Genomic DNA, 72,089 nt, shown 5'->3' with positions numbered 1-72,089 from the left:
TGGCAGCAGTTTACCAAAGCACAGGCAAAAATCAATTTTAATTAGTATTTTTGGCTTTAATGAAAAGTGATTACAGAACTGGCATTTTAGTTAATACTGTTGAGATTTATTGTGGGGTGATGCTAATTAATTTTCTGTTGAATTGCTGTGGGCAATGAATAACTGCAATAAAATGGCAGATTTGCTGATACCAGGACTATATCAGCACTTCAGAGCTTCTTAACAAAAGGGAGCTTAATGGGTTGCAGGTATAATTTACATTACTCCTCATAAACTGCACATTATTACTTCTTTGTAAAAGTGTTATGAAGAGCCAACTTTTTGTGTTTTATAATAGGAGCAATGTCTTTTCCCACAATTTGGTGTCAGCATATGCAAGCCTTCTGTAGAATGTAATAATATTTTAAGAACCTCCAGATAGGGAAGATTTTATTGGGTGAGAAAATTAATCTTCACTTAAATCCATTTCTGTATATAGCATTGTTATTCCATCATTAATTTTACTGTTTTCCTTAGTAGAAAGATACAACTGAATAAGGCACTTGCATTTAGACTTCAAGCAGTGTCAGGAGGACTGTATTTTATTGTGTACTTGAACAGTGCCTAGCTCTATAGGGATCTGATTCCAGTTCAAGCCTCCAGGTGCTATCCTAGCATCTACTGGCTTTGAGAGTGTTGGGCTTCATCTAATTTTCTTTAAGCCATGGTAGAACCAGCACAACCTCACTGGCTTCAGAGCAGTCATTATTTATGAAACATATACCAACCCCACTTGAGTCAGAAGAAAGCACTTCATACATCCTGCATCAAATTACATCTGCCCAGTGTTGTAATTAGTGGAGCTCATGTGAAAACACAGAAATCCTGTTTTTTCCCTAGAGCTACACCATGGGAGTCAATGTTATAGGACTAGTGAACATTTACCAAGCATTTGTGTTACTGACCTCCAGAACAGGTTGACCTACCATAGGTGGGTTGACATTGTGAGCAATGGAGGATGCATCTCCTCAGAAGTGCAGGACAACATGATTGCTCACAAGGTATAACATCCACTTCAGGCTTTAAGGAGATATTATGACACCAGCATCTGCTGCTGGTGAATGAAGTACTGCCAAAAATATTAAGAAAGTGATGACTAACCATTCCTCAAATAGTGAAAGCAGCTGCAAAATCAAGGGTTGGGGTTTTTCTGTTGGCTTGTTTTTCCTAAGTGAATGGTCAAAAGCAGAGGCAAATTCCTCTTTTAGGCTTGTACTAGCTTTAAGCTTTTTTGGTAGGTATGAGGAATGGAAACTTGCAGAATTTCAAACAAAAGCTAAAATTCTGCCTTGAGTTTTTGGCTTTAGTGTCTGAGACCTTAAAAAAACACACTAAAAAAGAAAAGGTTCAGAGAGAAATCATGAGCATTGCCACCACTTAGAAAAAATTAACCACCCATCTCCAAAGGCAGGTCCAGCTGCAGATGCATATCCCAGCCACCATTTAACCCTTCTAACACACATGACAAAATATGATGAAACTGCATCATATACTGCCTCCTGCAACCTGTTTCAGACAGGAACACTGAACGGTTTTCATATTTGAGATAACTAGGAAAAATGGTTGCACCTTGTCCAAGGTAGGTAGTTATTTGGTAGTGGTAGTTAAAGTTTTAATTAAAGCAATTAAAATCATATGTGATAAAATTATGATAGTTTGAATATAAGGGCACCTTAAATACATTTTCTCATGCTTTGTTTAAAGTCTGAGAAAGCATACAATACAAGCAAATATCTCTTCTAAAGCTGTAAGTGCTTTAGGTATTGCAATATGTGTGATCGTAAATTCTTGGAGAGCATCGGACCCTAAATATTGAAATCAAGTAGAATTAGGAAGGTACCTAAACATATTGGAAAATGTTTCTGCAAGTCCTAGATTTGAAGTAGAAGCATGTATCTTGCATGCACAGTCTTTTACAGTGGTGACTGGTTTTATTCTGGTTTAATAAGGAAATGACATTTATGTCATTACTCTATGTATGCAGGCATATGTGTGTGTTGTTACTCTCCTTTCAAATATCTTTAGAATCTCCTGTCCAATTTTTATCAAATCGGACAGAGGAGAAGATATTAAGTTATCAAGTTCCTACAAGTGGCTGAATAGAGGCAAGAAATGTTACTTGTCTACAATCAGTAACCCTACTGAGGAAAAGGCGCAAGCATGAGCTCACCCTTCAACAGGCATCAAAGAATCACAGCAGAGAGACTTTGAGATAAAAACCCATCAGGCATCATTAGTTTTAATGTTCACAGACTGATTTGGTTCTCCCCGTCCCAACCCATGAAAATTGACTGTCGGCTGTTTTCTGCTTTGCTTAAACAATATCCATTTGCAAGGCAGATGACACATTAGGCGCTACATTAGTCTCCATGACTGCCACTATAATCTTGAGTTTCTAGCCCTGGGTGAATGCACAAATGAAGAAAGGCTGTGTGTGCCATTCTTCCAGTATATCCCTTGCTACACAGAGGTAGCAAAACAGCTCTTATGCTATTCGGTCATGCAAAACTGCTCACTGCTAGCATGCCCATGGTGAAAAAAAAGAAGAAAGAGGCTGGGTCTCAGCTTCCCAGACATACTGGTTTGCATTCAGGACTGCATGTTATTGAGCTGGTCTGAAATCAAATAGTTTTATCTTTTATCTAAACAAGACCATCAAAACATTTGTATTTCATGGTAGAGAGTCCTGCAGTAGCACAAAATGCAAACAATCTAAAGGTTGTGATGATACTTGTGGCATAGGGATGCTCAGTCATCTTTTTTTGCAGGAAAAAAACATTCCCTGGCATACTAATGGATTTTAGTAAGAGGTATAGACTCTAGAAAGGGTGTAAAAACTAGAGTCTTCCTTAGTGACTGAGTAATAAGTAACTCAAAGTATTCAAATTGTCACAGAAACCTGAAAATGAAAGACTAAGCCCACAGTAACGTTGTCACCTAAAGCTGAATGTTAAATTTGATTACACTAATATCCACTACATCACTAACAAACTTCCTAAGTACTAAAGCTACATTAGGATGCTAGGAGATAATACAAAGCTGGTGTGGTTAATGATTTAGACTGACATCCATTATCTCATCTAGAGTTCTGGACATGTGGCACCCAGGAAACTATTTAGTTTACCTCAAAATGTTTTTAGTCTCTGGTGAGTATTGGTCCTTTAGCAAACACACAGAAATTTTCGGGATGTATTGTGGTCATCAGGCTTGGCATAAGCATATTATCCAAAAATGACAAATGATTGATTTCTTTTGGGCTGCTTCTCCACTTTGCCAGCAAACAGTTTAGTGTGCCTACTTTATCCCCAAAAACTCAGACTCCAGGAGGCAGCTCTTCATCCAACCCTAAGTAGCCCCATCATTGGGATGCAATTCATAGCAGGCTCAAAACCACCCCCTCCACTCCCTTGCGAAATGAGCTGGAGAAGAAAATAAATGCTGAGTGCTTATCTCACACAAAGCTGTTGAGGTAGCCAGCTGTTTTACAGCAGACCTCACCTGAAGGGACTTTAAACTTGACTCCCAATAGATGTTGCTTTTAAGCATGGCTTTGTGTTCGGCCCCATACAAGAGGTTGTTCCCACTGCAACGAGCCCACAATTTTAAAAAAGCAACTCTGACCACCCATGCTTCACCGGGCTTTTTTAGTTGCTCTTTAGCCATCCTCCTCCTGCGGTGGCATTTTCCTGGCTCTGAAAAACAACATTAAGTTCCAATATATTTTCTGCATGAGAAAATGCCACCCCGCTTGCCAGCTTTGCTCGCCTCCAGCTGGCCGTGTTTCTCCACGCCTGTCACAGTCTACTGTTGTACAGGAACTGCCAGATTTGAAGAGGAGGGAAAATCATTTGGCATTAGCTCTCACCTCACCTCCCCCATTTTTCTGATGAGCTAGTCTGTGAGAGTGCCCTTTTGCTCCCGTCTAATATGCAGCACGGAAAGGACCACGAGACTCAGAAGACAGAGATGAAAAAGAGCCTTAGCAATGAAACTTCATTAAGCATGTACTTAAAGTGAAGCCGATGAGAGCTGGAGGTTTAGGCACCTTGTTACAGGCTTTTGTGAGTTAGAGCCTTGGCCTGGTGAGTTCCTTCTTGCTCCTTTATGGTGCCACAGTCCTTAATTTAGTACCCATGCTGAAGTCCATTAATGAGTGGTTTACTAGAAATTAAATAACAGCTCTGGAGATGAACCCTGGAGTTGTACAAGGAGAAAAACCCCTTTGCTCTCTACTTCGTATTCAGCACAATGGTTTCTCATATGCACTCCTTTTTTTATAGCCCTTCAGCTAATTTTTGACTTATATGATTCTGTTCATATCTAAACCAATTAAAATAATTCTGAGAAGAGGATTTCATGACACACTGATTAAATGCTTCTCTTCAGCCTAAAAGGCCACAGTCTTTGCCTTCCCTACTAATTTCATAACTCTGGAGAAGAAAGCAATCAAGATTTCCTGGCAAGATTAATGCTTTACAGATTGACATGAATGTTTCCAGCAGTCCTGTTATTCTAACATATAAGGCCAATCTGAAGTAATGTAAGTGTTTTGCATGGGTAGCATGTAACTGTGCAAAACACACTGGAGTGTTTTAGGAGAGGAACTAATCCTTAAACAGACATAAACGTAACTGGCCTAGTGTCCTACCTTTAGGGTGGAAAAGTTCTCTTTTACTGGAAGCAGATGGTTGTTTTCACTATGTGCCATCTGCACGATTTTGATGAGCACACTAGAGGATAAAGAAATCAAAACTACTTCCCCATCCATACTTTCTCTCTTTCTCACCTGCCTCAGAGAGAGGATCAGCAGTGCTCATGACTCTTGCAGGTGTCAGAAACTGCTGTTCAAAGAGAGTGGCAACATCACCATTGGCAAAGGGTAGAAGCCACAACCAGTTTACTAGGTACAGGGAAAAAGAAAATGTGCTGCCTCTTCAGCAACTAGACAGGAATCAAAGATCATTAATGAAATATATAAAGATATCACTGCACTCTGGGAATCAATTTTGTACAACTCCTTGGCCCACAGCAGATGGCCAAGTATTGTCTGAGGAACTGCATGCTTGAAGCAGTGGCCCAGCTGGTGCTGGTCCCAAGCATGGACAGCTTCTTCCTCCCCAGGCTGGCACCATGAAACTTTGATCTTGGGTGCCAGCAGCATGTAGAAACGCATAGCTTGGTGCAGTCTAACCCATGAGAGTATTTGGCCTCCATGCTGGGCTTACGTAATGTGCATTGAGCTCCATGCTGCTACTGAGCCTACACGCTGCTGACGAAGCTACATAACTATCCATTTCTGAGTCTAAATTTATGCAAATGTTTCATGTATTTCCTACAATCCCTCCCCATATACCTCAGCTCTGTCCTCAAATTCCAGTTCATTGACCTCTGGTTGTACCAATTTGATTTTTTATTGATCTATTAAGCACATCAGGTCATGAACATGATTTACATTGAAAAACAAAACACAAACAGCATGTTGGAACGTGCTGGTTTCAAGCTAGGTAAAGTATGTAATAGTGTAGACACCTTCTAAGTTTGTACATTCGCTGGTCTTCAGATCTTTATCTGACTCTGTAGCATCTGGAAGCAAAGGTTATTTACATTAACGACTTAACCTGGTTTTAAATATATCACTAATATATAGTAAGAGAACAGTAGTTCATGAACAGGTGCAAAATAACTTGGAAATGAAAAAAAAAAAGATAGTAAATTAAACATGTAGATTACCTAAGGAAAAAAATGCAGTTCTTAATTTTTAGTTTGTGCCTTGACATTTCAGCAAGTCTGGGGCAGATAGCACGTGAATGTATGTGTAAAATATTTAAAGAGGGACTTACATGAATTCCGATTTTACCTGTGGTATTTGCAGACCTGCTGTCTGTAGTTTTTTGGAAGACGTGGGGACAGTGAAGTAAGAGATACATCTACAGGGCAGGATTTAGTGCGGCGTGATGGAACCTGAATTAACTCTGAATTAGTTATCTCAGGTGCAGAAAGAAGCTCAGCATTTGTCTTGGTCTAGCTGCCCTTGCTGAGAGGACTGCACTGCTTCAGCACCTTCACATGGCATCATGCAATATTACATGCTTAGACCCAGAGAAGAAATTTTTATGAAGTGATTCTCGTACTACTGTTTCTCCATTGAAGGCCATGAGTACTACCAAAGCTCAGCACCTACTGTAGATTAGGTGATGAAAGAAGAAATGTTGACCTCTTCAGTCAGATTTTTAGTATTACTGTAATACAGCTGTTTTGTTGTTGAAATATGAAGTAAAAGTGGTCTGCATAGGTCTTACACGATTTCAGTCTGAAATTGCTCATGCTCCTCTCAGCTGGCAAGATCATTTTGGGGAATATGTTTCTCAGTCATGCAAAATGAAGCAGTTGTTTATAACTCTTCCAATTTTTGTATTTGCATTTTAATATTATAGCAAATTTGACTCAGATTGGATCTACACAAAAAACCTAATGACATGTCCCTTAAATTTTTATTTATAAACTTAAAAGGGGTGTAATGCAAATTCTTAGCTCTGAAAATCCTCAAGCTTTGCTGTATTTCCAAAGGAGATTTAAATTTTGCAGCAGGATACCGAATTAAATGAGAAAGTAATCAGCTAGTGACCTGCTCTCTTTCATTTATTTAACTTTTTATGTACCTCAGAAAGGAAGTTTAATAAGTTTATACATATATATATATATATAAATGGTGGTAAAAATGGCAGAATCCCTTGTATTTCCATGACATATGAAAGTAAGTTATTTAAAATTAATGTCATTTTTTAAAGTGCATTTCTACCCTCAGCAAAGACTAGATGGCCATTGTTCAATTTTTTGGTAATAAAACTGGCTTTATAGAGGAAATTATTTTTTTCACTGAAAATGACCTTTTCTGCTCTCAACAGTGCTATGAAACCCTCTAAATACAATTATTCATGGATTTTTGGCAGCAGGAAATTTTCTGGACATAGGACTGAGGGAAATTTATGATTTTAATCTCAAGCCCAACATTTTAAACTGATAGAGGGTGTTTGATACCAGAAAGCACTGACTGTTAAGCAATATCAGGCAAATGTTAGATCATGAATATCAGTTTAGCTCACTGACATAGCACAGATCCTAGTGGACCAGCGTCACATCACAAAACTACGCAGCACTCTGACTTCTCAGCAACAAAGCTAAAATCTAATGAGCCTATCCATCACTTCCAGACACGTGTGGACTGGCACTCTGCTGCTGCGCTGCTTCACTCCCACTCAGCACAGAAACATGGCTCTCGGGTGCTGCCTGCCTCCAGACTGCCGCTTTTCCCAGGCAGGTCCACGAAGCTGGCCATTTTCCCTGTGTAACTGCTGCTTTATGCACACTTTAAACCTACAGATCTGTAGCTTCCCTCTGAGGGATTTTGCTGGCCCTTCCCAAGAAAATCTTCTTTCAGTCCCCTCTATCTGTTGGCCCCATGTGGTCTGTATTCCTGCTTTATCATTTACTGACCCTCTCGAGCTAAGAGATAAACAGATATGACAGATATTTTTCCTTAGTGCTTTTCTTACCTCCCTCTCTCCCCCTTCCTCTCCTGTCTTCCATGTAAAAGGTGAGAAACCGGATCTGCTGAAGTTCATTGTACTTTGAAGTTCATTGAATTTTGAAGTTTATACTCATGGAAATCAACATGGCCAAGGTGTCTTACTGGGGTAAGCTGCCCATGATGCACCTACTGTTATTAGCCATTTCTGACAAATATGCCTTTTAATTGTTATTACAAAATCCCTACACAATGGAAACATGACCTACATAAAAATGAACAAACTTAAAATACAAATTTACTTTCAAGGATACCAGCACTATCATATCAACACCATCATTAAAGCCTGCAACTTAAATATAGTCTATTGGTAAAACTAAATTTTAGTTGTACTTTGTTTGTCATGATTTCAAATTTCTTCTTCATGCACCAAGACTGTTTGAGTCTTTTTCTAAGCCTCTCACTAAAATGTTGGGGAAAAGTCTCCAGTACTAGCTAAATGGTACATGTTTAAATAGTAAATTAACATGCTTGACAAACAAGAAGGGCCATCTGTGGTAAGGACAAGCTAAGTTTCAGTCAGAAGATGACTGAGTGGGAGGAAATCTTTCTCCAACATCTGTTTGGCTTGTTTGGATTAATTCTCTCCAACTATTCTGTACTGTCTCTCCAGGGAGGATGGATGGGTGGAGAAGTGTGTTCCAAAATCAAAGTGATTGATCTCATGCATGCAGGAGTTTGAAAGGTCAGCTCAGTGCAAGGGAGACTCATGAAAATATGACTGAGCTGGATTTTTGTGTATGCTGAGGGAAGTGTGGAGGAAAAAATACATGCTGGGTCCTTCATCTTTCCTTGGAGACAGTAGGTGACACAGTCACAGTAGGTGATAAAGTGAGGGAATATTCCCTCCCATGTTCTCCTCTCTATCCCCAGGGCAGTTGCCTTGAATGGGCACGTGGCAGACAAACAGATCTCGCAGCAGCTGGCTGCCCACCTGTGTGTTTTGAATACGTTACTTTCTATACATTCACACACCGTCCTAGAGGTTATAGTTATTACTTCACGTCTTTATTATGCTAGTGCTTAAAGGGTCTGGGTTGATACATCTCAACTATGTGGACAGGAGAGTTTACAAATACAAAGGACAGTCCCTGCTCTTTCTGCCAGTAAACCCATCTAACCAGGCACTCTGGAAATCTCATGGAGTACCCAGCTTGATGAACCTCTAATCTAAATTAACTCATAAATAAATAAAAATTATGGGGTTTGCCTATAGTTTCTTAAGGAATCTAGAAGAATATAAAGTATCCATCTTCTATAGTACAAACACATTTTTATATAAAGTCCTAGTCCAAAACCTTGTCATTTAATCGGATGCTTATGAGGCCTCTTCCACCTGTGTCATAAGCTTCTCTCAGCAGAGTCCTTCAGCAGTAAGTGAAGTGCCTTGTGGGATCTCCAGCAATTTTTCTAGCACACCCTCCTTCACTTAAAATGGAAGACTGCTTGCATGCATCAGCTCCAGGATCACGTATTTGGAAATATGCACAAGCCATTAAGGTAAAGAAGCCATTTATGAACTCTGACTACCTTGTGAGTGCACTGTGGAAAGTCCATCACTACCTGCTGTGAATGCCTGCCACTGATGTGAGTGTGAATCATTGTATCTGAAATGCTAGACCTCTCTGCATACAAGAACTTGGACCCCCAGACAACTGTTCAATATAATCCAGGATAACACTGCAATAATTAATGAACCAAAACCTCTTTTAGTCTCCAACTTCTTTGCTTTGAACTCGCAGCAAAATGCTTAGGGTCTGATTTTGCATGTGTAAATCTGTCAAGACTTGTAACAAGTTCTTGATGACTTTGTATTTACAGATTCAGCCACTTGATTTAAGTTTTTGAAAACTATCTAAATCCTTGGAGTGGTAATGAATTTTTATGAGAAATTATTTCTTAAAAATACAAGAAATAACTATGTTCAAATGTATTAATGCTTGCAGGGTGAATTTTTTTGCTTGGCTTCTGAGTTTTAGAGATTTTTTTCCTGGAAAAATCACAGTCAGTACGATAGACTAGAATTTTTATGGGCATAACAAAAATCTTAAGTACTGGCAACAATTTCATTTATTGAGCAAAACATAAAGATGTGTTCAATTGTCTATTGCTGTAGTTCTCAGAGAACTGGGATGTAGGAGTAATAGATAATTAATGTTTTGTACTACAGTTTAAAATAGCTTATGCAATTTAATTTTTATTTTGCTTGGGTTTTTTTTGTCCTTTTTTTTTTTTTCCTTTAAAGTGTAAAGTGGTGCATTACCTAGATAAATGTAAAATCTGTGTACAAGTGGGTTTTATCAACCTGTGGGGTTATTGATATTTCACTATTGCAGGGCTTACAACCTGCAAAATGTTTTATCATTCTATTTTGGTAAATCAAGCCAAGGTATTTCTGGAAATATTACTTTGTGGAGCAGAGGAGGAAAGCACCTCTCTCTTTTCACCTTTGTATTTTCCATCCCAATCTTCTGACAGGTGACGTTTGCTCTCTGAGGAGCCCATCAGTGCTAACTCAGGTGGACAGATCGCTTCAGAGCTATGTGAAATGTTCCTTTTTTTCCCAGTATTTCCAGTCCTTGCTCACTGAAAAGGTGAGGAAGCAGTGACAGCTAAGATGACCATGCCAAGTGATTTGGAGCTTATGCATGTACAGCTAAATCTGATTGCCAACAAACCCATATAAAATAAGTCAAGCTAGGGAGTAAACAGCTCTGTTATATAGTTCTGTGACAGCTATGCAGAGAGTTATGTTTGAAGAAAAAATACTTACTGGGAGTTAAATGGCACAATGGATGAGATGAACAGTACTCACCTAATTGTATCACCTGCACATTTGGAGATAAATCTGCGTAGACTGCAGCTGAAAGCTGCTTTTCAGAACTTAGCATTTTCATGTTGGGAACAGGATTAAATCAATGAGCAATTGCATTAGAGTTACTCTTTACTTATTTTACAGTTTTGCAACAACCTTACTGGGGGGTGGATAAAATCCGAGTCAATACCTACTATGATAAAGTAAAGAGATCACTCAGAAGAAGGTATGCATTTAAGAATAATATCTGAGCCAAGAACATGTGCAATGTATTAGTATATACTACTGATATTCTATCCTATCTCCATTGCCTGGCCTCTTAATCAATAGCCCCATATTTGTATTGATTTTATAGCAAAGATAATTGGTTCTGTAATAAAGAGTAACAGTATCAGCTCTTGCTGCCAAGCATTGCCAGCAAACAATCGAGTAGCAACCCAGGTGGACCTCTCGGCAGTAAACCAGCCAAGGCTACCTGGGAAAGGTCAAAAGAGCACCAAATACCACCCCAAGTCACACAGAAGCTGGCACTAAGAACAACACAGGATTGTGACATGGGGGTGAAAAGTTACTGTAGGCAGAGGAGACTGTGAATGTGTGGGAAACCTACAGTCTAGAGCAAAACCAGCAAGGAGAACATGCACAGGAGGAGTTCACTCTGCAGAGCAGAATGAGGATTTGATGCTGGGAATCGTGACTGCGCACGTGTGTGTGTGTGTGCGTGCATGACTGTGTATTAGGGCAGAGGAAGGGAACAAAACCCAATATAGGCTACAGATAAAGGAAGGATCAAGTTTTAGAGGTGCTGAGCACATAAAACATATATTTATAACTGTGTCAGTTATAATAATTTGGTGCTTCTTTGCACCTATACAAGGCATTGCCTCCTACCAGAAATGCTGATCCAAGAGGGTGACAGAAGGTAGGAATAACACAGCTGGGGTGAAGAGGTGCACTTAATGCTCCTCAACTTCCATCTCTGTTCAGCTGAATACAACATCAGTAGGATGCAACAGTGGCCAAATGCAAGTCAATGAAGCTGACTATGGCAAAACTAAATAGATCATAAAAGCAAATAGCAGTATATGAGAACTACCTTATACATATATCTCACAGTGACTTAATTTTTGCTCCAGCTTTAGGGACTACACACTCAAAAGGGAACATTGCTGCTGCAGAATGAAGTAGCTTCTGTAACAGGCTATCATTTGTCCTTTTAATGCTGTCTCAGAAACTCATCTTTAGTCCGCATTTGAGTAGGAAAACAGCTGTGGCAACTGTGTGGTTTATATTGGCAAGCAGTTACTTCTTAATGCTGATGAAGGTAGAGGTTAAAATCGAAACATCTGTTCAAATTCCAGCCATCTATTACAAGGCAGAGTTTATTGCTCCTATGTACTGTGAAATTTGGGTTGGCAGAATTCACAAAAAAATCAAGCACTACTGTAAAGATGTGCCAACTCTCCTATGAGGAGAGAAGTATCATTTGTGGAAAATACACCTACCAGAAGGCACAGTAACATTGGTGGAAAAGTTACTTAAGCTGCCAGTTATAAAACAGCTACCTTCTGTCTAGAACTGCCTATGCCAGAAATGGCATACCAAGAAAAAAATCCCTAGAAAAGGACACTTTTTTAGAAAGGACCAAAAAAAAATTACAGAGGAAGTGCTTATGAGGAAAGGGTTGCTTTCACTTGTGCTTCTCATATGCCTCTGGTATGGAAAACTGAAACTATTTACTTTTCATAATTGTACATGCAGAGCAGAGAGAGGTGTGCCTTCAGGGAGGAGGGGGAGAAGCACCCTGCATTCACATGGTACCAGTGGGGTACGTGCTGATGGCACCTATGGAGGGGGAACAGTCCAGAATCTGCTCCATGCTTCTCTTCCCCAGAATTGGATCTGCACCTGAAAAAGCCTTAAAAGAGCAAAAGGCTTCAAGTTAGGAACAGGTTAACAGAGCCATTTCAACATCCAGTCTCACAGCTTCTATCTGCAAATGCTATTGTCTCCTTTTACTCATTATACACCTTGTTTTCCACAGGATCCCTGCATCAATCTACTCTCTGGTCAAAGTGTGATCCTAAATGCAAGCAGGAATGCTCAAAATAAAATGATCTTTCTCATCATTAATTTTAACTTCAGTTCTGAATGTCATCATTTTTTTCTTCTCTTTTTTTTTTTTCGACTCTGGTGAGTATTGGAGTGTTTCACTGCCGTTAATAAACTTTTATTCTACCCATGTGAGATAAGGGGCTCCTATTAGTCTCATTTTTTTTTCAGATAAGACAATTGAGGCTGAGAAGGAAATTGATTATCTATTAATTTTAGTGCCCAGTATGAGACACATAACCTGATTTTTCAAGGAATTTAGCATTATTAAGTCCTTTGTGTATATGTCCATACAGCATCATGAGGTAGGACTTCTCAGAAGGTTAATTGGTCCAGGGTTAGAAATGCAGCTATACACTGCTGTCAGCATGGCATTGTACATTAATATTTAAGGTATGTATCCCACTGATTTCACTGTACATCGATATTTAAAGTACGTATCCCACCAACTCCAGTTGCAACAGTGAGTGCTCAGCAGTTCTGCAAAGCTAATATCCAAATTGCAAGCCAATCAACCGGAAAATAAGAAGGACGCAACTAGTGAATGCTTGTAAAAATGCTCCTTTAAGTAATGTACCTAACATCATGCAGAAACACTTATGACAGATACCATCCTTTCCCATCCTGAAGTGTGTCCTGTTTATTATATACCTTTCAACAGATGCAGCAAGAAAGTCCAGCATTTTGTAGACATAACTGCTTATCACTTCTTTACTCAGAGGAGATCCATCCTGCACAATTTAAAGGGAAAACTCCCTATGGAAAAAGGTTCTGACCAAGGAATTTAAGGCTGCAGTAAAACATATGGAAAATGAGTGAACTTAATTGTTTTCTCTCACTTGCATCCTTGACTCTCCAGCTGTTTTTAAACCTTGGCAGAGATAATTTATTTCTCCTTCTTCCTTTAAGCCCCTCAACCCTCATTACCCTGAGACATTCAATAAGGGAAGATTATGTGGACAACCAACCATGTCTTCCTGTAAGCTTACATATCAGCAACAACAGGTCGCCTCTAATCACCCCCTTACATCCTACTGCCACACCAGTGAAACGCTTTGCTGGTGCAGACTCTGCTAGGTGTTGGATCATGGATGAGGGCAGCTTGACTGTCACAGTAGTCATTGCTATCTCCTTTTAACACCCATTCATTCTGCATGTCAACTAATTGGGAGAAGGCTGGTGGCAAGATCTCAATTTGTTCACATCCTATGTGGAACATTTAATGATGCTGAAAGTCCAGCCCTTTTGAGGACAGCAAACAGCGGTAGCCTGTTACGATGCAAAAGATTTTCATGTGAAATTGCTTTCCCAGAATCCAGACTAAGGCACAAAGTAGTTTAGTTCATGGTTGAGAGAAGCTTTTTGCTCCAAGCATCTCACAGTTGTGAGTATCTACCACACTGTCCAGTAATTTCAGATGAAAATAGTGAGAACAAAACCTGGGACATGCTAAAAAGATACACAAATGGAACTGTGATTTTGTGAAGAATAATAGGGCCCATACAATGAATTGCAACAGATCTCAGCCTCAGATTTCATATTATGAAAAGATGTGCCTCTGTTAAAATAAATACAGCTTGTTAGAGGGAGAGAGATGAATACCAGAATTTCAGCAGAGCTAAAAGGCATTTATCACAGATACTCACCTAATGTAGAAGAGAACTAAGCAATATTTGTAGATGAATTTGATTGGATGCAGGAGGTAATAACACTTCGAGTTCTTTGGCTTGAAAATCGAGTTGGGCATTCGTAAATTGTTTGAAAGGAATCTAATTTTTAACTGGAGTGCAGTGGTAGCATTTTTAAATAGAGGCAAGTAAGTAGCTTATAAAGACACGCTGTTATTTCATATTTGTCAGATTCTGTGGCTTCAGTTAATCTGAGGGAGATGTATTCAAGAAAACTGCTGTAAATTTCATTCCAGGAAGCAAGTGGTATTCAATCTGTGAAGAAACTAGTGAAGCTCTAAGAAGTCTATACCAACCACTAAACACAAAATCTTTAAATGAAGACTTTTGGGTTTGATTTTTGGTTTTTGGGCTTTTGTTGTTAAAGAAAGCTATGACAACAAGCTGTGATAGGTAAAACAAGACCAAGGTTAATTAGAAATATTCAGAAGGTTTCATGGTAGTGTAAAAAATCCCTCAAAACCTGGTCAGGATTTTTTTTTTCTTAAATCACAGCTGATCTCACTCTGTGAAAATGTTACAAGTCATGCACGTGGAGAAGTGTCATAGCCAGAGAATTTCCAGATGTTTTTCTGACCTTCGTCAGTTATTTCCAAAATACAGAAATTACTTGTTTACTAGGTTGCAAAACTCTTTTTGTCTGTACTGTACACATCTCTAGCATTGATCAACACAATACCATCAAACATTAGACAAAACTGCACTCAAGGAATTGCAATAGGACCAAGATATCACAGCTTTCTGGGGAATTTCAGCTTTTCTTTTCTGAAGCAGATGACTGTCAGGTGATTTCTGGCCCCTGCTCTCTCTACATCAAGCCAAGAAGCATGGACACTGTTGATGCTCCACGGATTTGAGCTCTGTAGAGCTCACATAGCTCTATAGATTTGATATATTACCTCTTATCAGTGGATCAATTCCCATTGGATTTGCTGGCGACTGGGTTGAGCCCCAGGGGCCAATAACTTTAGCCCCAGGAAGATTTCTCTTGGGCTTGGTTTTCTTTTCACTGTCACTGGCAGTGACTGTAGTTGCAGTTGACTTCTGGAGGGGTGCAAGGAGTTGCTACTTGTAAAAATCTGTGAGGGTCGTTTAATGCAACCCTAAAAAAGCCAGTTGAGGGGTGGAGGACGACAGCTGTGTTAGGCCAGAGAGCACCACTGGAATATGGCTGATTTGTGTGTAGTTAGAACTAGAAGAATTTTTAGGAAAAAGAACTGTATTACAGTATTTTCCTAATACAGTACACAGTATTAGGAAAAGGGAATGGGATTACAACCAGGAAGCAAATTCCGAACAAATTTATTCTGATGCAATGGGATCTTTAATGAACAGAGTAATTAGTACTTTAGGCTGATATTCAGTCAAAAGGTATATTTTCAGCTCAGTGGCCCCTAGATAGAGGAACCGGAACTGACTCAGAAGAATCAGTGCTTGCCACTAAATCACTACGTCTTATTGCATTTTGAGAGGTCATAGGTGAGCCTAAATTTTCCCTGCTCTGTATTTGAGATCTGGTAGTACATTTTGGTAGGGTTGCAAGCTAGCAACAGCTTGAGCTACTTCTGCTGTAATGTTTTTTCTAAATGTGCACAGAAGAAACTTGCATAAAAAAATCCAGCTAAGAGGAAATGATGAATTATGCACAAAAGATAAGGAAAAATAAGTCATTGTTGCATTGACTTTAAAAAGTGAGGAAGGTGGAGATTTGCCTGCACTAGGAATCAGATTACCAAGGCAGTAAAATGAGGAATTAGGAACAGAATAGATAACAGCTGAAGAGGTTATTAAAAGATTACAGAGTCTAGAAACTGATATAATAGAACAATGTCTACTCAACCTATATTTCAGACTTCTAAAGCAAACTGGGAAAATGTGCAAGAAACCTGTTGTGGATGCCCACAGTATTGAGTTATTTGACAAAATAAAATTCTGCAAAATTATGAATCTGACTGAAAAAACTTTGCATTCCAGAGATAAAAGTCTTAAATATAGTCTTTAGGCTATGAATGAGAGAATTTGGGGTACTTCAAGAAAACAAGCATACTCACAATCCCCAATGGACATAGGCAAGCATTACTCATTCATATATGTATGTACATATGCACATATACACATAAAAATATGTGCTATTTTTTGTAGCCTTCAAAAAAAATTTTCTTTCTACAAAACCTTAATTAAAAAACCCATTCTCTCAATTAACATTATGAGCCCTGAGATACATAACATTTTTCTTAAAGCCCAGGTTCTGGAGTCAAATGACTGCATAAAAGAACAGCAGAAGGGGGAAAAAAAAAAAAGATTTTAACCATCTTGGCTATAAGCAAAAAGTTGAAAGAATGAAAGAAATGCAGAGTAAAAGCTCAGAATGTCAAAATGATCCTCCTTAAATAAAAATATCTCATCACTTCAGTTCTAATATGATTATTTTTGCAGGGCTTGCCCTACTTTTAAAAAAAACCCCAACTTTTAGGATTAGTTATAGTGCAATCTATTCATCCCTACAACTGTTTTTATGACATAAAATGCAAACGTGATTAAAGTGCTTTTGTGTGTGCCTCCCTGTGACCCACTGAGGGCTCGACAGAGTGGTAAGTGTTTTGTTCCTGCTCTAGACAGTACCTGGGTTACAGGTGCTTGTTTCTCCTAAAGAGGAGGGAGTGCAAAAAGATGATGGTCTAGCCAAAGCAGGTTGAATAGTCTTTCTGATTGGAGGGCTTTAGAAAACACCAGTGTCTCCAGGCAGAGACATATTGTTATGCTGACAGTCACCACAGACAATCTATACCCACATTCGGTACATTGCCTCTAGGTACTAAATAAAATATAGGCATTAAAATAAAATCTTTGTGGTGTAGCCTTTCAGGATATGGCATTTATTTGCTTGGTAAATGTTCTGCTTTTGCTGCAAATTTAGCATTTCCAACCTGTTTTTCCAAAGAGATTCAAGGAAGGATTTTGAGACATCCTTGATGATAAGCAGATTTGGGGCACCATCATTTCAGGCCATGTCTGAAACAGGACACATGGTCATGACTTTATCTTTTAGTGGCAGTGTATCCTGGTTTTGGCTGGGATAGAGTTAATTTTCTTTCTGGTAGCTGGTATAGTGTTATGTTTTGGATTTACTATGAGAATAATGTTGATAACACACTGATGCTTTCGGTTGTTGCTAAGTAGTGTTTATACCAAGTCAAGGATTTTTCAGCTTGTCCTGCCCAGCCAACAAGAAGGCTGGAGGGGCACAAGAAGTTGTCACAGGACACAGCCAGGGCAGCTGACCCAAACTGGCCAAAGCGGTATTCCATACCATGTGATGTCATGCCCAGGGGGGCAGTTGGCCAGGGGGTGCAGATTGCTGCTCTGGAACTAACTGAGCATCAGTCGATGAGTGGTGAGCAATTGCATTGTACATCACTTGTTTTGTATATTCTCATTTTTTATTAGTAGTATTGTAATTTTATTATTATTATGATTATTATTATTTTCTTCCTTTTCTGTCCTATTAAACTCTTTATCTCAACACATGACTTTTACTTTTTTTCAATTTTCTCCCTCATCCAACTGAGTGTGTGTGGGGAGTGAGTGAGTGGCTGTGTGGTGCTTAGTTGCCGTCTGGGGTTAGACCACAACACAGTGCTATTCATAAACAGTACAACCTCACCATCTGCTTGTTCCTCCTAGCTATACCAGCTCTGCAGGTTGTTTTTTTTGTTTGTTTGTTTGTTTGTTTGCTTTTTTTTTTGTGGAACTTCACAATTGAATTACTGAACTGGGGTGAAATAACTTATAAAAATATATCTTCATAAAGCTATACTCCTAGACCTCGTGTAGCTGATCATTAAGTCCTTGTTCAGTGTTTCCATATTCCTTCTGAGATGGCTCAATAGTACCACTTGCCATGTCAATTATGCTTGATTAAGAACCACTCAATGAAAATTTTCTGGCACATATTAACAATGGGATATGTTAAAAGTTTCTAAAATGGCATTGCCTAAAAACATTCCTGCATGAAGGAGTTGGATAAAAATGAATTCTTTGGTTGTCTGATGAAACTAAAAATCCTGAAAAAAATTCTGGTTTATCTATAATAAAAAAAAAATGGTTTTATTGAATATTTTTTCTATTTCTAAAATAAAAATAGCATGGGAAAATTCAGCATGAAAAAATATTTAGAATATAATAAGCCTCAATACTTCTTTAGAAAATGCTGAAATGAATAACTTTTCAGAGGTTCCTCTTCCCCTCCTATGAACAGTTTGACAAATGGACCCAGACTTCAGAAAAAAAATTGTCACCAGATTGGTCTTTTTAATTCAGAAATATTCCTCCAGATTTTTCATCCAGCTGTAGTGCCTGTTGCAAAAAAAGTCTAATTGTGTGCGATGTTTCCCTGACATGAAATGCATATAAGAAATTTACCCTTATTTACAGGGTAGCTAAAGTTAACGAATTATGATAGAGCACGTCTTGTGGAAATGGTACAGTTCATGTTTTTCTGTGCAATGCAAAGAAACCTGCCAGGATTGGAAATCTTCTGAACAGTAATAACAATAATAATAAAGCCTTAACTATAAAATGTACAAGAAAGCCAGGAATAATTAAAGACTTTAAGAAAGAAGAGAGGGAAGTCTTAAAATCAATTGCAATGTAAAGGAATCCTGCAAATATAACATTCAATTAACTCCATGGAGCTGGGAATTGGGCTCATTTCATTTGATATACTAGTAAGGTGAAATGCACACTACTTACAGAAAGCCCTGTTACTTTCCTTGCTACTGGACTGGGAAAGGGGCAAGGAATGGGTGCGGAGAGCTCTTAAATAGAGTATCTTAATGGAACAGCGTCTAATTGCTAAGCCCCTGGGCTAAAACATCATTTTTGAAGCTGACACCTCCAAATGCTGAATAAGCAAAGCTTTCTAGCAGGCTCGCAGACCCCACTGCAGCACATAGCCTGGAAAAGGATACTTAAAATCTCTGCAAAGTTTCTATGAGGCGTTCTTCTCAGAATATACAGATCATCGATCTTGAAGCCTCTCCCCAAAGAGTCTCTTCATTACAGGCTGTACCACTAACACATCTTAGATGCTGGAAATTGTCAGACTACGCTCCCTGTCTCTCTGGTGAATCACTGCTTAAGTTATAGGCACGTACTTTCTGTCCAAGGCTGTACTTCATTCTTAACCTCCTTTCCCTAACTCAGGAAACTAATTTAGGCTTGTTATTCAACAGAAGAGTTTAGTGCTTCCTTAACTTTAATGCATCATTTTTTAATAAGAATCTGCGTATAAATTGCATGCTAAAAGGAGAGCTAGGCTTCAAAATGTGCTTAAGGTTAGTCGCGTTTGCAGCCCTGACTGAAGCTCATTGAAGAGAAAGGAAACACCCTGGTTTGTTGGAGTAGATGTAGAGCTGTGGTGTCATATCACTTCTGGAGCTGACCTAGTAAACCATCATTGCAAAGCCATGTGGGCTTATGGGCTCACATCCCAACACATCATAAATTTACCCATTCTACAGCACAAGGGCACTGAGGCTGGGCTAGACACAACTCACTTGAGTTTGGTAAAATCCTAATTACAGCCCGTTCTCCAAGCATGGTTGATGTTATTTTCCATAGCGTCCTGCTCCCACTCTCCCCTCCCTGCCTGCTGAGCTCAGCACTGGCCTTCCAGAGATAATGCCAAGCTGAGAGAAAGGAAATCACCTGAATTATACAGGAGATGATGAATATCTATGTGCATACATATGTATATGCATACACTTTTTCAGGTATGGGCTTGAAAATCCCCAGTCCTGAAGGGAGGAAGGCCTGGCTGACAGCTGTGTTCCCACATCTAATACCCTAAAAATCTCACTGTACTTAATCTAGCCAAAAGAGGGCTTTAGAGGACAGGGCTCCTTACCATATATAGGTTAGAGAGTAAAGGGAAAGCGTGGAAAAAACAAGGACAACGACAGAACCAAGAGAAGGATGGAGATGAGACATTTCTCTGGCAGTGCACCGAGGAGATGAAGCAAGCCCTGGGTGGCAGCAGGGGAGAAAAAGTGCTAAGAGATTTTGAAATGGCTTGATCCCTTTCTGGTAGAAGCTGTATGGCTTAGCAGCCACAGTGTGAGTGGGTGTCCTATAATCTTTTTTTAAAGGAAAAAGCAACACCACCTCCCCATGACTGTTAACTGTTACATTTTACTACAATAAATACACTGGAAAGCAGCCTTAGGCAAGGCAGTTATAATATAGCAGTTCCACCTCTCAGAATGCATTACAATGTTTGTTTTTTATTACTGACTAACTTTATTAGATTTTACAACCTTATCAGAATGGAAATCATAAAGAATGAAGCCAGATGTTACTGTTCCTCCAGTGAATTCTTACTGTAATTAATTTCTTCATCAATAAATAATTTTCAGTAACAGTTCTTTGGCATCATGACACTACTGACAATATGCAAATATTAATACTATTAAGTTATTCTGTACTGTCTAAATATTAAGACAGGATATTTTTTCCTATGAAAACACTACAGCAGCAAACACTATATGGATGCTGTAATAGTAAACAGAAAAGATAGACAAGAAAAAAGATAGACTTGTTTTCTCCATATTTATGTTAAAATCTCACAGTAAATCTTAAAAGTAAAACAGAGCTCCTGTGAACGTAATACACGTACTTTGCAAGTGTTTTAATTTGGGATAAAGCCTGCACTGCTGTAGAGCACTACTGAATCTTTGTTCCTGAAAAGAGAATCAGTAAGGGCAAAGGAAAGAACCTGAACAGTTCCTCTGAAACACTGATCAGGCAAGAACAAGGAACAAGGGCTTCAAGCCACTGGCAGGGGTATCAAAAGTAATAATTTCTTATGCTCATCTTACAAAAAACCAACAACTCTTCAACATCCCATCAACCACCTAGGGTATTTTCAAAGTACTCCAGGTTTACCGAGAGTGTCTTAACTGTTCTTCTCATGCTCACTTTCTTTTCTCTTTTGCTACATAAAAGAAAAAAAAAACATATTAAGCACTCTTCCAGGAAGAAGGCAAGTTTCCTGCCAGCACTGACCCTTATCTATTTTAAATTTTGACAAAACTCAACATAGGCAGGCCCCATATATTACAGTTACCTGACATTCCTTCAAAGGCCTATTAAGGTGATCTAGCTCAAAATAATCATACATTTTTAGGAATATGCTGGATCTAACTTTGTCAAACCACAGTTGAATGGAGAACCATAACAGAATCTTAAATACAGCATTAAACCCAATTCCTGGTAGGAGGGATCCAGAAGTCCTTATCTTCTTTCAGTCTTAAATGAGACAAAATTCATGTGTTTTTCCTGTTGATGGTCATCGTTAGGTGCTTTGCAAAAATCCCATCTCCTTCTACACAGGAAAACTGTCTCTCAGAATGGTTTCTTCCATAACAAAGACTCGTGTTATAGAAAAGGCTGACAGTCACTGTACTATGTTTGGGTTCAGAAGACTGGGAATTGAGACATTCAAATGGGAAACCTCCAGCTGTAACAAATAACAGTGTTCGTTGTGAATACTACATGCTATGGACTAAAAAATACTGTGGATTCATTGTACCTGAGCTTCAAGGTCCTATTCCTTGCTCTCATGCTGGTGTGTTTGATGAGCTTAAAGAGAGAACTTTAACCTTAAAGACATTGCATGTCTCTATGATGTATCCTTATTTTTACATCTATGTCATAGGGTAACTATGACTGCTGTCTTTGTAAAGCATTTTGATACCTAATGATACAGAAAGAGGCTACTTTTAGCTAGGTTCACCACTTTTTGATGTTGTTTTGTACATTCAAGATGTTATGGACTGAAGACTCAAGTGTGGAGCAAAGGAATAACGGAGAAAATTTCTGGTCATTTTGGGTAAGAATGGAAGAATGCAGTTCACAGCAGTTGCTTTCTATAACAGAATTAAAGACTAAAGCACAGTGTGTTTATCTTGTTCCTATTACTATCAATATGGCAGCATGTGGAAAGAATACTTGTATTTTTATCTACAGATAAAGCCTTGACCATTTGCTCCAGCCTTTCACTGGAGGCAGTATACATCAGGGACTTCATATCCAGCACTGTTTTTTCTTAAGAAACATTAAGGGGAAGGTGATGAGGAGCAGAGAGGTTTCTGATGGGCCACTAGGGAAAGCAGTTACTGAGTGAAAATGTCAAGGTAGAAATTCTTGGCACGGTACTCAAGACAGGCTCTCAGGACTTTTTAAAATATGCCTTTAAATCTGCTTACAGTCTGGCTGAAACCAGATTTACAGTCTATTTTTGCAGCTGCCAGTCTCCACTTAGAAAAGGTTTAGCACTGGATATGGATAGTGTACTTCAAAAGGTAGACAGAAGCCTTTGAAGTGCACATAGGCTGATGTGGAGGGTTACTTGAAAGTATAGGTTTCCTCTGACAACAAAGATATTTAGAAATGTTAGGATCCTAGAGGTGTTCAGGATTTCATCTGTCTAGGTGGACAAAGCCTTAGATTTTACAACCAAATGTGATTATGTAATTAGAAAGCCCATTTTCTATAGTTGCTTTGTTTGTGTATGTACATAGGTGAGGGAGAGAAGCCACCCTTTTATATTGTGATATTTTTCCATTTAAGAATTTGTTAACAACATCTTTGAACCTTGGAAAATATCTGTAAAGGGCCAACTCCTGAATCAGCATTAATCAGTACCACTACTGGCTAATAAAGCACATCTTTTAACTTTTAAATTTTAAAAATGTGCAAAATCTGGCATGCTGTTACCTTCTTTTGAATAACTTTTTAGAATGTTTATAGTATTTATCGAAGTCTGCATATTGAACAAAAGAGTTTCTAAAATTTTTGGTGAAGTAGATTACTTTAGAAAATATTTATGTAAAATAATCTGCCTGAAAAAGAGGAAAATATCCTATTCAGCCTATTCATTGACAAAAAAATAATTCCATTATTTATAAAGGGGTGGGTTTTTTCAGTTAATTCAAATAACTATCACAAAACCAAATTCAGGTAAAAGCAAATCCCTTTGCCTATAACCATTACAGGTAAAATTTTATTCCAGGGGATTTTACCTAGAGGTGTGTGTATTGTTAGAAGGTAGCTAACTGAATACATCAGAGCACTGTTGATATCGTGTAAGTTCTGTACTGTTGACTATTTTATATCTACTAAAAATGAGAATTTGAAATAAAAAATGGATAGCTACACTAGAGCTAGACCTACAAAACAAGCATTTTAAAACCTATGTTTTCACTTGCATTCTTGCCTTTTTGCTGTAGCTCTAGCAGCATGCTTAATATACAATTTTGCAAAAAAAAAGGAAAAAAAGCTATTTTTTTTAAAGGAAAACAAACAAAGAAAATATCCAGACTGAAACCTAACAGAATTTTTCCTTAGGATGGATGGCAGCTGATTCTGTCAACATGCACAAAATAAATGCAAGAAACAAACAACTCTAGAGAATGAATTATCCACATCTACCTCCACTGTTGCTTTTGTTTGGAGTACTACTGGTGGACTGCCTAGCTGCAGAAGCAGTGAGGTTGGGGTTATTAATAAGGTTCAGAGGTATTACCTGCAGACTGCTTAAATCTCCCACATCTCAGATTAATGCCTTAGATGTTGGGCTGTGGCATTATTCTGGTGTCTTTCTTTCCATTTATTGTAGGCCTGTGGAAAGTTTATTGCAAAAACGTGAAATTCGGACAAAGAAGTTTCGAAAAGTTTTCATCTCCTTTAACTACAAAACTGCCTGTTTAAGTTTTGCTTTGGTGTAAGATTGCTGTTAATTGTTGTACTGACCTACGCCTACTTTGTAACATCTTTTAATTTGAAAATGCCACTTTTACTAATAACTGGCAGTTCAGAGTAAAAAATAATTGACTATGTGTGTCTATAGTACTAGAAAAAAGACTTTTTTTTGCCTCAAAGTGTGGCATTCAAAATGAAAAACACTTTGACCTTTAAAATAATCTCATATATTGTTGAGGAAGTACTACAAGTACCCTTCTACTGGCTTTATTCCCTGGCATAAGAAAAGACAGATCTGCAGGTAAGTATAATGTAGAAAGTATAGCTGTGGATTCTACATTATTTGCTAGACCTATGATAAATAAACTTTGAATAGCATTGGCCTGTGTTGAGCCTGTACTGTGGTTTCAGACACACTATGCTGCCTCTCTGAGAGCCAGCAAGCCATTGGGATGCTGTCCTGCACCATACTGATTTCCTGACTCACATAGCTGCGAGCTGGAGGGGCTTCTGTAACCGGGCTCTGCTGTGCTTTGACAAGTGCTGCAGCTAGTTCTGTGCTCTTCCAGATTATCACCACTGAATGTACGCTCTTTACAAGGTCCTGCCTTCTCTAATCTTGCTACAGATTCTCTGAGGTGTTAAAATCTGTATAAATCTTGCTTCAAGTAAGGATCTAAAAGAACTTTTTTTTTTCTTCTTGTCTCATATATTGACCATCTACAGTTCCGCAATATACAAATTTTAAATTAAATTGATTAATGTAGCTAATTTGATTTTCGAAAATAAGCAAACATACTTTTTTTTTTTTTTTTGTACAGCCAACCACTTTTTGCTTGCAATATAACAAGATAAGAGAAAAAAAGTGTAAGGATGCATACATGCATGGAGCTAGATCCACCAAACCAGGACCACAGTTTTGCACCAGTTTGCTGGATCAAAGCTGACCTAAAAACTAAAGTAGCTGGCAGCTGCTGGGTGTCTTCCCATTTCAGAAATCTTCAAGCAGTTGCTGCAGTAGTTTGTATGCCTCCTTCCCCTGCCATCAGCACAGGGGACGGTGGCCAGGGCCACTTTACTCCTGGCTGGTCTCCAGCTACTAGAGCAGCTGGCCTGTTGAGGCTGCTGGCAATCAGTGAAAATCAAATCAGCCCTGTGCTGTGAACTGGTGCTGGAGTGAACTGATGCTGGGAAGCTTGCAGGATTAGAAAAGTACAGAGTTTGTATACTGTTCCTTCTTGGCCAGAAACATGGATCAGCATTTTCAGATGGCTACTTTCTGTCTCAAGAGGTGTTTCAGTCTGCTCTAGTGCTTTAGAAACTTCACATTTAGAAACACACATTTAGTCTTCTTATAATCAAACTGGAAAGGTCAAAAACTTGTAAGAGAAATCAGGTCAAAGTTTTAGGTAGTTTGATTCCAGTAAATCTATTCTAAATCAAAATTTAATCTAAGGAGATATGAAGACATCAATGTTTACATGGCAAGATGAAACACCCTCTAGAACAAGTTTTGTAGGGGGAGGCAAATGAGAATGAAGCTGTGCAGACATTTGTCTCCTTGTCTAGTGCTGGTCAACTTTGGTTTCTCTTTTACATGGACAATAATAGAGTAGATACGTGGTCCTAGTGTCAGATCACATATATAGGACCTTGTCTCATAAAGCCAATTCTGATTTGACTTTCACTTACCTGGAAAGCCTGTCAAAGGTCCAGCACAGTGGCAGAGCTAATCACAACATGGGTAATGGGCAGGAACTCCAGCCCTGCCTCCCTGTCTCCCAGGGCCAGCACTTGACGGATGAGAGAGTACTTGATTCCTTTTTCTTCTTGTGTGGATTTGTTTCCCTGCCATTCTTAAAGGACAGGGGAAGAGAAAAAACAGTATTTTGTATCAGTCTTCTAACTTTATCCATTCCTGTTTCACAGAGCCCCTCTGCTCACTCCACTCTGTGGCATCTTTTGTTAGTTACCTGCCCTATCTATGTAAATCTAAGTCAGCATTTCCAGAGAAAATGCTGCTTAATAATTTCAAAGAGTTATTGCTTCTGGCTCCATCAGCGCATGGTACGGCAGAGTAAAGAATAAAGAACAGGCACAGAATGACCTGACCCCAGTATTTGTATTGAAGACTATAAAGCGATACTTGTCCAAGAAAAAGCAGTTTCTTTGGCAAGCGTGCTGATGCCAGGAATATGTGTGAATATTAAAATCCCCAGAAAGACAAGGCACTTTCTAAGGAGCAGTTTTCCATACAAGGTTTCAGGTGGTGAGAATCTGGTGCTTTGCCTCATTAATGAGCTGGAAGTACAAATTCACTGTGAATCGATTTGGTGGTCAGTCAGCAAATTTAACTAGAGCAGCACGAGTGTCACTGCATCTCCACAATTTGTTTCACTTCTTTCCATCTTTTGAGCTTCCTGTGTATTGTTTTTCCGGCCCTTGCTGCTATGAGTTTTATCTTTAGCATCCCCAATTCTTCCTTTCCAGTTGAAGGTTTCTCAGTTGAGGTAAGCAGTTATTCCAGATATGGAGCTGTATTTTTGAGGAATGATTAGTGTGACAAAGTATTGTAATTTGAAACAGTAATTTCTTTTTAACTGGTGAAGTTCAAAAGGAATTGCAGGCACTTCCCACCTGCTTGCATTCCTCTAGAAACAAGCTGTCTTTGTGAGATTGGTTAGATTTCTACAGAAAGCAAAAAAAGGAAGGCCCCAGCGCCAGATACCATGCACAGAAGTAGTAGTACATGCCACTGTATCCAAATGGGGAATTGTTAAGATACTAAGAAAGCAGTCCTCTGCAGCTTGCCTAGGCAGATCAAAAGCCTGGAGATGCTGACTTCCGCTGAGTGCCTCATTCATCATTACAGCAGGTTACTGTGGCATCTATGGTTTGTGCACAGGCTCTACTTTCTCAGTTGTGTCCTGAGTTTGAAAAAAATGGCTTGATTCTGTCCTCTAAAAGCTCCCATTATACACTTGATAGCTCAGTGACCTTCCACAAAGTTTCCCCAGTTTCTTCTCCATCCACCAATAACTAAATTCCCAAACCTTTTCTATTCAACTGCCATCCTCCAATACTGTCCATGCTGTCCTAGCAGCCAGTGCCACCTTTTCTGGTCTGAGCCACAAGGCTCTCATTCTAACCATTTGCCACCGATTTAGAAGTTGGCCTCTTTGCAAGCATTGATGATAGCCTTGTCACTTGTGTCATGCTTCATATCCAGTACAACTGTCATGATTTACCTTATTACAATGAAGCAAATACCATTGTCACAGAATTCAACATTTTTTTCTCTGATGCTCCTGTTAACATGTTTATAACTACTGGAATTAAAATGCTCAGAGCCGAAACTGGGCCTTGGTAGTTCTGCAGAAGTGGGAAAATGCTCCTCTTCTCAGCTTTTAGACACAGGCTAAAGAGAAATACAGTATTCGGATGGGAATCCTAATCAGTTGCTTGCACAATACAATATCTTTAATACCTCTCTGCTTCTAAGCATCACATCTACCTTATTCACAAATGCATCACATTGAGAATCTTCCAACAGTTAAATTAGAGACATGAAAAAGAGAAAGAGAGAACCTCAACCTCATCTTACCTCTGCCTCCCACAGAAAATTCAATACAAACATTACATTTGGACTAGCGGGCATTGACTGCTGATTGATTGCTAAATTCACTACTGGCATCTTTACCTAAATAAATGCAGCAAAGACTCTGGCCCTCTGTTTTGAAGGCCCACCCAACTGTGCATGCATACAGTTGGAACAGCAGCAGTAATTTAGGTTCCTCTGGTTCTTCCAGGTTTTTTGTAGATCCCAACTGCCTCTTAGAGAGATTTGCTGCTCTTAATTTTTTTTGACAGACCATCTGTCTCATTTTGTATTCTAGAGCATTCTTCCCCATTTCTTGTCATGTTTCCAGCAAAGTGAGAAGTTAGTTGGACTGCTCGTGCTCTAGATAGTTAGCATATTGCTGTTCTGTTGCTGGTGCAGCAGGAAAAAGAAAGGGCAACCCTTTTTATGTTCCCTCTCTCTGAGCAGGAAATCCTTCAGTCCACTCAGCAGAGAAAGGTCTCAGCACCTTCACAGCTCCCCCAACAAGTTCACTTACACTGAAATCATTACAAACTCAGGGGTGATGCCTCCTGTAAAGCCTTAGGACTGGACTGGCAATAGTACAGGTAGGCAAAAGGGGCCGGAGACTTTTTTTTTTCCCCAGAGAGTGTATAGCTCTTACTGTTGTCACACCCAGTTAGTTGGACCACATATTTGCCGCAGATCTCTTAGGCACCAGTTGATCACTGAACACCAGGAATAGTAGGGATACAACAAAAGTACTCTCTGAAGTGTGAAGCACAGCTGGAAAGAATTTAAACAGTGCTCCATGCTGCACTTTCAAGCCACAGGTGTCAACATAACTGAAGGTAGGCAGAAAATAATTTTATTTCTGTACGTATCTGGTCCTGACACTCATGTGTTTAACTGTTTCCAGCTAAAGCAGGTAGGGAAGCTACTTATAATACAAAACGTATGGATTCTCCATTCTATACCAAAAAATTGAAACATACAAGACTTGAGAGAAGTGAAAACATGGAAGAACTCATTACCAATATAAGGCTAAACAGTAGATTTTGCTGAGTCCTTCACAGAGGTCTGGGAAGATTTAAAGGCTAGTAATAATCCTCATTTGGCTTCAGATACCTAGGGTGTTGCTGTTTCACTGAACAATTTGTACAGACTCCTCTATAGCCATTGAAGAGAAGTATAGTCTTTTGGAACATGATTTATCTATTTTAGAAATCCACTTTAGGGTAAGTTGAAGTACTCCCTAGAAGTACCTATTTCTGTAATTGATTACACAGTCTAAATGACAAACACTGTTGTAGATATCTTTACTGCAGAGTTCTCATTTGACCAGATAAGTTCCCCCCAAAGAAACTATTGGAAGATTCAGAAATAATCATTTAGGAAGCCATTAGAATTTGGCAAGAAAAGGAAGGCAGACTGCTGCTAATGGCAGTGATTAGTGCTCTAATTCAGCAGGCATCAGGATTATCATGTCTGCAATATCTACCTGCTAGACAGAGCTCCATCACCAGGTCACCACCCCCTGGCACTGGCCCTGATTTCTGAACTTCAACCTCATGTCCTTGCTGAGGAAATTCTGAGCTCACCTGACCTGCTTAGAGCCTCACAAGGCTTTGGAAGACCACAATAAACAGGACATGAGACGACTACACATAAAGTAGGCATGTGACAGCAAGGCTGAAAACAACCCCCACAGAGGACTGTAGAAAACCATATACACAGCATACACCAAGCCTGCGTGCATCATGTGAAAAAAGATGCCAAAACAAGAACTATGCTTCATTGCTTTGCAAGTGTTTACAAACACAGTGTGGGATGCACAGCCAACGACTGAGGGGCTCTTCACAGGGGCAATGGCAAGTGTTTCTGAAGGGCATGATAGGAATATTAGTATAAAAGCAAGTGAAACATTCACTGACTTACGCTGAGCATAAATATAAAGGCTGTCCATGGTGCCAGAAATGGCACTGTAAGCAGGGTGATAAGATAAAACAAACATTGTACTGTGGTTTCTCTGCAATATAGGCAATGAGGCAAAAGACTTAGAAAGACATGAAATTTGTAGCATTACCAGAGAAACTGGATGTCACCAGTTTCATGCGCACCTGCCTGCTCTTTCTGTTAAGAAGAAGCACTTCTGGAATGGCAGTTCATGTTCTTCAGGAGGTAGGTGAATTTTCAAAGGACCAAATACCAGAGGAACTATAGTCCTACCACAGATTCATAACTTATGCCTTTATAAAACTTCTGTTACTTTTTCTTTTCTTCGAAGAAAGATAACATTAAAAGAGAATACTTCCTAATGCTGGGATTGGGCCATATAACCTTCAAACCCAAATAACTGTACAACATATTTTATCCTTAATTTCTACAATACTTACAGGGGAAAAATTACTGGGGAGTTAGCTGATGCCATTTATGCAGCCTAAATTATTGCCATGGCTCTCATTGGTTACCTTATGAAACCAGAGCACAAGTGGAATTATGGTTTTTTAAAACTTTTGGAAAGCACCATTCCAAGGGACTACCATTTGGGTTCATTTATTTCACTGAAAAATTCAAAAACTTGATAGTATGGATTGGGCATGATGAATACAGAAACAACATGCTTTGCCCTTTGGAAAAAGTACTGAAAAACATAGCAGCTGGTAGTTTTGAAAAGGTGAGAGATACTGAGATGCCAGTTCTAAAACTGACAGACCCATAACTGAATAAACAAGTTTAAATACTGTGTATTGGAAATTAAATGCCACAGGAGAGAAATGAAGCCAGCAAGTTATTTGTCTGTGCCATAGCTAACCATAGTACTTTAAAAGCATCGATGTGTAAAACTGTTCAGTGTTCATGGATTGTAAGTCTTAATAGAGAGCTTGGGGTTTTATCACTGCTGAGGTACTGTAACAGAAAGCACAGAGTTACACTGGCCATAAACTGTTCAAGGGGCAGTTTGGAGTCAATGTCTTAACAAAATAGAGCCAATGTTGCAGATCAGTGGCTTGTATATTAGCGGGTATGAGCAAAAACAAAATGCCACTTGCCCAAAGAAGGAGGTGGTTTTGGCCTTCATCCATTTATATAAGAACTGTATAACTTTATCTATGAGAGGCCAGCCTTAGCTGAAACTTCCCATAAACTGATTAGTGCCATGGTCAAAAGGCACCTGGCAGACTTACTATGTATGAAAAATACAGAGATAATTTTTTTTTCAGCTACAAATGGATGCAAATTGAATGCTAAACTGGAATAGTCACTGCAGACTTGCAGAGTGAAAAAATAGATAAGAGAGACTAAAATAAAAGAGCCTGACAGTTTTTTTTCATTTCTGAGAGCCAACAGAGCTTCATGATGGGTAACAAAGATTGCAAAGGAACAGTTGTGTTATAATAGGTTGCTTCATGGTTGCAAGACATTAATCTCTTGGCTGGACACGCTAGAGATGAGCTGGCAACATCTTTCGCAAAGTCAGGAAAGAAGAGTCAAAACCAGCATTGAATCAGCATGGCCACAAGAGCTGGGATAGCCAGAGGCAATGAACTGGTGGCCATAGCTAACGTTCTGCTCCAGGGACTGGTAGATCCAACCAACAGACTCCCCATAGACTGCCCGACCGCCACAGAGGAGCTTATTGATAGTATTACATGGAAAGGTGTTTCATTGAAGCATGACTAACTTTGGGCTTAGAAAAACGGGGCAAGTATCCAGTCTACAAGGACTAAGCTTCTCCTGCAGAAGACGTGGGCCACAGACTGCAAGGCTACAGCTCTTTTGCTGAGCGCTGGACCTGGGGTGCAGGGCTGAGCTCAGGCAGATCCGCATCGTTGTAGTCTGGGACAGCTTGGGATAGCATAAACCCAGCCACTTTTGCTCACAGCTGCAGCCACTGAGTGACTGCCTATGAACCTGCTCATGCATGTTCATAGGTCTATTTTCAGCATGACTAAAATATAATTAAAGTAACAACACTAAAATGCATTTAGGAAACAGTAAAATGTAGAGGCAAAAATGTCTTATAATAGTAAATGATAAAGTATTTATTTTCATAGGTATATTATTTTCTTTCAAGTTAAATGTGGCCACGGGGAAATAATTACTGATATGCAGATACATATTTTATTAAAGTGTTATTAGTTTAAATTCGCCAGCTTTTTATCAAATTTATAACCACACAGATATAGCTCGCATTTTATTTACAGAAATGTATTGATTTTGCTAGTTCCTAAAAGGTACTTGGAAGACATGGTAATGGAACAGGGAGCTGCTTTTCCACACAGATCAATTAGTGTGAATTTCATGGACTGTATAAATGGGCACATTTACAAAGCTCAGCATATTCTTATGGCTTCTCATGCAGCAGCAGCAGCCCCCAAGTCACTTAGCACTAGTGACATACTTGCTGGAAATGTTAGCGAAGAAGTGAACCATCAAGCACAGTTTTTTGGCAGCCGCTTACATAGTCTAACTGAATTAATTCTGCTGATTATACCACCTGCAGTATTTACTTGATGAAATACAAGCGACCAAAGCTGCTGCACGTATCACTCTTCCGAACGCAGCGCTCATCAGAACGGATGCCCAGGTTTAGCAATTAGTGTAGGTCAGCCAGCACTGCTGAGGTGGTGATTTGTTTGCTTAATTGTTCTTCCTCATTTTCTCCAGCCTTGCATATATTTTGTACATAAACAGGCTGCATTTTTCTTGTGAAATACTAGCTGAGAAGTTTATATCTTTTTTTTTGTTTGTTTACCAGATTGTTTGGCCAGATTGGTTCACACAAATCTATTACATCTTTGGTTTGTTCAATGGATGTTAATTTCAATGATCTTTCTGATGACTTTGTGTTACCATCTTGTGATTGATCATTAAATTTGCGTGGTAACATTTTGAATGCTTGGCTAGATGACAGAGTTTGATAACTTTGTGACCAAAATTATTAAAAAATGAGGTTTTACAATTGAATTAACCAACTTGAGGGCTGCTGAACATTTTAAATATTGATCACAGCAAAATTTTTGACAATGCCATTAGCTTTTCTACTGAATTGGATATTTTCAGAAGTTTCTGATTTTCTCAGATTTTTGAATGTAATTAGAAAGACAAGACAGATTTTTTTCCTTCAATTTTAAAAAAGGAAAATAAAATCCCCAATCCTCAAAATTCTGATTCAGGAGGGAAACCATGCTGCTTCATGCAAATTGTGGTTCATTTACCTGCTGCCTGTCTTCTCTTCTGTGAAGTGATCACCTCAAAGTGTATCATCTCCCTTCATGCACTGTGAACAGGACTTGAGCATCAGCTTAGCAAATGGGAAGACTGCACTATTTGATAGGAAATAAGAGATAGACAGGGAGTCCAGCACAAAAAGAAAATGACAAAGACTGAAAACAAATAGGAACTGTTAAAGCAGAATTTTCTAAAATAAACTCAGTATTTAGATTTTAACATTTCCTAAAACATCAAGATTTTTATAATATTTTCTGTTATTTTAACAGCTCTGACAGTGATATAAGCTCCATATTTTGCTCTGACAATTCTGTGACTATCATCTGGCAAATGAGGTGGTTTAATTTTAATAGTGTTCATTGATTATATCTCAGACCTGAGAACAAAATAGAAGATGTAAGTCTACTTGGATACATATAAATTTCTTGAAACATAGGCTAAGAGACTTATGTTGTGCTGCCACACCTATGTATTTTCTCTGCATTCATTCACATTGACAATCTTCAGGTGCTTACTGCTTGGGCATTTAAGCCACATCCATGACCTTCTCAGGGTAGCACAGACTTTCACATCCTGCCTGTCTACTGCTTCAATTTATGTTGATACCTGATAACTGTAAGGCTGATGGACACTTGTATCTATTCTTGTACCTATGAGCAAAATATGAGCTTAAACATTCTCCTTGCAGGTGTTTGTGGGATAGCTCAAAAACATACACAAGTGTGAGCCTTTGTTCAATCACTTGGCATACAATTGAATTTGGGTCCTAGTACAGTATTAAATAAAACCACTTTAAACATAGATATTGCTCCAGTCTTTGGCCTGGTGTTTGCTTCTAATTACATCAGCCGTTGAATATATTCTCTTGAAGGTGTGAGAAGACTTCGACAGAAATTTTGGGTGGAGTTGATTTGCTAGACAGCACCAAACTATTATGTTGCCTATGCAATCACTGTAAGGTTAACATCATATTTAAATAATATTTATGACATACAGATTAAATACTTATTAGGTATTTCACAGGTTTAATTTATCTCTTATGAGAAAAAACCAGCAGAATTATTTGATAGTCTATTTTTCTAACATTTTTAAGTCTACAAAAGACAGTCATAGGTTGCTCATATGTCAAAGTGATGCTGGATTCATGGTTATTTTACAACATTTTAAAATTGCTGGTGTTACATACAGGCCTATTTGGTCTCGATTTCATCAGATCAACAGGATGAGTGCTTCTGAAAGAGAAGAAGGCCCTAAAATGCCCTTGTTTGTCCCAGTTTTATTTACTTACATGTGGCTTTTCAAATTGTGTATGAGATATGTAGAATTGTTGCTATCTTTCTTCAAACAAATTTCATAGCATTAAAAAATAATTCGTTATCATTCTGAGGTACTAACAAGCTCTGACATATGACTTTTTAAGATATATCTACCACAGGATATATCTACCAAAATTCTGGTGAGCATAACTACGATTTTTGAGATTGTGAATTTGGCAAAAATAATTTTAAATCCAAATTTTGCTTTAGCCTATTTAACTGAAATTGTTTTCCTTTCCTTCCTCCTCTCAATTATATAATCTTTAAAGTCCACTTTTTCAAATCTTTCTCAAGTAATATTCTCAACCATAACATATATGAACTGCACATTTGAGTAATGGTGTGATGGAGAGTATTAAATTAGCAAATTAAGGAGGTTGAGATAATAATTTTTCCTTAGGATTTACCACAGCTTAACACTCCCAAAACCAAGACACTGTATACACTTACTTCTTGTCATATCCATGATATTGGTCTTTCCCCTTGCTTTGTCTGAGCAGTGCAGTATGCCTGCTAATATTGGTACAGAAATAGCTGGCAAATAAACGTTTATCTTCTGAAATTCTGTTGATCAGTTTGGCATTTGGAGCAAAAGTACCTTTTTAATGTGAAGGTACACCCAGAATATTTTTTTCTGAGACAAGCCATACAACTATTGGCTTGCTTTTTGCTACTTGACTGGTGAGGCAGATGCTTCAGTATTAAAGTACCAGAGACCTTTGTGTCTAGTTTCCTTTTAAAAGTTTCAGTGAAATTGATGAGTATCTATTTTAATTTCACTGATTTATAAGTCAAAATTTAAAAAGGACTGGTGATTTGTTTAGTTTTTTAAACCAGCTTTGTTTCTTTAAAAGGCACCAGATGTGTCTGATCAAAGATGTTCTTATGGAGGGTGGCATTAAAAACTCAATAAGGTTAGTTTCCTTCATAGTCTTGTATTTCCTCAGAGTGAGCAATATTATGGGCTTTCACACTGATTTCTTTTTCGAGACAGGGAAAGAAAACTTTTAAGAAGCCCTTGTTCTTTTGTCTTACGGACTTACAACCAAGATAGCAGGTGTGTAACAAAAAGCCAAAGTAAAATGCTGGAAGTGCACTTGGACATCATATTATGTGTAATAATAACTTTATATAATTATAATCATATTGGAGGACAATCAATGAGTTTCATATACTAATTTTATTCTTGTCCAAAAGTAATAGCTTCTTTGATAATAAATTAGCACAAGCTCACTACAGTTAAAAAGTAACACGCTATTTCAGGATTTGCTCTGGTTTTTCTCCTATTCTACTCTCTTTCATGATTTGAGTCTGTATGGCATGGGATTAGCAGCAGAATTCCTAAGAAAACACTTACCCTTTCTCTATCTACTTAAAGTTTCACAGTGCTGCATTTTTAAGGAGATTATTTCATTTTAGTGGGATAAATATTATTAAAATTCATATTCTAATGAAAATACTTAGTTTCCACAAATGGAGGAAATACCTAATCTTAAAATTAACCACGGGAAGCTGGTTGCTATGATGGCAGTGGAGCAGAAAGAAGGAAGGAAAACTAGTGCTTATGGAGTGTTAAAGGAAACTTCTTGATGTTTAGATGTTCCTTGTCCTGGCCCTGGTTGTATGATTAAGTAAAGTCCCTCAGAAGTGGTTCTTGTTTGGAAGAATGTTTAAAATGGAGTGAAATGGCATACCAATTGCTATGTGATGTCTTGCACCTGATTTTTTACTTTTAAATTCTGCCCAAATTTGCACATGTAGGTGAAATAATTAGAGCTAAAAAGGAAAGTAGTTCAGTAAGAAAAGCAAATCAGAATAATTATTTGCCCTTGAAATTTAGAATAGGAATGCATCACACTACTTACTCACTTCCTCTACTACATTTCTTCTTAAAATGATTGTGCATTTACCTAATTTTATAGGTAGATCATTAACGTAATGCTCTTAATTTATGCCCCCATCTCTACTCCCATTTAGCACCACAAGGATGTTTAGGAGAACTATAAAATTGATATTAAGATTATTTTGAGGTGCCGAGTTGACCCACTCAGAACAGTCTATGGATCCCATTATTTAACTTCGGATAGCACAGCACAGCTGTCAATCTTAGGTTGACAGCTTAATCTGCTGGTTTAAGGTCAATTGCTTCTTAATCTGCAGAAAAAAACCCCAAACCCAAGACTTTTTCTTATCTCACTCCATTTATACTTTATTGTTCAGTCTCAGCCTGTTCTACTTGACATGGTCCAGGCTAAGTCCGGCTCAGCAACTACAGAATGGTCCCTACTGATAAAAATGGAGACATGTTTGCTTGGTGAAATGTTTTTGTTTTTTATGTATTTGGGAAAAAAAATTTCATCCCTTCTTTGTAGGTACTGTTTTTCCCTCATTGCTTTCATTTGGTTAGAAAGTGTTGGGACATAAACATGTTCAGCTTTATCCCTCCCTGGCTATTCCCACACTGCAGCCAACAACATTTGTAGCCCTATCTTGCTGAAAGCCAGACAAGTCAACCAGCGCATTTCCTGATGACCTGGGAAGCAAGACAGAAAGTGCACACTCTTCACTGCTTGCTCTGCTTGATGAATTGCTATAACCCAGGAGAGAGCATGTACATATATACTCCTTTGGTTTTGTAGCCTTGCTTTCAATCTTTTGTGTGCTCTGACTTGTGACTTCAAGTAGGCACTGACTAGAAATTAGAACACCTCCTCTTCCATGAATCTATCTATAATTCTATCCAAAATAACAAATTTGAAAAATTCAAAATACTCTGTCATTCTGTTTTCCACCCAAACCACCTGTGGCCTCAAACTGAACTTCAAAGTACTTCCAGAGGTCCAAAGCAGCACATATCATAGATTTTATTTTTATCTAGAGAAATGAAAGCTTTGTCAATTCCTTCCAGCCCCTAAACAGAGCAGGAAACAAAAGAAACATGAGAAGGTGGAAGGAAACATCTCAAATGAACCTCTCTCCTCCAAAGGGCTCTGGCAGTCCAAACCCTCTGAAGCACTGGAGCAAAACTGCACCCAGATTTTCACTGTCAGACACTGAACTCAAAGACCTGGACCCAGATTTCCAAAAGTACTCAATAATTCTGAAAGTGCTAGAAAAGACTTGGATTTCTACAAAGTGCTGAGTACCATTCCTCTGAAAATCAATTGCCTCTACAGCATTTCAAGCCAGGCATATAAAACATAACAACTCCAAATCACTAGTTGGTCTTAAAAAGTCTTGGCTCCGAAGCCTGCAAAGTCAGCACCTTCATTGCCTACTTGTAAAAGCAGCCAAAGAAAGGAAATAGATGAGCCATCAGCTCTGAGCATAATTTCTACTGATTCAGTTCTTAGTTCATGAGCTAGCTGGAAGGAAAAAAGGGAAGCATTATGAAGAGAATGTTGTAGTTCTCATAAGACAATTTCCAAATGCCTTTAAAACAGTAAGTAAAGCATTTGTCGGAGGAGTAGTTACCCCTTCTGTACACTCATAAGGAAAAGGAATTAATTAAATTTTAATTACTAAATACATAAAAACAGTATATTAATTAAGTGGTTTCCAGTTGCATTAAATGATGCATCAGCAATTTTTTTTGATATCTTGTTTTGCTGATGACAGTCAGTAATGGGCTTTCAGGCTCAGTGCAGGCTCCAAACACTGGGAGCAGAGGTTGGGAAAAGCAGCCAAGAAATCTTTTGACATTAAAAAGCAGAGCTCTGTCACTAATTATGTTAAAAGTCAAGTTTGCAATTGCAAGTAGATAGTCCAGGCAACAAAGTGAATGTGGTAAAAACCATGACCCAAGACACTGGGGACTAAGACTCTACCATAAACCATAAACACAGTCCTGGTCTTCCCTGGACTAAAGCAGGTGCTTCAAATTGAAATAACAGCATCTAGCTGAGAGGGGTTTAGTGGAGGGCTAACTTGCTCAAGCTCACAGTGAACGAGGAAGTGATACAAGCTGGATGTAAAAACCAAGGGAGACACTTGCCACTTTGCATGTTAGAGCGTACCCACCTCGTTGCATAGGCTAAGATTCCTTGGTAACTCTACTTACTCTGGCCTGCCAGAGGATGGTGGATTTCTCTGGTTATATTATAACTGCACCTCACAAAAGACACTCATCTCTCTCTCTAACATGTGGTACAAACGCTTTTTAAAGTGTTTATATACATACCTGTCAGAGAAGTTTTACTTTGGCAAGGAATCTTGCCTTTGTTTTTTTTCCCATATACTTTTTTTTTTATCTGCAGCCCAAGCGAAGCCTTAAAAGATGTTCCTCAATAAACTCATTAGCTGACACTGAACGCAGAAATCAAGTGGAAGTCTTGTCCAGCTGCTCGCCACAAGGATTTGGAGTTACACAGGCAGACTATAAGCAAACTTCTGATCATGCAGAAATATGTCTGTTCGATTGCCACACCTTGGCCTGGAGACACACCAGGGAATCACAGAGCTTCTTCAACTTCTGCTTGCTCCTGACACGCCACTCCAAATCACAGTTTTAATCCCTAAACCTCTAGATAGTTCGGTCTTTCAACCTTTCATCTTGTGTCCAGTCTGTTAGCTAGAGTTACCTGGGACCCCGGTAAGGAGCTGTTTCATTTTCTGTGTTTGAGTGCTGACGGCTGGACATTTCTTGAATTTCTTTATTCTCTCTCCTTGCTGTTTCACCAGAATTTAGGACCATTGGGGAATTCTGGCTTGAGAGTGTCCAACTTTTCTTCACAAGTCCGGCTGCCTTATGCAGGCATATGGGTCTGCTAGGCAATACAGCCCTATTCAGACACTTGGGGATGAAATCCACAGCAGCAGGATGACTGAGTAAGCAGATATCTAATTCAATCAAAAAATAATGCTTGGAAGGAGGAGTATTTAAACTCCAATTCCATTTGAGGGACATGTGACTTGGAGCTCTTGGGTCATAAATACTTCTACAGCTGATGACAGCATTTACCGTGACTACTTTTTACAAAATATCTTAGTCATTGACACATTTGTTCCTTTGCTAGAGGTAATTCAAACCTACAGATTTCAGGAGAGTAGTCTGGACAATACCAGAAGAGAAGCTCTATGGGCTCACTCTGTCAGTTGTTGCTATTTATTGATCTTCTGTCTGTTTTTTCAGTTGGCTTTTTGTCTTTGCACAGTCAATGAGCTGATTCCAAATTTTCTGGAAACAGAAAAAAAGAAAAGGAATCATAACTGCAGCTCCATGGTTCAAACAGCTTCTAGGAGGTGGCACGCAACTGAGTTCTGGCCATCACTACTCTGATTGGGTGAGATGTTTTTACTGAAATAATCAGATTTTGTGAATATTACCCAGACATGTCTATAAGACCTCAGTAAAATGTAAATTCTGTAATTCCCCTTGTTCCTTCAACAGTTTATCTAACAATGGTCCCAGGAAGTTTTTCCTCTTTCTGCTGAGTGACTGCTTCTTAAAATTATTCAGACTGTGGAAATCTAGACTCACTGACCTAATAGCTTTCTCTCTCTCTGTTTTCTATAATCTGATATGTGCCAGAAAATCCTTAATTAAATATAAAAGCTGAACTATATGACCATGTTGAAACAACAAAGCACATTTTACATGTATAGAAAGACCAATTTGTATCAATGGTAAACAGAAATCTTATTTTTAACTCACAGTCTTGATTTTATAAAACATAATTGTGGAAAGAAAGGGCAACATTTTCTGAGCTTTCTGAAAACAATTCAAAAGTTTCAAAGCTTGTTCTTTCCCTAAAAAAAGAGCAAATGACTCCACATTGGTAGCTTGCATTTAATGGGATAAAAAAATCCAAACAACAAACTATGAACAAAACCAGTTCTGTCCTCACAATATGGATGAAATACATGGGAAAAGGTTTGCAATCAGCTTTCTCAGGATGGGGAAATATGAACACCAAGTCAATGACCTGCAGAAACACATGAAAGCAGTAGCATGATGCAATCCAAACTCAAGTGCACCTGCTAATCACTTCGCCAGGACAGGCCGGGGTCTGCCACAATGGATCCCATGGATGACCACTGGCTCCATATGGCAGTGGCCATTCCGCATTTGTCAGCTTGCCCTTGGCTCAGCATCTGTGCCCAGCATCACCTGCTGGGGCACGTGGCTGCGTCTGGGGTCTCAGAACAGGTGGCACAAACCTGAACATTGGTCATATCCCAAATTTACTTCCAGTCATGCAACACCTGCAAGAACAGGTGAGGAACATGTGGCTGCCGTGAGCAGGAACCTGGGTGCTTGTGCACCCCTCCAGTTTATCTGTCATTCTCAAAGTCCACAATCCACAGGCTTTACAGCAGCCACTGCCACTGCCACAGTCACTTCAGAGCTCTCACCCTACACTTGGCATGGCTTTCTAAAGAGCTATAGTAGCCTGCTCAGTATATCACATCAGACACTGTTTTGCCTAGCTTTCATCCTGTGGTTGAAATGCTTGCTCAGTAAGAGACTGGCAAGGATATGCTGTTATACTGACCTGCTTTCCCCTATGCCTTCCAGGAAGATAAGAAATATGCATCAAGCACTGGGTATGAATTAGATCTTTTCATACAAACAAAATTTCTACATTGCACTTCTGGAAATTTAGCTGTAAATGTCTTAAAGGATTCAGCCTGATGGTAGAAATGAAAGTACAACAGCTGGGACAATTGATATACCTGCTGCCATGTGAATACTTCATGATCAGGCCACACTTTTCTGCATATTTTTCTGTCATATGAGGGGGGAATAATAAAGCAGAGCTTCTGCTAACATCACAACTCACTTGAAATGAGACTACAATTAGTGTGGGAGTCCTCCTCTCCTGAGGGGAAACTGGCTCTGAAAGGAAATCTGGGAACAGGCCAAAGATATGTTAGGGTAATGTATCATGTGAGAAGAAAGTGGACATCTTTCCAATGCATTAATTACCCTATTCTGTCTTATTCAGAAAAGGTGAAGAGACCTGTCTATCTCTAATCAATACCATACCTCTCACTCGCTTGAACAGATTGGATTATATTTAGAATTTCTGTATGCAGCCCTGTCGTGGTTTAACCCCAGCCAGCAACTAAGCACCACGCAGCTGCTCACTCACTCCCCCCCATCCAGTGGGATGGGGGAGAAAATCAGGAAAAAAAAGTAAAACTCGTGGGTTGAGATAAGAACGGTTTAATAGAACAGAAAAGAAGAAACTAGTAATGATAATGATAACACGAATAAAATGACAACAGTAGTAATAAAAGGATTGGAATGTACAAATGATGCGCAGGGCAATTGCTCACCACCTGCCAACTGACACCCAGCTAGTCCCCGAGCGGCGATTCCCCGCCCCCACTTCCCAGTTCCTATACTAGATGGGACGTCCCATGGTATGGAATACACCGTTGGCCAGTTTGGGTCAGGTGCTCTGGCTGTGTCCTGTGCCAACTTCTTGTGCCCCTCCAGCTTTCTCACTGGCTGGGCATGAGAAGCTGAAAAATCCTTGACTATAATCTAAACACTACTGAGCAACAACTGAAAACATCAGTGTTATCAACATTCTTCTCATACTGAACTCAAAACATAGCACTGTACCAGCTACTAGGAAGACAATTAACTCTATCCCAGCTGAAACCAGGACAAGCCCACACTATCTTTCTTCAGACTGCTCCGAACACCGTCCCCTATATCAACAAGCAACAGGTCAGTTGAAAGCATAGGGGACATGATAAAGCTCTTCATCTAGCACGCCTGGCAGGGCCCCAGGTAAATCATACACTAAATATGATAGTGCTTTGTTCTCAGGAGTCTGTGACCACAAAGCTCCTCGAGGGAAGAACATTATTAGTGTTAAGCAAGTTAAGCAAGTGATGCTTGATGAGGCTGCTGCTAGAATTTTTAGGTCCCATTGTCAAGTGCTTTTCCTTTCAAATGAAGCACAAAGTATTAAAACACACATCAAAGAGTTGACTTTTTTCCATCCCTCACTTTAAACAATGTCCAAATCCTGCTCCTCTTTTCCTGGAATTGCTGTATTTCTAACCTGGTCCATACCTGGTCCTTACTTGCTTTATTGACTTGTTTTATCTTCTTATTGGGACTCAGTGGAGAAATCAAATTGAACTGACCGCTAATACCCTCAGAGGTGTTGTTAGTGGTGTGAAGTGAAATGGTTTTCCACAAGAGAGACCTTATTATAGAGAAGGTACAAAAAAGTATGACCATCATTGCTGGACAAAATGAGCTAGAATCAGGGACAATTATTTCAATGCTGTAAAAACAGGACATAGGCTGCTTTCAGTCCTTCTTTCACTAACAAAGGTATGTCAAGGAGTTCACAGAGAAATAGGTATGTGAGTTCTCCAACAGGATATTGATTGACACTGCTTAACTGGTCTGAATTTGTAGAGCACAAGGGGAAGCCACATCCTGCAGAGGTGTACATCATTAGGTGTTTCATTCTCCATTCTTCCTGCCTCCGGGAGGCACAACAACTCCCGTGCTCTCCCTGGTGGGCTCAAGGGAACTATCAATGAAAACCCAATGCCTTAGAATTTACTTTCACTGGATTCAATTTGTTTCCTCCCTTGGGAAACCTAAGTCCCTGCACAGGTGAGTGTCCTTCAGGAGGTAGGAGACCCTCAAGCGTCTTAACTCCTCCTGCAGTCAGTATTTTCCAACCAGCTATCTATTTTCTTCTTCAGGACTGGAAATCATTGGCTGTATATGCAGCATTGGCCAGTCCAATAGTTTCTGAGAAGTCACTCACAATATATTCCCCTGTACCCGCAGTACTGTTCCATATAGTATATAACGCAGAGCATGTCCAATAGCCTTTATACACATTGCAGTTCAATGTTGGCTTACCCTCAGCATGACTCTGTGGTGGGCATTTTTGTGGTAGGCAACCACAACTTTATTTCTAGCCTGTGCAAGGAGTTAGGGCTTTGTGGGCTAGCAGAGGAGAAGATAAACGTGATCTATCAAAACAGTAGTGAAAAAAAATTTTGACAACTTACAGAAGCCTTGATACATGATTGTTCCAAATTAGTAAACAAATTGACTTATAACAATTTAGATAACAATACCCACCTGCTCTCATGACTATGGTCTATGTCACTATTGAAGGTCATGCCGAAGTTTATGTTAAGCTTTGCCATAATCAAAATACATTGCCTTCATTACATGAAAGTTATAAATACACTGCTGTTTTTCATAAGTTTCCATGAATCACCAGTTCACAGCACCGCACACAGAATGATCTCTTATCTTCCTTTCTCAGAGAATGAAGCCAAAACACTTTATGTCATATTCTGGACATAATAGTAACCTCATATGTTTCAAGCGAATTGCCTGGGTTTTATCAATTTCAGCATTTCCCATGTTTGTTATCCATAGTAAGATCCAAACCTTGGAACGAACTAAAATGGAAGCTGGAATCTGAAATCTGAAGCATCCTAATCTAGCACTGATTAACAACATCTGCACACATATAACCTAGAAAATGACACAGTCATGCTTTCGCTCTTTGCTTTGAAAGAGCTGAGCCTAGTGCATAACTGCAGGTCACAGGAGGTCTCCAGAAGCGCTGCCTCAAGTGAAGGAATGCAAAACCAGCAAGAACCAAGGAGCTTGAGTACAGCTAGGATATAGCACACCTTTGAAAATTCAGATGGGATTGCCAGCCCCTAAAGTTATTTTTATAGGAAGAAGTGATTATAACTTTTCAACAAGACCCAAAGTCTTGCTGAGTCCTAGATACAGGATTAAGAATTTAGTGGGTCTGAATAAAGGTCTGCATTGCTCAGTGTCCTATTAGAGAACAGTAACCTTAAGTAGATGCCTGGAGGAGATGAAAGCCCACATATGTATGATATTTCTCCCTAATATTTCTAGAGCATCTTCAGGTAGCTCAGGAAATCCCTGTATTTCTATGTACTTTTCACAGTTTCCATGTGTTTTCAGTGGATTTCTTTTCTGTGATTTGTCCATTTTCCTCCAGAACCCATCTACAATTTTAAAAACCACATTCTTCTATGACAGAGACATCCATGAACATGCTGCTCACTGCACAAAGATTTATCTCCTTTCATTTTAAACCACATTTGTTTTAGCTTCATAAAGTACACGGAAACTAAAAATGGCTTCATAGCAATGCTCCTATACCTGATGAAGTTTTCTAAATATGACTTTGTCTACTTATAATCTTAAATTTTGTTCTTCCATGTTATAAAAATTGTCAAAGCCATAGGTTTATTTAAAATATATTTTTAAAGTATCTCCCTCACTGGATTTTTTCAGTCTCAATACCTGTATTTCTAAGAGGACTCTAAGAGGGTAGAAACACCTGAAAAGAGAGAGCTTTGATCCTTAGAGTCCCGAACACTAAACATAGTTAATGTCATTGCAACCCCAAGAATGATAATTCAGTCACCTATATGACTCATACTGCTTTTTCTAAAGACATGAATGCTTTGAACACACTGTTGGTTGAGCTTTAAACTGATCAGCTTGTGGAGTATGTATGTATACAGGAGAAACATTATCTGTTGGAATAATATGACTGAAAGGGAAGGAGTGAAACTGTATGGATTTACATACCATGAATACCTGATTTATGCACAGTACTTGGATCAAAACCTGCTTTGATTTTCAGCCCAGACAGGAAATTGATTTGCATCAGTTTAACGTAAGTTGGAATTTGACTCTATTTGTTTTCTGCTGGAAAATTTCAACACTCTTTCACCACAATGCTGTGCTAGGTATACTTAATAATGATGTTGCAAAATGATTTTTAAATGCTACAAGTACAAAAGCTAATGTTTCATCCCCACTTTGCACTCATGTCCTCACGTAGGAGATTCCATAATGCAAAGTGCATCCCTGAATCTAGCCCTTTCAGCTAATATTTTTGTTTGTTTGTTTTACTTTTACTGCATTTCTTTAATGAAAAAGAGAATTTTAGTAAATGCAATATGCTGTGAGAATGTTTTCAGATTCTAATTTGGTAGCAGATGTTAACGTGAATATTTTAAAAATCCATAAAATGGTATTAAACAGCATCTTCTTTCTGTTTACATTTCTAATATGATGCAACATTTGTTTTGGTAACTGAAACTAACCATCAGTATTCTGGACTTAAAATCCTACAGTCTGAGTCCAGAGTACAGTAGTGATCAATCAACCCTATGTTGTCTTGTTCAAGGCAGTGATGACTTTTTAAACCTACAGATTTATGTACAATGTAGACCTGATATTTTGTTAAAATTTCTAGATTCACATGAATAACTATCAGAGTAACAGATCCTCATCTTCTTGGATCCTGCATTATGGATGTAGTAGGCCTACAACTCTCTCTCTCTTAGATGTAAACCAAAAGAAAACTCCAAGAAATAAGGCTTCAGCAGTTTTCCACTAAATCATATCTACTTTCTTCCATTTAATTAATCTCTGCAAAGTAACTAGAAGCAGCCATTGGAGACTGACAGACATGGTACTGTCAGCTGTGAATGATAAGACAGTCCCCAGTGTTGTTATCTTAGTTTTAGGGAAAAAAAGATGATTTTGTGCCTATTGGCTGAGCACTGGTGATGTGGGTCATGTTTTCAAGCTTTCCTTTGCAAGGCATATTCGCTAGAAACTTAACAAAAGTAAAGAAGTCAAATTAGTGTAGTTAGATTGTCTAAGCTCTTGACCTTTCAGTAAACTATCAATGTTATAAGGCTAAAGATAAAACAATGACGTTAACCACATTGCCAATATTAAGCATTATAACTCAGCAGACAAACAATCAAAGCAGCACTCTCCACATATGAAGACTATAGCCTTCTGTCTCTCCTCCCCTATTACAATCTACAACAGTATTTTTGAGTCTGGGAACTCTAGCATACATCTATGTTCCTTAAGTTCCTTATTTAAAAAAGCAATTTTCTGGCTTAGGTGGGACCTTCCCTTGGATACTATCACTTTCTTTTTGCAAAGGCTGATTTTCATTCACATCTATTTTAACCTCACTACTGGCCCAGATATTAGATGATGCTTTGGGGAAAGATCATTCTATATTAATTTGTTGCAGGAAACTTCTGGGAATCTGCTCCTCAGAATTGTCTTACGTGAGACCAGGGGTGAGATGAATGTTGGAAGTCCTATGTTCCTAAAACATAGTGATGGGGCTAGGACTCTGAGCCAGGGCTTTGGCCACTTCCTTATAACGATCACTGCATGAATGCCTAAAATGTGTATTCATATTCTCTGGAATTCCACAGTCTTTCTTTGTACTACCTCCTTTTCTGTATTTCCCCTTTGGTTTCTTCACCTGCCTCACTCTGCAGTGTAGCAGCTTCTCTCCCCAAAACATGGCTTGCTCCTCCCAGGGAAGGAAAAATCATCAGCTCCCACTGAGAGGTATCATCTCAGCCAGTGCACAAGAAAGAGACTAGGGGAAAGAGGCAGAGTTCCCCCTGTTCCCAGTCAGTTCCTTTCGTATAACACACAGCAAGCAAAGCAACAACACAGACTTTGTCCAACACAGATGTATAGCTCTGCAGTTCCAAATGATATTCCTTGCCTGCCCTCTCTGCTGAGACCTCTGCACAAAGAGTTGTTCTTTCAAATACAGATTCATCAATATTTATCAGCTAGGCTACTGCCAAAGCAAACCTTGAAAAAAGTTTAGCCAGATGCTCCAATTGCCTTATGTTAGCAGTAAGCTCAAACACACAGCTGTTCAAAAACTAAAAGGTATTTTCAGCAAGGCTATGATTTAGGCAGCACTATCTTAAGGGATTTCTAAGCTCATGAGAAGCGTGATTTATATACATAACACAAGGAATTTGCAAAGATAACACATAAATCTATTGGGAAGTAACGATAGCTTTGGCACACAAAGCCAATAATGCAATGCTGTAAAAGCTGAGTACCGGGGACCACAGTATAAGCATTTTGACTGGAGGGGGCTCACTACATGGAGAGAGGGGGAAAACGTATAAATCAATCAGCAGTTATTCTATGATCTGCTTGAAGACACGTATGTACCAAGATGTGATAAAATTTCTTTTCTTTATTTTCAGCTAGCAAGGTTTTATTTCAAACTCATGCAACATTGTGTGGTAATTAAGCTGAAGTAGAGACTGGCACATCTAGCTGGCAGAAACAGAATATTTGTTTGGAAGATGCATTCATAAAATCAATATGAATCCATTTGGGAAAGTGGAGTAATTTAGAGAAATATCCACTGTCCTCTTTTCAGTTCTGTCTGTTTACTGAAAACACAGTGTGGAAAGAATTGGAAAGGCAATGTACACTAAACACCTACATTTAAGAACTTGCCAGACAAAAGATTGTGTAGTTATTATCAAGCAAATTTTTGCCTGGGTTCAATAATTTCCTTCCCTTATACCAAGAAAGACTTTCAAGCAGTTTAAGCAAAAAATACTTCATGTAGAATGCTGTCATAAATCCTTTGATGAGTTAAAGTTTATTCTTTAAACTTAGAATATATTCCTCCAAGTTTAACACTCTTTTGGGGGACATCCAACTTCAAGTCTGATACCTACTTTGTACTAGAATTTTTCAGAACAGTGACTTATAAGCATGTTGCTTGCCATTAGACTGAGGTCCAACCTCATATTCTGTAGGGCACACAAGGATAAAGGCATAGCTTTACTATCATAAAAACCAAATCTGTGTATTGGCAAGCCTATCACTCGGAAAAATTTGGCCACACAAGGTATGCACACATAGCTGAACTTGTGTGAAGTCAGCCTGATGACACAAAATGTGAAGCTTTCAGTCGGCTTTACATCAGCTGCAGGAGAACTGGCACTTGGTGTACTATAATAAAGCCTGCTAACCAATCAGTTAACCTATTAGATTTTTTTAATGAAAACTAAATCAGCAGAGTGAGCTCAAATTAAGTCACGTGCTTTACAGCATGTGGTCACAATGTTTTGAGCCTGGCTGAAAGCCCTCAGATAGGATTTATTGCATGTCAAGCTATGGCTTAACTCTGGTGTTTCACAATAACCTGTCTTCAGCTGTGAAGTCAGCTTAAGAAGTCTCTATTTTGACAGCTCTACCCTTTGCCTCTTATCCCTCAGCCTTCCCTGGTTGTGTAGCCAGACAACTGCATTGAGTGGCCATCGTATAAATTTAGCCAGTGACCTGACCTGACCACTGAACTAAAAGTAACTTGTTCTGCTAAGTCAGTTATTTTTCGCAGGGATCTGTGAGCCAGTTCACTCTGCAGACCTTAACAGCTATAGTGAGAAAACCCACACCACAGAAGGGCAATTGGAGCAAACAGTTAAAGAGTATATTTCTCACTTTGTCCACAGAAGACATTTAATCCTTTGACAGTCAGTCCCTATTTACTAGCACAATACAGCAATAAGCAGCCATGGTCATAAAGCAGACTTCCAGCATGAGGTTTCCATGACTATGGGAGGGCTGTTCTCTACATAGGCTTAAAAGTCACCCACATGATTGCAATGCTGTCTAGTTTTTGTTATTTCGAGGAATTCTTCAACCTATCATGTGTTTGGCTTTATGGGAAGATTATCCCATTAAGGTTCAGTTGGGATAACAGGAATCCACCAGGGGTAATGTAAAGGCTCAGGAAATCGCCAGTACACAAGCATGCATCTTACCTTCTTCCTTGTAGCAGCATAGTCCTCTTGATCTGGTTTTTGACTACATACCTCCTATGGTATTGACATACATTCCCTAATCAAGTAGATGCTGGATCTATGACTTTCTTTTAGCTGGTCGCTACCACCCCTGTGTCAGAGGGTACCACCCACTGCAAAATTGGCTGGAGGGACCATGATAGGAGGTTTCAGCTGCTTTTTTTAGTCAGTTTAAACTAGGCAAGTGGAGCATGTAGGGAAAGAGCATAGGGAAAGAGTTAATGTTCATTCACACATTTTGCATGAACTCATATAAATGACTACAGCAGGAAAGGAACCAGCTTTTTTCGTTAAGGATTGAAAACCTAGAGTTCAAAAGTTTCAGACTACTCTGATGTGCACTGCCTCTGTTCAAGTGATCATGGAGACTCAGAAGCAAGGATATATGGGGAAGACAAATCCCCTTTGATCTCTCCTTCAGCTACATACACTTTGCATAGTGTTTCAGCTCTCAGGACAACCTAGCCCTTAACAAAGTTACACACTGATCTGAAGACTGAGATGTTTTCCTTCACTGCTTCTAAAACCGCATGCATCAGATGTGCAGTGAAGCAATGGCAATAAGCTGTACATTTGTTCAAGTCCTCATCCCATATGGGCAGTAAATAAAACAATTCTTGCAGTCCCATCAGTAAGAGAGAAATGATGCGAAAAGTAACTTTATGTACTCTTCAAGAGTTGTTTGAGCTGTGACCTATTGTCTTGCTATTCTGTCTTGCAACTGGTAAATAAACCAAAGCCTTCCTAAGCAGTTAACATTGCAACATATTCTGTGTATTCTCCTCAACTTATTCTGTATCCTTTGTGGATGAAGTGCCTAAAATAGGATGTTCCACCTGGTGGAATCTCAGAGCGAACCTCAACGTCTTTATTCTGAAATAGTGTTTTTACCTTCCTGTTTCTTGTGGTTGTGGTGGATCTTGTGGAGCTTCATTTCACCAGAACAATGTTTTGGTTTAGTCCTATTAATATTAGCTTGACATCCTGAGTTTCTTCCATTGTCAATACACTCTGATTCTTTACCTAACAATGTATAATCAATATGATTTTGAAAATTTCATTTGATCTAGTTTTAGTATTTATAAAGCAGTATTAGTAATGTAGCTGATCTCAAATTATTCAGCTGCTGAACACAGTTAACTGTAAGACAGTTGAAAGGACCTGCCACAGGAATTAAGTTTGTTTTCAGTTTACACATACCTGACTTTTCCATCAGATAGACCTCTGATTATTCTAATAAATGAGATACATGCTATTGTCCTGAATGAAAACAAACAACCCCCTCACCAAGGTTAAGAAGTGAATTTGTCTTTGTCCTTTGGCAAAAGGGGTCTAGCAGGATGAAATGGATACATCAGCAGCATATGGATTAAGAGAAACCTAAACTGCAGAGTAATTTTGACAAGGTAAAGACAGTGGAATTAAATCCAGGATGGTTTTGACCAAATACATCGTTCACATATTCTTTAATTCTTTCAGAGCTCCACTCAGTAGTAGCAAAGATCAGTGGAGTAGATACTCCGTCAAGCCCAGAATATAGGGACTTACACTGTATTTGATGCTTGTCTCTCCTACTGCTCTGCGAGGTGACCATGGGCTACTCTCTTATCTTTCCATGACTCAGCTTCTCCCACCATGATCTCCATTTTGAAAAGATCACCTCCTTTTTATTTTAAGATTTATGGATATTCCACATGAATGCATCTTGAATTTTGACCTTCATTTCTGCTTGATTGCTTTTAATTTGTTGTGCCACTGAAGTACAACTACTTCATTGTTATAATAGAGTGCCTTTTTATTCCCCCATAAAGAATGGGATCATGAATAGTACCTGGGTTCCTCAGTGGAGTTTCAGTGGGTTTTCTATAAAATAAGACCCAAGAGTAATGTAAGGCTACTTTTGTTATTAATTCAGAATGATTATTCTTGTATATTAAACAAGAGTTGCTACCACATAAAAATACTACCAACAAAAAAGTAATCTATGACTTATTCAGAGATTAGCAAAACCTAAGTCACTAGTGTTCAAAAATTACATGTGAAACTCAAGATAAATGCAGGGTTATGGTTTAAAAGTCATGGATAGTTTGATTAGGATTGCTGGGACTTTAAGAAAAACTCTACTTCCATTATGTAGTAGGCCAGGCTGAGCTACATAACGTGATGGGCTTGTGAATGAGGAAGGTGTGCTTAAAAAAAGAAGAAAGGCAGGACCTTGCTTGGGGGAAGAGGTAATAGACTTGCACATGGTTTAGATGGTACAAAGTGGGTGATAAAAAGCCTAGATGAGAAAAAGAAGAAAGTAAAATTATAGGATTTATAGGCCATCTTCACCTTACACAGATGCTGTGCAAAGCAATTAATTATCAGCAAAGTAGTCCACAGAGAACTTTTATGAAAAACTGCACATGAAGCCTCTTCTTGTGCTGCAAAATTACTTATACAGAAAATAAATGTCATTTCTACTGGGTCACTCAAAAAGAAACTAAATGAGCAGGGTTCCTTCAATTTTCATTGCTGAAGTAAAATGGATGATCATCTTGCATGCTGCTTTCAAATAGAAACATAGCAATAAACACATCTGAAAAATAAAGAAATTGCCTTAGAGTGCTTCAAAAATATATTCTGATTAACCCATGGGTTAAATGTAAAAAATATCTACTTTAATTGTAAACAAATCAGTGTATCAAAATAGATAAAGCCTGAAAATCAATACCAGGAAACAGCTTGGAATGAGTTGATCACAAGACATGATAATATCTAAATGGATCTGCCATGTTTAATGCAGCATTGACCAATATGTAACTTGAATCATTTGTAATAATCATGATTCTGCTCTAAATGTTAAGCTTGGCCAGTGCTTAGTTAATTCACCCTATATCTGTACTATTTTTGCCTCTGGCTTCCTTATATATAAGGCAAAAACTCCATCATACTATAGGGAGACTGAAAATCTGATCCTTTATTTCCAAACTTGGGTATCTATTATAAAGCACAGAGCTACGTGATCTTATAAGGTACGACCACTATTAAGTTTCTAAAGATGGATTTAAATATGTAATTAAAATTCAAATTTTCTAAGCTGAACACCTGAAAAAGAGGACACTGGACCTTTTTCTTCTAAAGATTTATTGGGATATCCTTACTGACCAAAGAAGAAATGTTCAGAGAACCCATTAGTTCGTACCAAATGGGACAGGGATCTTCATCTAGTGCTGATACTATCCAGAGACACATGCTTCCCTAAGCATACTGTCACATTGCTATAGTCTTGGACTGACTTAGCAGCTATGACTCAGTGCTCTACTGATTCAACTATATTACTTCTGACTCTGCTGCAAGATGGAAATACTCTTACCTCCTTTCATTTTAATTTCTGTCAAATTGCCAGCCCCTTCTTTGGTCTATGTGATGGGTTGACCCTGGCTGGACGCCAGGTGCCCACCAAAGCCGTTCTATCACTCCACCATCCTCAGCTGGACAGGGGAGAGAAAAATATAACAAAAAAAAAGCTTGCGGGTTGAGATAAGGACAGGAGAGATCATTCACTAATTACCGTCACGGGCAAAACAGACTCAGCTTAGGGAAAATTAGCTCAATTTATTACAAATCAGCCAGAGTAAGGTAAATGAGAAATAAAACGAAATCTCAGAACACCTTCCCTCCACCCCTCCCTTCTTCCCGGGCACAACTTCACTCCCGGATTTCTCCACCAAGCCCCCCCAGCGGCACAGGGGGACGGGGAATGGGGTTTACGGTCATCACATGTTATTTTCTGCTGCTTCATCCTCCTCAGGGGCAGGACTCATCACACTCTTCCCCTGCTCCAGCTTGGGGTCCCACCCACGGCAGACAGTCCTCCACGAACTTTCTCCAACGTGGGCCATTCCCACGGGCTGCAGTTCTTCACGAACTGCTCCAGCATGGGTCCTTTCCACGGTGTGCAGTCCTTCAGGAACACACTGCTCCAGCGTGGGTCCCCCACAGGGTCACAAGTCCTGCCAGAAAACCTGCTTCGTGGGCTCCTCTCTCCACAGATCCTCAGGTCCTGCCAGGAGCCTGCTCCAGCATGGGGTTCCCACGGTGTCACAGCTTCCTTCGGGCATCCACCTGCTCCGGCGTGGGGTCCTCCACGGGCTGCAGGTGGATATCTGCTCCGTGGACCTCCCTGGACTGCAGGGGGACAGCCTGCCTCACCATGGTCTTCACCACGGGCTGCAGGGGACTCTTCGCTCCGGCGCCTGGAGCATCTCCTCCCCCTCCTTCTGCACTGACCTTGGTGTCCGCAGGCTTGTTTCTCTTACATGTTCTCACTCCTCTCTCTGGCGGCTGTTTTCTCTCTGTCCCAACTTTTTTTTCCTTCTTAAAAATGTTATCACAGAGGCGTTACCACTATCACTGATTGGCTCGGCCTTGGCCGGCGGCGGGTCCGTCTTGGAGCTGGCTGGTATGGGCTCGCTCTCTCTGGAACCCAGGGGAAGCTTCCAGCAACTTCTTACAGGAGCCACCCCTGTAACCCCCCCCCCGCTACCAAAACCTTGCCACATAAAACCAATACAGTCTATGAAATTGTTATCCTCATCTCTGTCCAAAGACAGTGAAACTAGGACTTGTGGGAATCAGCAGTAACATTGACAAAAAGCAGGATACAGAAATTCTTATAGTTGAAACATGGTAAGATTCCCTGAAAATCTAAGTAAATGGTGTAAAAGTAAGCAATATACGGACCTATCAGGTTTTACCATATTTATGCTAAAGCTCATATTACTCATTCCGCCAGGGAGTCAAGAATTTGTCCTCTTTTTTAAAAAATAGATCCTCTTTCTGCTTAACTCATTAACATTGCATAGAGCATGCAATTCTAATCAGCTTTGGTAGAATGCAAATAAAATATGCAGTTTCCTATTCTCTTCCTCATATTCCACCAATACTGATTTGCTAATTCACTCTGGTGGAATACCAGGTGTCCCATTGTGTAAAAATGTTTTTAGTCATAACGTGAATAAAAAGTTCAATTTCCCATTACTATTTTTCCCATCATTTTTATAGTATCATATTTTCCTTTATGCTGTTCTTTCCCATAGTATGCTTACGCAATAACCCATCTGCAATGCATAACTGACATGCAGGGTGTTTCATTAGAGTGTGCCTTAGTTATGATATCTTTGCTTAGTAAACAGAAATGCCCTACTTTCTCAGTTGCTTTACTGATACTGATTACTTCCTTATTAGTTACAATTTATGGAAAATACAATCTCCTGTAACCCTCTTGCAGGAGATACCAATCCTGTGACATCAGCACTGAAAGATTACTAGATACTATACAGTAAAAGATATAGTAACGAGTGATTATACTCCCTTCCAAACTATTAGATAGCCATTTCTTGTCACAAGCTCATGTGGTCTCTGGTCATGAGTCCTGAGGTTCCTCTGTATGAATTTTCTGTTTCCCTCCCCCATCCCTCTCCAACTACACAGTGTTGTTACCAGGTTAGCCAGGCTTTGAGATACTGGTTTTTTTTTTTTTCACTTTGCAGTAAAACTGTGCAGAGGAAAACTCTCACAAAGTCAAGAACAACCAAAATAAGCTGTTGCTTTCTGCCTCTTGTTCTTGCTGTGTTGCAACCACACTGTGTGAAGGAAAGAGATAGATTTTAAATGAGGAACTTCAACACTTTTCTTTGAGCTAGAGGTGCCTAAGACTTTAGTTAATATTTTTGTTCACTTTGCAGTTTGTCAGCCTGAAAAGAATGGCTTGGGCTCTCAAGCTGAACTTGTTACATTTGCAGAAAACCAACAAGGGATGTGAAGTGCAGAAAGAGCCACAAGAGTGCCACTTAGCACTCCTGTACTCCCTTCCCCTTCTACAGGTATGCTAGGTATCGCAAAAGACCAAAACATTATTGCAAACTTAAATTTAATATACAAAGTGGGGATACATAAGATGTCTGCCATCGTCAAAGGTTTTATGAATACAGCAATATGAATTCTATTCAGTGAAAGTATTTCACATTCCTAGGAAGTGAACCTTGATCTTTTATGCCACATGGGACAACAAATCCTCAGACCATGTTTTTTCACCCAAACTCTTGTGAAAACTTCTCTTACAGTGAATTCACGGGTTGAAGAACAGTGGAGAAACAGGGCCACTGCCTGTGACCCTGCAGATGCTGCCTGTATCTATAGGACTGGAAAAGTGTTTTCATAGCTACAATGTAATTTTATGGTGGAAGGAGACCTGGATACTCAGGTTTCCACTAGAAGGGAATGCTAGATGGATAGTCATGGAGTGGGCAAACACAGGTTTCCCAGGATACATGGACACTAGGGTGTCTGGCTCCATCACACACCTGCCCTGCAGAATACATGAGTTGTCAATCTTCTGGATGTCTTCCAACACATAGTTTGCCCCTTCCTTTCACTAATAGGGAAGAAAAAACCAACAAACTAAACTATGCTGTCACTACTCTGTGTCCAATATTTTTTGTTTCTTTTTAGGCACCTTGGTGGCCGAAGACTTCCTTTCCATTTCTCTACAACTTCTTGGACAGAAATGTCAATAGAGATCTGTGTTTATTTTTAAAGATGCTTTATTGATCTCTGCTCAGGCAGTTCTAAGAAACTATTTGAGAGTCAGCTGAGAATGGTGTAACTTGCTGGAAAATGGCATCGCAACGGCCCTTTTGGCCTGCCCTTTACTGCCCACCACGCAGCCAACATAAGAGAAACAAGGGAGACAGAGGATACAGTCCCAAGGTTCCTCACCCAAATCATATATGCAGTCCAAAGACAACAACCTACCCCTTCTGTTGTTCAGCATGAGGCATTTTGCTAAGTATATTTCAACATGAGAAGTATCTCAAGAGACTGAAAACACACATCATCTTCTTGCTCTGTGAATCCAACTACCTTACTCTTGCATCTGCAGGGGTGAATGGATGACATTTCCAGCATTTTTCCCCATGGAAAGAAGACAAAAGACACACTAGAAGTCTAATGACAATACAAGCAAGCTGCAAGCTGAGGAGTGTGTATAAAAATGAGTCAGGTTAGTAGTCACTTTGGGCAGTATCATTCCCATGGACTATCAAGCACTAAATGATAAAAAAAACATGATCAGGAAAGAGTTCTGCTCCTACATTATGGGTTATTAAAATTCACTCACTAGAAAAGCTCTTTAATACTAGAGTAACCTATTGAAATTTACACAATTTATTGTTATTATTATCATTATCATCATCATTATTATTACTGTCTTGCAATATTGTCTATCTGTCTTGTCTTGCTTATCCTTAATAATTAGCAAAGTGACCTGTCTTCTAGTTCGTATAAACCAAGCACCAAAGAGCCTTGACAATCAATTTCTAAAGTGACTAAGTAGTAAAAATGCACAGCAAGCGCATATGCTGAAATGGTGATGATTTGTAGAGCTTTGTAAATCACACAGCTAAAAAAACCCCACCACCAAACCCGGAAAAAGAGACTAACACTCCATCAGTTTTTCCATCAACTTAAGATGAGGAACTCAGATTTGACCTATAGCATGTCTGAATTTACAGACTTCTTCCTATAACTAACTAAAATTTTGCAAGCACAAAGTGATTAATGCATTCAGTACAAAAGAATGCATTGGTTTCTCTTCTAATAACTTTATGGTGTCAGAGGCTGCCTTTCAGGTGAGAGGTCAAAGAATTAGGTTGATTATCTCAAGAAAATTTAGTTAACAAAAAGTGTTTGTCATTAAATGAGGTCAGTCATTATATGAGAGCACCAAACTGTTTCAGAGGTCAACAGTTGAAAGAAACTGGCTGAACAATTAAAAGCACTTTGGGGCAAGTTAGAGTTCATTACATTTTTGTTTCAGATGTTGCTTACTTTAGCATATTAAGCTATCCAGAATACTCCAGTAGCTTGAGAGTATGCCATAGCAACCCTAACACCTTAGTTCTTGTCTGATCTACAGGGGGAGTGATGGTACTGCATATGGTAGTGCTCCAGAAATGGTACCTTCAGAGCAGCAAATATCTACTCACTGTCTTTGAGTACTGCTCATCTTAAACAGTTCTGGATGAAGCAACTACTATTGGAGAGGATAGAGGTTACTATGCCAAATCCAGCTAACACTTTCACTTATAATACATTCTTGCAACCTGCTCTTGACAGTTACTTTACCCTTTATGGTTTGCTGCAGTGTTTCAGCATGTGAAAAGAACACAACCACTGGGTGAAACATTCTGATGTTCTTCTGGAAATCCATTTCAGAGTCAAAATCACCTCTTCCCTAACAGGGTTCATACCATACAAGACAGGATTCTACCCACACTCCATCCCATTGTGCAGGTACTGCCCTGTTGAGCTGCTTTGGCACAGCTTCCCAGGCTCAGACCTTGGCTAGAACAAAAAACTTGTAAATGACCCCATCCGAGGCAAATGTGCAGAAGGAGACCTTACTTCCTGCATTTAAGAAACTGTATTTTCTGCAGTCTTCACAATTTATCAGTATTAATGTACTATTGCAGGTGTCATGTCACATGTTTTTGTCAGTCATTATCGTAACTTGTTTGTTAGGTAGGCTTAGTCCATAATTTTGGAAGCCTGATGCTGAAAAGACCTACTGTGGGATTAGGTTTAATTTAAATTAAAAATTAAATTTAAAATTTAAATTAAAAAGTGGGTCTTTAATACTTCTTATGTTAAGTCAAATTTTGCTCATCACTAAAGATTTTCCCTGCATAAAGGAGAAAATAATCACCTGACTGAGCAAAGAGCAGACCAGCGTCAAAAAGAGTAGGGAATAGATGCATGGGACCACAATGTGCCAGTGAATTTCAGATAGTGTGAAGCAAATGAAGAAATCAGTGCAACAGAGCAGAATGGAGGACTGGAGCAAAACAGCCACTCTGTTTCCTCAGGAAACAGGTGGCTCTTTAGAAAGAATGAGAAAAGACATAAACGATCTTCAGGAAAGAAGAAATATAGGGAACAGGTGTAACTGCAACACAAAATACAGAAGTGGAATTGTAAATAGAGTAAAAGCTGGTAAGAACTATGACCTGGGAGATAAGAAACTTGGTTTTGTACAGGAGAATAACAGCTAATAACAGGTCTGTTAACAGAAAAGTTATGAACAGAAAAGGTTTAGCAGAAGAGAAGTTTGTCAATGAGTTTAGTTGGAACACAGGGAATCAAAGTTCAGTGATTTGCATTACTACTTCTTGTGGAAGCTTTCATTCTGTATATATAAATATACAGAAAAACCTACTGGTCAGATCTCAGATGGAAGGACATTTTAACACGGTGACCATATCAATATGTACAGAACTTGAAATAATGTCTAACACCTATTAGTTTGTCTAAGAAATTAAAAATCATTATTACTTATGAAGGTTCTATAGTATTTATCCTGGGACAACATAAAATTAAAAAGGCCTCTCCTCTTGTCAGTGAAATTGATGCTAACTAAGCATCATGTATCAAATCACTAACCTAATGCTGAAGTGAAAAAAATGACTTCATTTTAATTTCAATAAAAATGGGATTGAGGAAAGAAAACTTGCAAATGGAAAAAACAGTTGCCAGGGAAAGAATTACCATCACAATGCTTCTGAAATAACATTGTAAACAAAGTATGTATAAAAAAATAGAAGCCGAGACCTTTAGCTCTTGGAAGCAAAGTTGATTTACACCACCTGAGAATCTGGCACCAACCGTAAGAGGACAATCGGTCTCTTTCTTCCAAACACTGAATAGCTCTTACTACAGTACTATTATATTATAATATGTCTAGGAAATGCTGCAAATGGATCTAATTATTATTATAATCTTAACATTATAATCTTGAAGTCCTTGTCAAATGTTATTTCCAAGACATAGAGAGATGTCCTACAGGCAGGAGAATTAAAATAAATAGATTAAATAATTTCCTACTGGCGAGATATCCTAAAAAGCTAATAAGTTTAGATCCCAGATTGGATTCTGTAGCAAAGATATTTGATTTGCTTGTCAAAATTTAAAGATCTTACAGTGCTCCATCAATCATTATGTATAAGATAGGTTAATAAGAAAAAATCAAACTCAACAATTACAATCCAGAAAAAATTTTGGCAACATGTATTAACTAGTGGTCAAGTAGGATTGTGCCTTTAGTTTAATGTTTTCAGTGGTCTTGGATGTATGTCTAGTTAGTACTAGTCCATGTGCTCTACTGTTTCAGATACACAATAATAGTTCTCTTTAAAAAGAATGGTGGCTTGCACATCCAGTGAACATTGAAATCCTCCAAAATTTGTTTGACCGAATCTTATTTGCAATTACTTGAGTGATAAGTATTGAACCCAAGACAGGAAAAATAAGTGAGTCAATGTCTGCACCAATAGGATTCTTCCAACCCCTCACCTTGCTTCCCCCTGATTTTAGAAAACCATCCCAATAATTCTTCATGAAGCATCCACTCCTTTTGTAAGCAAAGGTTCAGAATTGCTTCAGCTGTGAAGGGATCTTATGGTTTGAAATATATCACAATGGAAATAAGACCAGTCATTTAATTTGACCTTTGTGATGTTTGAATAGTTTCCAGATGACTTCCAGACGACAACAGTGCCTCCTTGGAAGTAACTCTTGCCTGATTAAAGGAATCAAGTTATTTAAAAAAAAACCAAAAAGGTCTCCAGGTGCATAAATATTATCAGTCAGGTCAGTGGTGTACCAGTATAAGCCAATGTCCCTTATCTTAAATTATGTTGATAGTACTGCCATCTGTTACACTTAAAAGCTTTCAAACTGAAACAGAAAGAATATTCTATTAGCAAATAATGTCTACTAGTGTACCATCTGCACTTCTGCTTGTGGTGTCTGACAAAAAATCACCTTTGATATCCTTTATCTTACAGCTGTCTCTCTAGAGTCTTGTGTGGTGGTTCTAAAGAGACAGCAGTTCCTGTGGAATCTGTTCCCTTCCCTGCAGGGCACCTCTCCCTCTGAAGGGAATGTCTTGGGTTTGGCTAGGATAGAGTTAATTTTCACAAGAAGCTGGGAGGTGACATAGCCAGGATAGGTGACCCGAACTAGCCAAGGATTTCAGCTGCCATCCAGGCAAGCACATTTTTACCTGGCTGTTCCAATGCTGGGAAAACGGGGTCAGTAGCTTGGAATTAAAGAGTAGGGAAGCCAAGCAGCTGGGACCCCTGTCTAGGGAAGGGGACATTGACAAGGCGATTGGAAAAAAGACACAAACCCTCAGCCTCTGGAGGTGACTTCTGTCAGGTGTGAAGGAAAGGTACCCCTTCAAGGGACATATCACGCAGGCAAGTGGACCACCATGGAGAGAGGTATACAGTGCCTGAGGGAATTAGCTGTGCTGGAGGTCATTTATAATGATCCGGATAACAAGCAGTTACCCACAGGTTCAGGTAAAGTCCAATGTACACAATCCATGTGGCTGAAGTTTCTATGAAGTGCAGCACTGTTGTATGCCAACTCATTGGCAGTAATGTCCTGGAAAGAAGGTGAGGGACACCGATGCACAATGTACCCTAATGCCATCAAGTTACAAAGGGTCAGAACCCATCTGTGTTTCTGGAGTGATGGCAGAATCCCAAGTCAACTGTATTGGAGGATGAAGTAAGCCTAACTGGGAAATAATGGTAGAAAAACCCCATTGTGACTGGCTCAGAGGCCCCATGCATCCTTGGCAAAGACTATCTCAGGAGAGGGCATTTTAAGGACTAAAAGGTGGGCTTTTGGTAGAGCTTCCTTGGAGACAGACGAAACTGAACTGCTGTCTACCTTGCCTGGTCTCTCTGAAGACCCTTCATTTATGGGGTTGCTGAGGGTCGAAGAACAACAGGTACCAATTGCTACCACATCAGTGCACTGGCGTCAATATTGCACCAACCGAGACTCCCTGATTCACATCCATACGCTGATTCATCGACTGGGGAGCCAAGGGGTGATCAGCAAAACTCACGCACCCTTTAACAGAGTCCCATATGGCCAGTGTGAAAATCTAAAGGGGAGTGGAGACTAATGGTAGACTATCGTGGCCTGAATGAAGTCACACCACCACTGAATGCTGCTGTGCCGGGTATGCCAGAACTTCAATACGAACTGGAGTCAAAGGCAGTCAAGTGGTGTGCCACAATTGATATTGCTAATGCTTTTTTCTCAATTCCTCTGGCAGCAGAGTGCAGGCCACAGTTTGCTTTCATTTGGAGGGGCGTCCAGTGGAACAGGGTGAAGCTCCAGAACACCTGCAGTACATTGATGACATCATCGTATGGGGCAACACAGCAGAAGAAGTTTTTTAGAAAGGGAAGGAAATAGTTCAAATCTTTCTGAAGGCAGGTTTTACCATAAAACAAACGTCAAGGGACCTGTACAGGAGATCCATTTTTTAGGAATAAAATAGAAAGATAGACACCATCAGATCCCAATGGGTGTGATCACCAAAACAGCAGCTATGTCTCCAGCAACTAGCAAAAAGGAAACACAAGCTTTCTTAGGCATTGTGGGGTTTTGAGGTATGCATATTCCAGATTACAGTCTCTATCAAGTGACCTGGAAGAAGAATGATTTTAACAACAACAAGCCTTTGAACAAATTAAACCTGAGATCATTCATGCAGTAGCCCTTGGGCCACTCCAGGCAGGACAAGATGTTAAAAATGTGCTCTACACCACAGCTGGGGAGAATCACCCTACCTGGGGTCTCTGGGAAAAAGCACCAGGGGAGACCCGAGGCTGAGCCCTGGGGTTCCGGAGTCAGGGATACAGAGGATCCAAGGCTCACTATACTCCAACTGAAAAAGAGATATTGGCAGCATATGAAGGAGTTCGAAAGTGCCTCGGAAGTGGTTGGTACTGAAGCACAGCTCCTCTTAGCACCCTGACTGCTGGTGTTGGGCTGGATGTCCAAAGGGAAAGTCTCCTCTACACACCATGCAACTGATGCCACGTGGGTAAGTGGGTCACACTGATCACACAATGGGCTCGCATAGGAAACCCCAGTCACTCAGGAATTTTGGAATTGATCACGGACTGGCCAGAAGGCAAAGATTTCAGAATATTACCAGAAGAGGAGGTGATGCATGCTGAAGAGGCCCCACTGTATGATAAACTGCCAGAAAATGAGAAGTAATATGCCCTTTTCACTGATGGGTCCTGTTGCATTGGGGGAAAGCATCGGAAGTGGAAGGCTGCTGTATGGAGTCCCATATGACAAGTTGCAGAAACTGCTGAAGGAGAAGGTGAATTGAGTCAGTTTGCAGAAGTGAAAGCCATCCAGCTGGCTTTAGACATTGCTGATAGAGGAAAATGGCCAGTGCTCTATCTCTACACTGATTCATGGATGGTGGCAAATGCTCCATGGGAGTGGTTACAGCAATGGAACCAGAGGAACTAGCAGCACAGAGGCAAACCCGTCTGGGCTGCCACACTGTGGCAAGATGTTGCTGCCTGGCTAGAGAATCTGGTTGTAAAAGTACATCATGTAGATGCCCATGTACCTAAGAGTCAGGCCACTGAAGAACATCAAAACTACTGGCAGATGGATCAGGCTGCTAAGATTGAAGTGGCTCAGATGGATCTGGACTGGCAACATAAGGGTGAATTATTTATGGCTTGGTGGGCCCATGACACCTCAGGCCATCAAGGAAGAGATGCAACATATAGATGGGCTCGTGATCGAGGGGTGGACTTGACCATGGACATTATCGCACAGGTTCTCCATGAACATGAAACATGCTCTGCGACCAAGCAGGCCAAGCAGTTAAAGCCCCTGTGGGATGGAGGACAATGGGTGAAATACAAATATGGGGAGGCCTGGCAGATTGACTATATCACACTCCCATGAACCTGCCAAGGCAAGTGCCATGTGCTTACAAAGGTGGAAGCAACCACCAGATGGCTGGAAACATATCCCATGCTCCATGCCACTACAAGGAACACTATTCTGGGCCTTGAAAAGCTAGTTTTATAGTGACACGGCACCCCACCCCAGAAAGAACTGAGTCAGACAACAGGACTCATTTCTGAAACAACCTCATAGATAGCTGGGCCAAAAAGCATGACATTGAGTGGATATATCACATCCCCTATCATGGACCAGCCTCCGGGAAAATCAAATAATACAATGGACTGCTAAAAACTACACTGAGAACAAAGGGGGGTGGGACCTTCAAACTTTGAGGTACACATTTGGCAGAAGCCACCTGGTTAGTTAACACTAGAAGATCTACCAATTGAGCTGGCTGTGCCCAATCAAAACTTCCACATACTGCAGAAGGGGATAAAGTCCCTGTAGAGCACATGAAGAATATCTTAGGGAGGATAGTCTAGGTTAGTCCTGTCTTGGGCAAAGACAAACCCATCTGCGGGATTGCTTTTGCTCAAGGACCTGGGTGCACTTGGTGGATGATGTGAAAGGATGGGGGAGTTCAATGTGTACCTCAAGGGGATTTATTTTGGGTGAGAATAGCCAGTGAATTAAATTGTATGATGTTAATTGCTAAATAACACCGCCACTGTATGTCATTGCTACTACAGTTGCTATATGCCATATCAATGGTATTACAGTAAGAATCACCTAAATTACTGAAGGATACACTTCAATGAAACTGACCAAAGTGCAGCGGTGGTGGAACTTCAGCTGGCTTCAGCAAATGGCACCCAGCAACTTCCTCAAGATCGACATCTTCAACCTGCAGACCGTGGGCGTGGGCTGCGCCAAATACACCAGCCACGAGCTCTGGATGCAGCATGCAACAATCCAACACCACACACCATCTCTCCTGCCCTGAAAGACTGTTATGACAGCTGGAGCCCTGAAGTCATGGGTTAAATGAACTCAGTGGACACATTAGAGGGATAGCCCATAGACTAAGGGAAAGATATCTGTGTATATTTATAGATATACACCAAAGACAGGAAAGGTGGTGGTGATTAATTGGAAAGTGTAGGATCTCGGCATGACATAGAATAAGGGGTGAATAATGTCCTGGGTTCAGCTATGATAGAGTTCATTTTTGCAAGAAGCTGGGAGGGGACACAGCCAGGATAGCTGATCCGAACTAGCCAAGGGGATATGCGATACCATATGATGTCATGCTCAGTATATAAACTGTGGGAGATGGCTGGGCTCGAGAACAGGCTGGGCATTAGGTTCTGGATGGTAAGCAATTGCATTGTGCATCACTCACTTTATATATTCTGTTATTAGCATTATTGTTGTTATTATTTCTTCTCTCCTTGACTTGTCCTATTAAACTGTGCTTATCTCAACCCACAAATTTTTGCCTTTTTCTTCCTATTTTGCTCCCCATCCCACCAGTGGAGAGGAGTGAGCGAGCAGCCACATGGTGCTTAGTTGCTGGCTGGACCTAAACCATGACAGGGAGGAAAAGGAAAACACCCAGTTTTCTCTGTGCCATTGGGAAAGCAGTATGGTGAAAGAAGGATGAAGAGTGGTAGTGGGAGCTATGAAGTTTGATCATGTCAGCTGTGAAGTCATGCATAACTGCCACAGATCTTGTCAGAGTGAGGATATTGTCTTTTCTTATCTACAGTGACTTAATGCTTCTGTGCATGCTAGACATTTTTTCAGCTCTATACAGCTACAAAAACTACCCCTGTTCAGTGCATAAAACCCCTCTTGCCCAGAGGCAAACAATTCTTTGGACATGAACCATCTCACATCTGAAGTCCTGAAGACAGATCTTGCATTTGTAAACGACCAGATATAATTCCATACCATAAGCTCCTCCTGAGCAACCAGCAATCCCAGAGCAAGATCCTTTCAAGATCTGTAGCTGACTCCATTCCTCCCCATAACTCCTAGCTAGTGTTATGGTCACTAATATTGTTAGGAATGTATAATGTCATGGATAAGTTTTGCTGTTAGTGCCAGTAGGGACCTGAACCTTGAGCCTTACAGTGCCAAGGTTTAATTCCCCACTCTGCCACAGACCTCTAAAAACCACTGTTGAATCACCATTTCTGTGCCGCAGGTGCTGTTATGCAGTAGTTTTCCTGTTTCTCAAGCATTTTGCAAGGACACTTGCCCTGGAGTCAGTGAGGAAGTCGGGTGTTTGTGATACTGAAGAGAAATGTGGCTTGCTGCCGTTCAAGGAAAACAAGAGGACAGGCAGCAAATTATGTCTGAAGGGTCCTTAATGCATAAATTAACTGAGGGACAAGGTTGCTTTAGCTATTCTTCATTATATGAGGGGAAAAATTAATCACTCGTACACTTTCTGACATACAGGTATAATTTTTTTAACAAATTAATGATTAGTTGTACTAATTAGCATAAAGTAAATGAGATGTGTTGTCTGTGGTAAGTACTTTTACACTCAAAATACTGTTATGGGTAAAGGGAGCATGCCATATATTGCTTGTCCAATTAGCATTTTCACAGTCAAATACTTCAAGTTATCTAATGCAAAAAAGCCTCATTGATAATACAGTCAAAGTCGTTACATATACAAAACCACCTTCTTAGTATTTACCCCTTGTCTGTGGTGGTGCCCTTGATCTCATGTCCCTTTCCGCTTCATTACACGTTTTCCCATCCCCACCTGCTCCCTTCCCCCTGCTCCCAGGGAAGGGGTGAAAGCTGCCCACAGGAGCTGTTTGTCTGGCAGGGACTGCCTAGGGCTGTCAGCCCCTTCCCTGGTGACACTCACAGAGCTGGAGCTCAGGCAGGCTGGGCAATGGTCACTCGGCCACAGGGTGCCTGGTAAACCCAGCTTAGCCCCACTCAGGCCAAGGGCAGCCCAGCCATCCCCTGGGACCTGACACAGCCTGATGCCTGCCCCCAGCAGTGGTGAATATAACCACGCTTACTGGGTTACAGTGTAATATTGTTAATTTAAAATAAATGAAGGAAAGCTACACTGAATATTGCTATTGTGTACACACTGAAGAAAACTGACAAAACTGTTGGGAAATATTGTTTTTAATAATATAGAGTCTGTTGAAATAACTGACTTCCTTCTAATTACTTCTTTGAGAAAATTAACCTTACGCATATTTTCATAATATATTTCATAAATGGTAAGTGATTCATGAAAGACCTGCCTGTGATGAAGAATTAAACACATGCAGCCATAGATTCAAATCTTAATTGAATGCTTTGTGTTCCTAGTAATTTAATAATAAATCTTTGATCTTTTAGTGGTATAGGCTAACATTAACAGAAAAATCATTTGGTTTTCAATACAGGTCAGCTACTCTTCTGCTTCATTTCTCCATATCCTGTGTTACACAAAATAGGTAACAAATATTTCTCACTTTTCTGCAGGTCTCCAGCAACTTTATCTAATGCCAATGCTCGCGTCTGAAAAAAAGACATTACTTATGCCTGAAAGGAGACCACCAAATAAACAATTCCTCTAGTATTAAAGATTCACCTAGCTATCCAATTATTTGGTCTGAGAAATATGAATTTCCTTTCTGTATTGTAAATTTGGGCCTTATTTTACCAGAGCAAGCCATTCTCATTCACTTGGCTATGAGGCACCTGTTAAAGCCAGCTCAGCCCAAGGCAAGCCCAAGGCCTGTGGCCTTGTAGTAGCAATGGAAAAATCATATTTACTGGGTTACAAACTGCATTCTTCCTTCAGTGTTGTTATCAGTAGGGGTGCAGCTTGCGAGGTACTGCCTCCCCCGAGGCAAAGGAACGTAGCACCACTGAAACCAATGGCCACCAAGACAGGCTGTATGCCACAGTACCTATTGCTGCACTGATGCGTGGCAGAGGGACTATTACAGATATGCTCTCACATGCAAAAAGTAAAACATTCCTGTTCTTATTGAAGAATGTACATAGTTCCTGGTAAAAGAGGTAGCTATACTTTGTCTTAAATGTGCTTGCTACTCGGCTTCCCAGTATTTCTTCCTAACAAAACAAAAAGATCACTGATACAAATACTGCCTACATTTCAAGGGAAATAGTAGCAAGTCTTTGTTCTTTGAATTAAAATTACCCCCCCTCTTTTTGTTTAAATCTTTGAGCTGCTTTGTTTAGTCTATGACAATTCAATAATTATTTGCATACCATTGATTTTTTTCTAAAGCTAAAGTCATTAGACCTTTGGCTTACAGCCAGTTTTGCCAAACCTAGATGGATAGAAACCTTTGCATAAATTTTAATGGTAACAAGATTCCGACTCTGAGATTTTCTTCAGTTGTTGGATTGTCAAAATAAAATGCTGAACAAACACTCATGTCTCATATCATTACATTTATTGTTGAAAATTACTGGTCGATATTTGCTTGCACATTAACTAATAGCACTATTTCACTGCCCGCACAATATTATAGTTAATAGCAATTGTGATGCCTCACACCACAAAAAAAATGACTTCAAAAAAATCAATAGATTCCCTGTTTTGTATCAGAGAAGACAGATGAACAATAAATCATGTATTTTGAAGTGATTGTTTAGTCTGACAACATGGTATTCAGAATTACTTTGAATGATAGGTATGATTCACTGTAGAGTCAAATTCTAATGTGAAATGCATCTCTGCGTGCCTTTGTTGCTTCTGTTTAGGGACAAGTCACTGCAATAGTGTCTTGAATTTTCTGAGCCAAAGTGTATAATACAAGTTTGGAGTTCACACCGCCAGTTTTGCCTGGTTGATGTCATTTGTGGATTATTCAAGTTAGAGCAACGTAAGTTGACTCATGGTGCATCATGAATATGACATCTAACTCGGTGGTTTGAGACAAATAGCATATACATACAGAATAACAGAAAACTGATTTACCTAAATTAACATCCTTAAGGTTCAACTATAAGCATTCTAAGGTTCTTTCAGAAAGAGGACACTCAACAAGAAAAAAAACATTCATCAACACAATTCACCAAGCAGGTACAGCATGCAGGCTATGACTGTAATCTTACATAAACACATCAAAATGGACTGGCCTTTTGGTAGCTGTTTAGACTGAAGAATATTGCTGCTTTTAAGGAAAGAGTTCTCTCAGTTTTATCATAATGATCCACATACAGTTTTTATGATAGTTTAAACCCAGTTTTTTTCAGAGCAGATATATTAAGGATGCATGACAAATTATCTTCATTCATACTCATGGCAGAAGAATCTCTTTTCTTTTGTTATCTGAACAAATAATGGCTTGCTGTAAGACTAAAGCATTGGTTATATTGTGCAAAGGTTTAATATGTCACAAATTCAGCATGGATAATTGCTGAATATTCTTGGCTGGTAATCCTCTCAGCACCTCCTCATCAAGGGCAGCGTCTTTCCTGCCTACGTATGTATTTGCATTAGAACTTTGCTTCAAACTCACTCTCTTTATTCTCAAAACATCTTTCTCTGTACCAGAATCATATGCTGGAGTTTTGTACCAACAAATAATACATGAAGGACAAATCTAGACCTGAAATATTACAGTCGCTGCTTTGCTACATTTTTTTTTTTAAGTTGTGCAACTTGCACACTATTTTTCTTCCTACATGGCCCTAAAACATTTGAGCTTCATATTCTTTTGTCTTTTACATAGCAAAACCAACAGAAAGATCCAAAATTACAGCCAGACAAAACCAAAGACTAATATTAAACTGAGTAGCTACATTATACAACCGTTTTAGTTCTTTATTTTTCCTGTCAGATAGAAGACCATGAGCACCCTGAGGTCTCAAAGTATTTTAAGAGACATTACTCTACTCACACAATGTTATTAAAAAGGCATATATAATAAACATTTCCAAAAATCAAATACTATTAAAATTGACCAATGTAGGTTAAAGGATGATAAAGCTTTTGTTATAGGTGTTGAGATATTACTGGTGGAAGCAAGCATCACAGTAGAATGCAGATGAGGAGAAGGAATCGAATGAAAGAGGTAATTTTGATGGAGACATGTTAAAATATAAGAATTAGGAGAAAGGAGAAATCAGGTGGTAAAGTAGTCTTTCTGCAAGTGTCTTAGATGAGTTGGAGATCTGTATGTAGAGAGAGGAAGAAAAGAAAAACGGACACATGGATATAGAGATGACACCAGGGAAGAATTAGGAAGTATCTAGGACAATGAAGGGCTAGGATACTGAGAAAGAGTAAAGAATCTGAAAAATGAAAATGAACAGAGACATGGCAGGCCCCTTTTCTGTCCGTATGATTTCCTGACAACCACAACACTGTGTGCCTGAAGACCAGTCTCAGCTGTGTGGCAATTATTGATGCTGGTTCAGTATGTGCAGCCAATGAAGGCAATGGATTATGGTTAACTTAAGGATAGTAATCAAACAGATTCTCATCACTGTGGTGGAACAACTTTCAGTGAAAACTTGAATCTATTATTTGCCACATCAGTTTCTAATTGTCTCACTGCTATCATTTAGCCAACATTTCAAAGATTTTTTCTCATCTTTATTTCTTTAATATCATTGTCAGACTTACTAATTGGATGCTTTGAATATGACTTTACCCACAAGTCAATTTATCATACATTTATATTTTTCATCACAACTGATGAAAACAAGCATAATTTTTAATCTTCACTCTTTTCATGGCATTTCTTTTGCACTGGTGTCAATAACTTCATCAGCAGGAATTACAGAGTAGTGTGGTTGATGATTTCTTATTAATATTGTTAACAAAAAGTAATTGTCAAATGCAATTGTTCAAATTGTAGTCAGATAAAGATCTGCTTTAGTTTGCTACTTCATCCTATCACAAAATCAAATAAAAGTGGGAAATGACTCTCCACCACGGGAAATCAAGTGGGGACCCTCCTATTATTTCTTACTAAACAGACCCTGAAATAAAAGTGACTTCCCTTATGATATTCTCCAGACTTTCACTTTATCTCCAGCGTCTAGAATCTGGAACCACTAGGAAACAGCTGTGCTATCAAAGCATTCCTGTACAGACGTCTCAAACACATCAAAAATACCAAACTGGAACTGAATGTTCGGGAAAATTATTCTGAGCAAGTGTACGTCAAGTGAAGTTAAAACCGTGTTTTTTATAGAAATGAGGGGGTATTTCTATACCAGAAAATTTGCTAAGAAGCCAGTTGCAAATTGGGAAAAGTAGTGGGTAGCAGCAAGTCCCTATGAAGGCACTGCATACTGCTTCTAGTAGCAACTGGACATAAATGGAGTAAAAATAAAGAAAAATAAAAAATAAAGAACCTATTCTGATTTTTAAGGATATTATTTTCATTTTCATGAAATTAATTTTTACCATAGGCTTCTGATGAAGATGAGTGGCAGAAAGTCCTTCTACCCTGATATGTAGGAAACAGAAAATAAGAAAATATGTGTTTTTCTGGAAAGCAAATTATATAGGGTTAAGGAATCTGGCTTCAAAGGGCCAAATAGCTATTTTTTTTTTCCTAATCTGTGACATCCAAAACACTAAGTAATCAGAAAAAAGAACTGGAATTGAATCAATTTTCTGAGAATGCATCAGATAGTGTATTTGCCACATGTCTTTCTATCTTTATGTTATTTCTACCATATTCTAGGTAAAACATGTAAATTGCAGTTAATAAAACCATATCAAGATCACAGAAAAGCAGAATTTAATGGAATTCATCTATTAATAGACCATTCTGCCAATGTTTTCCTGTAACTGAGCATCTCAAACCCATCCTTAAGATCACAGGATAATTCAGTTTGCAAAGGACGTCTGGAGATCTGTCATCCAACCTCCAGCTCAAAGCAGGGTCAGCTACAAGGTCATACAGGCTGCTCAAGGCTTTCTCCAGGCTGGTCTTGAAAACCTCCAGGGATGGACTCCAAGAAGGCTCTCTGGGCAACCCACTCCATTGTCTACCTGTTCTCAGAGGGAAAATGTTTCTCTTTAAACCCAGTATGAACCTCTCTTGTTTCAAGTCATTGCCCATTGCCTCTCATTCTCCTGCCATGTGCTGTAGTAGAGATCCTGTATCTGCCTCCTCAGTGACCTCTCCGTAGGTATGGGCAGGCAGCTGTTAGGCCCCCTACAGCTGTGTTTTCACCTTTTCATGCTGAAGAAGCTCTGGCCCATCAGCCTCTCCTCACAGAGCAAGTGCTCCAGCCCTTGACCATCTTGGTGGCCCTCTGCTGAACTTTCCGCCATTTATTGGAATTTTTCTTGTATTGGTGGGTACAAAACTGGATGCAGTCTATATTTGATCTGTCAAGTGCAAGCAGAGGTGGATAATCTTTTCCTTCAATCTACCAGCTGTGCTCCTGTTCATAGAGCCCAGGATGCTGCTGGTCATCTCTGCTGCCAGGGCAGGCTGCTGGGTCATGTTCAGCTTGCTGCTGGCCAGAGGCCCAGGACTTTTCCAGCAGAGCTGCTCCCCAGTCTGGCAGTCACTAGCCCATATTGTCACCAGTGGTTCTTCCTTCCAAGGGGCAGGACTTCTCATCTGTCCTTGATGATTTTCATAAGGTTTCTTTTGGACCGTTTCTCAAGCCTGTCTAGATGTCTCTAGATAACAGCCCTGCCCTCAAGAGAATTGAATGCTCATCCCAATTTGATGTCAGCTGCAAACTTGAGCATGCACTCCATCACCTCCTCCAGGTCATTGACACAGATGTCAAACAGGACAGATCCCAGAATAACCCCCATTGGTATTCCACTTGTTACTGGCTTGCAGTTAGAGTAGGACTTACTACATCACTCTCTGAGCCTAACCATCCAGTCAGTTTTGTCTGACCATCCGGACCATAACACTGTAATTTGAACACAAAAATATTGTGGAGGACAGCATCAAAAGCTTTGATAAAGTCAAGGTAAATGACATCTGTTACTCTTCCCTAATCCACAGTCCTAGACATTTCATCTTAGAAGGTAATCAGACTGTTTAGGCATGATTTACCCTTGGTAAATCTGTGGTGACTGTTCCCCATCACCACCTTTTGCTTTATATGCCCCAAAATGCGCTCCAAAGTAGATTGATCCGTGGGACTGAAGTGCAGCTGACCAGCCTGCAGCTTCTCGGGCTGATTACTTGGCCATTTTTTTAAATGAGTGTGACATTTACCTTTCTCCATTCATCAGAGGTGTCCCCGTGATTTCCATGCCCTTTCAAATATGATTCTGGTTTTGCAAGGACATTGATCAGTTCTCTCATCACCCTTGGATGATCTTATGGGCTTGTACTGGTCAAATTATCCCTGACTCAATTTTCACCCACTGCTGGTAGCTCTCCTTCTTGAACACTGCCACTAAGCGCGGGGGTCTGGGAGAGATGGTAATGTAGTGGTAGAAACACTTCATGTTGTCCTTCATGTCTCTCATAGGTCTTAACTCTAGCTGAACTTTGGTTTTCCTGGC

This window comes from Haliaeetus leucocephalus, unplaced genomic scaffold (genome assembly GCF_000737465.1).
Source record: "Haliaeetus leucocephalus isolate CR32 unplaced genomic scaffold, Haliaeetus_leucocephalus-4.0 Scaffold228, whole genome shotgun sequence".
NCBI classification, from domain to species: Eukaryota; Metazoa; Chordata; class Aves; order Accipitriformes; family Accipitridae; genus Haliaeetus; species Haliaeetus leucocephalus.
Note: the sequence above shows the minus strand (reverse complement) of the source record.